At 52.2% G+C, this 70,433-nt stretch overlaps 1 protein-coding gene and 1 long non-coding RNA gene across 3 annotated transcripts; both read left to right on the top strand.

Moving 5' to 3' along the window:
* Nucleotides 1-13,687: 13,687 nt before the first annotated feature.
* Nucleotides 13,688-16,211, top strand: TMEM270 (transmembrane protein 270). Its single transcript, XM_059037272.1, is given in 6 exon segments — nucleotides 13,688-13,723; nucleotides 13,725-13,760; nucleotides 15,365-15,601; nucleotides 15,603-15,779; nucleotides 15,922-16,012; nucleotides 16,015-16,211. Coding segments are annotated over 6 exon segments (774 nt in total).
* A 27,232-nt stretch (nucleotides 16,212-43,443) lies between these two features.
* LOC136792477 (uncharacterized) lies at nucleotides 43,444-67,131 on the top strand. 2 transcript variants are annotated; one of them, XR_010836308.1, is made up of 3 exons: nucleotides 43,444-43,892; nucleotides 55,232-55,742; nucleotides 66,980-67,131. It is a non-coding gene; the product is annotated as an uncharacterized lncRNA (long non-coding RNA). The 2 variants fall into 2 exon arrangements; XR_010836307.1 differs by having other exon boundaries at nucleotides 43,444-43,983.
* The last annotated feature ends 3,302 nt before the right edge of the window (nucleotides 67,132-70,433 follow it).

Below are 70,433 nucleotides of genomic sequence, written 5' to 3'. Positions count from 1 at the left end.
GCCCTCACCCCAAGTGTTGCCTTTAAAAACCCTTCCCTGAGGACCGTAGGGAAGTTCAGGTCGTTTGATCGCAAGCCACCCATTCTCCTTGCTGGGCTTTGCAATACATGCTGTACTTTCCTTGACCACAACCCCTTGTCAGTAAATTGGTTTTGCTTCACATGGGCGAGCAAACCCAAGTTTGGTTCGATAACACCCTGACACCAGCCAAGATCCAAACCCCAGTCTATCTTAGTCTAAAGCTGTACCAAGAACATGCTGTGAACCTGTTGTGTTCAGAGCACCTGTATAGCTGTGGCTTAAACAGAGAGGGATTTACAGGTCTCAGACAGGAAGCTGAGACTGGGCAGCGTGGTCTGGGGCTCAGTTATGCCATCAGGGACCTAGGCTCTTATCCTCTTTCCTCTTCTGCCACCTTTTGCATGGAGACCTTTGTCCTCATATCTGTCACCTTGTCACAGCTGCTACACCTCCCAGTAGGACAAAGGAGAAAGGGCAAAAAGCTAGGCCAGCTGAGCTTACTCTGTTTATTCCAATAAACAAAAGCTTTATTGGAAGCCCCTCCCCATGACTTCTGCATCATCTTATTGGCCAGACTGGGTCACATGGCCACCCCTGAATCATCTCTGGAAGGTGAGTGGGAAGGGGGGGCTGGAGATGGGGGCTAGCTCAACCAGCTGACGTCTGGGCCCCATCTCTGCAGCCTCATGTTCCATTTAGGTCAATAAATATTTATTGTGCACCTTCTGTTTGCCAGGTCCTGCACAGGGCACTGGAGGCAGTCAAAGAGATGAATCAGAAGTAGCCCTCACTCCACCCTGTTCTCGTGGAGGAGGTGAGGCTGGGGTGTCTTCTCCTGTCCAGGCTCTGGTCACCCACACCCTCCACATCCAGGACCACTGCTTTGTCTGGGGTGGGGGTGGATGGGTGCTATGATGTGACAGTGACAGAGGAATGTCACTGTGGGGAGTGACCCTTCAAGTAAGGTGGATGCCCCAGTAAAGGCAGTCCTGTTGGACCATCTGAGGGTGGCTTTGGTTGTCCCAGGAGAGGCCCTGGTTGGGGGGAGGGTCCCAGGGGGACCTGCCTATCCGATCTGTCCTCGTAGGCCCTCAGTGGTGTCCTGCTCACCGACCAGGGCGTGCGAGGTGTGTGGGCACCTGTAGTTAAGGCTCCTGCTGGAGTATGAGACTTGCCATGTAAGACACTGGTAGGGGTGCTGGTGGCCTCTGGACACCGCTTTGCTCCCCCCAGGCGTGGACCCCAGGCCCCACAGACTTCTCTCTCCACAACCCGCTACATTCCTTCCCCTCCAGAGCCCAGGAAGCTGTTCCAGCGTCAGGGTGAGAGGCCTTTCTCTGACCTATCACATTTCTGTCTCTAAGTCAGTCTTCTCAAGTTTCTGTAACTTTTGCAAAAAATCATCTTCCCTCCGGGCAGTGGATAAAACTGGTTTCTGCAGCTGTCAAAATGGGGGAAAGGGTCAGATAACAGAAAATAGTTTTGGGGTGAGGAAGGGGTTGTAATGATCTCGGGTGGCCTCGGCCTGCAGCGGCTTGAAGCAGGGTTTCGGTTCCTGGCCAGAGATTGAGGTCTGGCCACAGCAGTGAGAAAGCTGAATCCAAGCCACTAGACCACCAGGGACCAGGGGCCAGTGACAAGACCCCGGCCCGTCAGCTGCGTAGAGATGAATTTCCACACAGAGATGGAAAGTAGTGAAACAAGTAAAGTGTTTATTAGGAGGAAATAGGGTACATGTGGATAGACACACGGGTGGGCTCAGAGAGCGAGCCACACCCTCGGGGCAATCCGAATCACTCTCACAGGGCATCTTTTCTGGGTTTCCTTTGGCCAATCATCTTGCTTTGCCTGGTTCTGAGTCCATATGTGGTGTATCTCAGGGTCCTCCCCTGTGTGCACACACATCTCTTAGCCAAGATGGATTCCAGCGGAGAGGTTTATGGGTAGGTTGACATCACTTATTATGAGGTGACGCCCCCTCCCTTTTGACCTCTGAGGAGCCTTTCTGTGCACCTGTAGTCGGGAAGGTCTCCTTGGCCTCGAGAATGAGAAGTATGTGGTCTCTGTCTTTTATCTGGGCGGGGCCCAGCTCTCCTCTCACTGCTGCTATTTTGGAGGATCTGCTCCAAACTCTAGCTGCTCAGCCTGGGGCCCGTCTATCTCCTGCCTCAGTCATAGCAGCTGTTCATGTTTCAAAGCTATTGTCGGATCTCAGACGTACAAAGGCCAAGGGTTGCCGGTGGTGGAGGAGAGGCCAGAGTCATCCTGTGGCCAGGAGGAGCGGACAACGGCGAGGGCATGAGGGGGCAAGACCTGGCAACGCCAACGGGCATGAGTTCTGGCGGGAGGCACGACTTTCAGGGCGTCAGGCGTGCGAGGCTGGGGTGTGCGCACGTGTGAGTATATGGGGGTCAGTTGGGATGTTTCTGAATTCAGGTGTCAGAAACCCAAACCCACCGGAGGCGGTGTTAACAGTAGGGGTTTGCTATTTCCTCTTCCAGGAAGTCCGGCAGTCACCAGAACCAAGGCTGAGCCTACTGATTTCACTAAGGACCCAAACTCTGTTCTCTGGTTTGCCATGCTGTACGTTTGCTCTGTTGGCCCCTTCTGGTCAGAAGATGGTGACAGCAGCTCAGGCAATCATGTGTCCTCACAGACAAAGCCCCAAGGCACCCTAGGCTTGGCCTTGTCTCCTGGTCTCTCTCTTTTCCTTTGGGGGTGGAGGATATTTTCCCAGAAGCCCCAGAGGCTGGGAAGGCGAGGTCTGGTACTTCCAGGCTCAGGTGTGGGAGGTGGGCATGGTTTCCAGGAAGGAGGGAGAGGCGAATGGCTGTTGGTACAAGCGGCAGTGTCTCCTCCTCGGTGTGTGCAGACGTGTGCAGAGGGGTGGGAGCGTCTGCAGGTGTAGCGGCTGCCTTGGGCAGGCCCTGGGCCCCAGGGAGTGGGGTCACCAGGCTGTGGACTTGGTTTCTTACCCTGAATGAGCTACGGGGAGTTACAGCATCAGATCTGCATTTTCCAAAGATGGTGAGAGTGGAGCTGGCGGACTGCAAGGGGAGAGCCTGTTGCAATGATTTAGGCAAGAGCTGGAGTCCTGAGCAGTGCCAGGGGCTGCCATGGGGTTAATAGGCTGTGGCGTTTTGGGGGATGAGGAGAGAGCAACTTCCCTTCTGTTGAGCTTCCTCCTGCCCCAGGAGCTGCTCCTTCTCATTTCCTTTGCTGCTTCCTTCTCCTTTCCTCTCCTCCACCTGTACCCAAAGGCGGGCCCCCGGGCCCAGTCCTGGGTCCTCTTTCTTCTCCATCAACACCCACTTCCTAGGTGATCTCATCCAGTCCCGTGGTTTTAAATGCTATTTATATGCCAGTGATTCCCAAGTGGGTGACTAGCCCTGATTCTTCCCTGAACTCTGGACCTGTTCGCCTGACATCTCCCCTCGGAGGCCACTCCCAAATCCCTTCCCATCTCCGAAGTCCTCTGAACCACTAGGCATCCAGAGGCTCAGCCCAAACTAGTTTTCTCCCATCCCTCGTTCTGTCGCTGGGAAAATCCCGTGGCTGCTCCACTCCACCCCTGCCACTCTGGTTCCACGCACCTTCCCCTCTCGCCCAGACCCCTGTGGTGGCCCCCAAACTGGCCTCCCTGCCTCCCCCATTGTCCCCACACCCAGCCCGTTTCCCTCACAGCAGCCAGAGATCATATTATTGCTTTTTTAAACTTCTTCTGGGAAATTTCAAACACACAAAAGAAGAGATTAGTACAATAACCTTACGTGTTTATTTATCACTCAATTTCAGTTGTTAATAAAACATGCCGAACCAGAACGATGTCTTTACAGTGTAAGTTTGGTGAGTTTACCCTCCTGCTTGAAACCTAAAATCCAATTCCTTACCAACCTCATCCTTAACCTCTCTCCTCCTCACTCTGGCATCCTGGCCTCTGCTGATCCTGGAACATGCCACGGTGATCTCAGGGCCTTTGCACTGCTGTTTTTAAAAGCATGACAGGTGAAGCTGACATTCTCTCTGACTTTCTCCCTCCTCTATCTGCTGCTCCAGGGAACCAGCTACCATCACAAATGGGCAGGGACCTTCTAGGTCTTGTATTTTAAAAAAGATTTTCACTATATATGTGTTCAGAACAACATATAATATTGCTTAATGGGCTTGAAAAAATTATATAAATGCTATCATTTCACAGCTTTTACTCTGCAACTTTCCCTTTTCACGTAACACCGTGTTTTTGAGATCTGTCCACATTGATGCACACAGATTGCGTTCATTTTAACCACTGCTTAGTCATGCCTGAGACAGATACACCTAGTTTATTTATTCATTTCCCAACTGATGGAAAAATGCTACCACACGTAGTCTTGCACATGTTTTTTCATTCACAGGTGGATGCTTCTGGAAGGAGTGCTTTTCAGACTGGGGTTTGCAACCCATTAGGGGGTAGTGAAAACAATTCAATCAGTTGTGAAATAAAACGGATAGAAAATAAATGTGCACATTTCACGTAATAAGGGAAATTACTGTTAACTTTATGTTTCAGTTTCACATGTCTGAGTAGTGGGCAGCTTTGCACAGCACACTCCTTACCGTGGGTGGCTCTCAAAGTCTGAAAACCACGTTTGAGAGCCACCCACGGTAAGAAGTGCTGGGTCAGGGGGTGGGCAGTGTCTGATGCTCTGGTCGCCCGTGAACTCATCCACAGGCACAGTGAAGCATCAGACTTTTTTCGTTTTTGCAAATGAGTATGAGATAGTATCTAATTGTGGTTTTAATTTGCATTTCCCTCGTTCATTGGCTCTTTGGTTTTTCTCTTCAATTTGCATTTCCCTCGTTCATTGGCTCTTTGGTTTTTCTCTTCTGTGAAGTGCCTTTACCTATGTGTTCTACTGAGTCATTTGATTTTAGCTTTTTTTTTTTTTTTTTTTTTTTTTTTTTTTTTCGGTATGCGGGCCTCTCACTGTTGTGGCCTCTCCCGTTGCGGAGCACAGGCTCCGGACGCACAGGCTCAGCGGCCATGGCTCACGGGCTTAGTTGCTCCGCGGCATGTGGGATCTTCCCGGACCAGGGCACGAACCCGTGTCTCCTGCATCGGCAGGCGGATTCTCAACCACTGCGCCACCAGGGAAGCCCCCCGATTTTAGCTTTTTGATTTGTAGGTGTTCCTTAGATAGTCCGTGTATTCTGGCTACTGGTCCTTGGACTGTTTCATGGGTTGCATACATTTCTCCCATGCTGTCACTACCTTTTGGCTTTGCTCCTGCTGTCTCTACACCTGATTCAGCAACAAGGAGTTTACCAGTGACTTGGGCCAGGGCCAGTGGCCATGGAAGCGGGGAGGCAGGGGCTGAAGCTGTATGGCCGGTGGCTGGTGACTGCATGACTTCTTTCAACAATATCATTTAAATGGTCAAGTGAAGGGGCATTGAGGAAGCTTTATTTTCTTTTAATAAAAATTGTATACATTTTTGGGGGCTGTACCTTGCGGCTTGGGGGATCTCAGTTCCCCGACCAGGGATTGAACCCCAGCCACGGCAGTGAAAGCGCCAAATCCTAACAACTAGACCACCAGGGAACTCCCCAAGTTGTATTCATTTAATGCGTACAACTTGATGTTTTGATACACATATACATTGTGAGATGATCGTCACAAACCGGTTAAACAACATTTCTGTCACCTCTCCATAGTTACCGTGTATGTGTTGAGATTTAATAAAACCTATCCTCTTAGCATATTTCAAGTATACAATGCAGCACTGTCAGCTGTCATCACCATGCTATACATTACATCTTTGTACCTTATTCATCCTGTATAACTGAAACTTTGTACCCTTTGATCAATATCACCCCATTTCCTGAGCCTCTGACCACCACCTTACTACTTTCTGTTTCTAAGAGGTCAGCTTTTTTTTTTTTTTTTTTCTTTTTGTGGTACGCGGGCCTCTCACTGTTGTGGCCTCTCCCGTTGCAGAGCACAGGCTCCGGACGCGCAGGCTCAGCGGCCATGGCTCGCGGGCCCAGCCGCTCCGCGGCATGTGGGATCCTCCTGGACCGGGGCACGAACCCACGTCCCCTGCATCGGCAGGCGGACTCCCAACCACTGCGCCACCAGGGAAGCCCTCAGCTTTTGTTTAGAATCCACGTATACCTGAGGTCATGGGGTATTCCTCGTTCTGTGTTTTGCTTATTCCACTGAGCCTTATGTCCTCCAGCTGCATGCATGTTGTTACATCTCACGTGTGGGAATGTAAATTAGTACAGCCGTTACGGAAAACAGGGTGGAAGTTCCTCAAAAAATTACAAATAGAACTACCTTAGGATCCAGCAAGCCCACTTCTGGGTATATATTTAAAGGAATTGAAATCAGTATCTTGAAGAGATATTGGCACTCCCATGTTCACTGCAGCATGATTCACAGTAGCCAAGATATGGAAACACCCTAAATGTCCTTTGATGGATGGAGGAACATTTTCTTTAGGACACAAGGAACAAGCAGGGAGAGGAGTAGCTGAGGATGGGTGTGGGTGTGGGTGTATGGAAGATCCCAGAGGGAGGTCTAAATGAGCTGGCAGAAAACAAATGCATGAAACACATTGGTTCTGAACAAACTGATCAGTAAATGAATTGGTGAAAATTATTTGCCATGGTTGTTTTTCACGTGTTGATTTTTGTACCACGCAGGTGTGACTTTGCAATCTGTTGCAGGTGTTGACATGTTTTTTCCCATTTATCCAAACTTTGTTTTTTGGAGGGGGTGAATGTTTTTGAACAATGGGATGGTTTGGCAACTTTGTATCCTTTTAAAGAACACTTTTTAAAGCATTTTCATTCATTTTTGTGTAAAAAATTTTTTTGAATTACTTTTAAGGTAACAATGACCCTTTTTTCTATGGTCGGGATTTTTTTTTGGAATTTCACCATCTAGTCTTGGGCTCCAGGTGAATTTCTTGAAAGTGGTTTGGTTGCAATGAACATTTCCACATATTGGTTTACGAATTAACAAAATGCGTGCCCCTGGGGGTGATTTCTTTTTAGAAATTTGCACATATTTGAAAGCAATTTTGTCCAATTTGTAGCTTATTTTGTTTTAAAAAAATTCTTGCGTTCCTTCTCATCTGCTGACGCTGACTTCTCTCACCCGCCAACCCCCCAGCACTGGTGTGCGGTCAGGTACTTGCACAAAGCACTTTACAGACACTATTTCATCGACTCCTCCCCATGACCTCACCTGGCAGATTCTATATATAAACTATATCCCAGTTTTACAGATAAAGAAATTTGGGGCGGGAGCATAGACTTGTGATTAAGCGGCAGAGGTCAGTTCAATTCCAAGTCTGTCTGACTCTGAAACCTTTTCCCTTAAATCAGGGTAAGTGCTCGAGCTTTCATCCGTTTTTAATGATCTTTTTTTTTTTTTTTTTGCATTTAAGTGGTTTCAATCAAGCCATCTTTAGAAAGAAAAAAAAAACAAGTTCCAATAAGTTTGAAGGCATATTTTATCATTTTTACGTACTTCTGGGAAAAAATAATGAAGATTTGAAATAAAGTGAAGTTTTAATATTGGAACGAGAAAGAAAGGAGAATGTCCTGAACATTTCTCGGTGGTTTCGCCACCAGCAACCCAGGCAGGACGGGACCTGCCCCGGGCGAGCTACTCGGAATGACGCAAGGTTGCTGTCGCAGGCTGAGAAGGGACAAAATCAGCGACGGAAAACTTTGCATCAATTTGCGCAGCGCGCTCGGGTTCGGCGGGCCCCTGCGCCCCTGGTGTTTGCTGCCCCCGTGCGGTCGCGCCGCCGTCCTGCACCTGCAGGGAGCGCACCTGAGAGCCCCTGAGATTGCGAGGAAGTCGAAGGCGGGCTTCCTGCCTCTCTCGGCCTCGGTCCTGGGCGGGGGAGGAAAATCTCCGCGGAGACAGGCTGAGTAGGAAAGAGAAAGGAGTGGAGGGCTCCCTGCTGAAGGATCCAAGCGGGGGGGCTTCTGCTGCAGCCTGGCAGGTGGGGATCTCCGAGGCCATTACTCATTCATTCATTTATTAATTCAACAAATATTTATGGAGTTCCTGTTATGCGCTGTTCTAGGCATAGGGCACAGTAGTGAACAAGATTCATGGTCCCGGCCTTCGGAGGTGGCTTGACATGAAGGTCAGGAGGGAAGGTGATGGGGTGACTCTGACTCTGGGGTTTCTGGCCCGTGGGACGGCACGGCTGGGACTGCCCTTCCCTGAGCTAGGTTAGGAGGAGGTCCTGTGTTGGTTTTACACTCCAGGGGCGATCTCTGACCTCTGTTACTAGATTTCCAGCCCTTTGTGTTCCTCCCTCCTGTGGTCTGAGAGCCGCAGAGAAGCCTTGCTATAATCTAGCTTGGAGAGGAAGATGAGGGCCCTGGTGAGGGTGGGGGACAGTTGATTGGAGCTGAGACTGAGGTCCGGGCCTGGCATCCTAAAGGAGCTTGAGAGGTACCTTGAGGGGCAGCCCTGGGGGCAGTGGGGCAGAATGAGGTCTCCAGCTCCTGCCTGGACCACATGGTCCAGGGAGTTTGGTCAAGATGATGTAAATGATGATCAACTCAGCCTTAGTGACAGTGGAATTCTGGGTATGGTGATGCCAAGTGTTAAAAAATCAAAAGTCAGCTAAGTAAATTGGAGATCTAATTGGCCTTATTCAAAAATTCATGAGTAGGGCAGCATCCCACCTAGCAAGTAGAAAGGTGCTCTGAAGAGCTGTACAAAATGGAAGGCTTTTACAGGCAGAAGGAGGGCGGGGCAAGAAAGTATAGACAGTGGATTAATTTAGGCAGGGTCATCTTCCCTTAGGGGAAGGCAGGGGGTCTTAGGCAGATTACCTCACTGGTGTTGACCAGGTAATTCCAGACTAATTGGTGTAAAACACCACTCCTGAGAGAGGCTGAAATTGCAATTAGGTTAGGTATTAAGTCTTGGTGGGGCTTAGCACAAGTGACTCCATTTTGGGCCTGTTGTTTCTTTCTAACAACTCCCCCCCTTTGATCAAACTCTCAATATAACTGAGAGATGTGATCAAAATTTTAAGCGTTAGTACCACTCACCTACTGCTCTGTAGTTCTCAGTTTTTGGTGATGCTGCTTTGTTGCTGAATCTGTGTAGTATTCACAGTTTGCACAACTCCAGACTCACAATTTTTTAGTCAATCATTCTCTTCGTTCCTTTTTTGAGGTCCAGTCTTAGGGAGATTTGCTTGGTGATTAGCAGCTGTAAATATGCATTTAAAGCTTTAGAGAGAATGAAATGCACCAGGGATATTATTATAACTATAAGCGGGATAATTCCCAATGTTAAGAGTGCACTTGGGAGCCATGGGTCTCCAAGACCCAAACCAATCAAAATCAAATCAATCAAAGAAAGACCCCATTGAAGGAGCCGAATCGTTTGCTCAGTGATCGTATGTAATTGAGTTTCAGCTTCCCCAGAAGTGTTCATTTTAGGTACAGCAGGTGGTGTTGGCCACAGAACAGCTCAGCTAAAAGATAATCCTGTTAGAAAGAACAACTTTGGCCAGAGAGTTTAAGGATCTTTGCTGGGTAGGTAGTGTCTTAGCAACGGAATCAGCAATGTTTCAAGAGTTAAGGAGAGGTTTCTGATCATACTCCCATTGGATTTACTCCTAAGCCAGGGGTCATTCAGGTTTTTAGTGCATATGGGGTGAGAATCTTCTAGCCTGAAATAAAAAATTGTTCTAAATTCCAGAGCTTACACCCCCTAGCAATGGCCTCGGATGTATGGGTGATGACATTATCTTTCCAGGCCAATACCAGGGTAAAGGAGAGGAAGAAGAGAGAGTTTCATGTTTAGTTAAAGTATAAAATCTTGATCCAGTGTCCTGAGTGGAAACAGTCTACTTTGATGTTAGCTACTTCTCTTCCTAGCCAATTTGATTTGGACGTTCTCCAGTGTTTGCACAGGACCCACCAATTTTTGCAACTTTTTGGCTTCTAAGATTCCTGTTAGCAATAGTCTTTACTGAACCCAGTCCAGCTCAAGTTGGACCCAGTCCAACTCCAGCTGGTAACCACCAACAATTCCTGGGGAACTTTGGACTTGGGGAAAGCATTGAACCAGCAGACCTCAGCAAATGAAGACGGCAGTCTGATTCCAAACAAATGGGGAACTACTGTAGCCATGGCAGTTCCCAATGTGGAATTTGCAGAAAGATCCCAAACAAATGGGAAACTGCAGAGTAAATCACCAGCAGTTCTCAACATAGAATCTGGGGACAGAATCAAAGGCTGGGGTTTCCAAACAAATGGGGAACTAACTGGAAAGCCAATTAGACCAGGAGCTTGACGCAAAGAGGGCAGAGCTCACAGTCATGAGGAACTTCCCCTGGCTTCAGAAATGGTGAGAAAGACAGTGAACTCAAAAAGGGGTGTGTGGGTACCACACTTGTCTTTCTCATTGTCCCCCAAAGCCATCAGAAGTTCACTTTGGATCCCACCACTGCCAGCAAATCTGTTAAAAGCCAAAATTCAACTGAGTACATTTGAAGATCTAATTGGCTTTATTCAATAATTCATGAACAGTCAGTATCCCATCCAGCAAGTAGAAAAGTGCTCTGAGGAGCTATACAAAAGGGAAGGCTTTTATAGGCAGAAGGAGGGCGGGACAAGGAAATTAGGAAGGTGGATTATTTCGAGCCAGGTCACCTTCCCATAGAGGAAGGCAGGGGGTCTTAGGCAGATTACCTCATTAGTGCTGACTAGGAAATTCCAGATGGATTGGCTTAAGCTTCCACTCCTGGGGGCTGAAATTGCAATTAGGATAAATATTTAAGTCCTGGAGGGGCTTAGCACAAGTGACTCCATTTGGGGCCTGTTGTTTCTTTCTAACAGGGGTCATGGTGGGAGGCAAGACAAAGAGGGGAGGAGAGACGGGATGGAAAACAAATTGCAAATGCTAGTTTCAGCCCCCATCATCTCACTCCCAGCAATCAGGCTCTTCCCCAAACCTGCTCCTCCTCCTACCCCCACCTTAGTGGGCAGTACCTCCATCTACCCTTTGCCCAAGCCTTCTGAGGAGGAACCCCTGACCCCTGCCTTGATTTTTTTTTTTTTTTTAAATTAATTAATTAATTTATTTATTTTTGGCTGTGTTGGGTCTTTGTTTCTGTGCGAGGGCTTTCTCTAGTTGTGGCAAGCGGGGGCCACTCTTCATCGCGGTGCGCGGGCCTCTCGCTATCGCGGCCTCTGTTGTTGCGGAGCATAGGCTCCAGACGCGCAGGCTCAGCAGTTGTGGCTCACGGGCCCGGTTGCTCCGTGGCATGTGGGATCTTCCCGGACCGGGGCACGAACCCACGTCCCCTGCATTGGCAGGCAGATTCTCAACCACTGCGCCACCAGGGAAGCCCCCCTGCCTTGCTTTACCTCTCTTTCCTCAAACTTCTGTTGGGAAACAATTCCCCACAGGTCTCCTGTGTTTCTGCAGAGGAATTGGTTGCGTTTTGTTCTCGGTGATCTGTTCCAGCATGCCTTGGAATATGTAACTTCTTCTCAAAGCACAGGCATGGTCCAGCATGATAAAGATAATGTCTCTCTCAGGAGCAAAGGGCAGGCTTGCTTATTGCCCAGCAGAAAAGATTGGGGTTCCCTAAGCTCAGGGTTTCTCTTCTGTAATTCACCCACTCAGTGTACAGGTACCATCTGCCCCTTTTCATGTCACCCTGTGGGATTTGGGACTCAAAGAGCCAAAGCAAAATACTTATACTCCAGTTTTCTGCTAGTGCTGTAATACATTGTCCATCCTCTCTGACCCGTGAGTCTTGTGCCTTCTACCAGCATCCAAGAAACCCCAGCAGGCTGACTGGTAGCTTGCAAGGAGGGTACAATCTTGGACCTTTCACCATCCTTGACAGCTTCTAACTCTGTCAGTTCCACCTTCCACACGTTTCTGGCATCTGTCCACTTCAGCCCCCGTTCTGGCTGCCATCATCTTGTGCCTGGAGGGCTTATTGTTGTGGGTTCCTATCAGATCTCCCCCTTTCCCCCCAAGAGCCCTTCTCTGCCCTAGTTCTAGCCTCCTCATGCAGCTGGAGGGACCATTGTAAAGCCCCCATTGATGTCCAGTGCCTTGCTGCCTTGGCTCTTCGATGGCTCCTGTCATTTGATAGAATATTCTATGACCCATGTGGTCCTTGCCGACCTCTCCACCTACCTCGTGCTCCTCCCCACCTCCTACTTTTTTTTTTTTTTTTTTTTTGCGGTATGCGGGCCTCTCACCGAGGCGCAGGCGGTATGTGGGATCTTCCCGGAAGGGGCACGAACCCGCGTCCGCTGCATCGGCAGGCGGATTCTTAACCACTGCGCCACCAGGGAAGCCCCGCCACCTCCTACTTTATGCTCTAGTAATACTGAATTGGTGGAATCATGCTGTTCCCTCTGCGTGGACCATCCTTCATACTTTCTTCTCTGGAAAACTCCTACCCATCCTTCAAAATTTAGCTCAAGGTGACCTTTCTGAAGCCTCAGCGACCCCTCAGGGACATAGTGTTGGAGACATAGAGGGTGGGTAGGGGAGGGGCAAGGGCAGAGGACAGAGTGGAGGGACTTTGCTCGCTGCACCCCTGCTGTTGCCCCGTGGGGAGGAAACAAATGGGTGAACATGGCTTGCCCTGGGCAAAGGGTGTCTTTGACCTTCCAGGGACTCAGTACGGCAGGTTGCCATGTATGGCTGGGCGGGTCGTATCCTGCACACGGGTCCTCGCCGAGGAGGGCAGTGAGGCTGAAATCACACTGTGCGCCAGGGCAGAGGGGTCCTCTGCCCACAGAGCCCTGCACTCACAGGACCCTGCCACCAGAGGGCGTCTTTAAAAAATTTCTAAAAGGTGTGAGAGCCTCATCTTGCAGCATCTTGGGGCATCTGCTGGGACCCAGACAGGAAAACAATGCAGGAAACGCTGTGATCAAGGTTCTGGATTCTCCCAGGTTTCTAAGCCTTTGACTCTGATCCATGGCTCCAGAAACCTCTCTGAGATGCTCCAGGCAGCCTGTGGCCCTGAGGGGTTTCACTCAGCCAAGTGCCCCCTTTCCCTCTGAGAATGCCTCTCTCCAGGATCCTCTGAGGCCTCTTGCGGGCACATTTTCTCTCTCCTTCCCTCCTCTAACTGAATCTCAGACCCCACTGACACATCACTAACATCGTAGAATAAAGGTCACAGCCGCACTTCTCCGCTTCTGTGACTGGGGACCAACCTTTAGCAAAATGCGAGAAGGATGGATGCGGGGAGGGTTAGGTAGGAGATTTCAGATTTGGGTGGCTGAGGCTTGCATCTGCCTCCAGACATTTTGTCACCTGAGGCCCTGGGGGTGAAGATTTCTATATCCCAGGCCTTTGCTCCTTCGGGATTTGGAAGGACGTGGGAAGGCACAGCGCCCTTACGCTGCCTTGGCCGCCCGTGCTGGGTGGATGGGAGGTTCGTGGAGTTGATGTCCCCGGGAGCAGTCTCCAGTTAGGAAGTCGACAGGATGTGGAAGACAAATACCCCAGTTTCCGTTCAGCAATGGGACGGGAGGCAGGTAAAGGATAGCCTTTTACGGCAGCTGGGTCCCTATGGTAACTTGGCCCCCACCCTGCAGTATCTGTGAGGTCACCCTGCCTCTCCCACCTGGAGGAGGGGTAGGAGGGACAGACATGGAGGCCGTCCCTCGGGTCAGATCCAGCCTCTTGGGGGACTCTGCTGGTGGTGGTGAAGCTCTCTGCCCTGGTGAGTGGGGTTTGGGGAGCAGGGGGCGGGGGCCACCTCAGAGCTGCTGGATTCCGCAGGTGAAACAAGGTGGCTGCCTCCCTCCCGGAGTAATCCGACAGTTCTCAGAAGCCCCACCCGCGAGCCACAGTGCTGGACTTTTCTGTATAGCGGGTCACTCCTGTGGGTTGAGCATTGCCCTTCCCATCTGCCTTTTTCAGGCATGCAAATGCTGACCACTGGGGTCACGTCTCCAAATCACAACCCCTCAGTGGGCTGAGTTATCAGAAGAGGGTGCCCTGGGTCTGCTCCTGTGGCAGAGAAAGGGGAGATTACCCAGGGCAGTAGAGAGACAGACATGGTTGGATTGGAATCTCAGCTACTCGACTCTTCAGCTGTGTGACTTGGAGCAAATTGTTCCACCTCTTTGAGCCTCTGTCTCCTCTCCTGTAGCCTATCTTCTAGGATCATGTGGGATATAACAGGGTTCTCTCCTTCCTGGTTTCTACCTCACGAGCTGAGGGGTGGAGGTGCAGCCCCTGTTTTCTGTTTCCATCTTAATTCCTCTCCTAGCTGGACCCCTGGACCTCCTTCCTTTCTCAGCATTGCTCCACCCCCTTGGCTCTGCTGATCCCGCCCCTAGTGGGGCACACAGCCAATCCCGGATGACTGCCTTCCACACTGTCCCCTAGGGCTCCAGGTGGTCCTCTGGACCGGGACACGTGGGGTCCGGATTGGTGGGTTGGCGATGCTTTGGGGCTAGAGGATTTAGGGTTCTGAAGAGGGGCTGTTCAGCTCCAGGACTCAAGTGAGTCTCATTTCCAGCCTCTTTCCCCATCCAGGCCCACTCTTTCTCCCAGTGGATGGGAGACATCACATCGACCTTTTCACCCAGGACAGGAATCCGGACATCTTCTTGGGTTACCCCCCCCCACCCCACCCCTCACAGTAGGCCAGGCATTCATTCTGTCACTGTCCGTGTGCCTCACATCTGTCTACCCTTAATGGCACTGCCTTTGTCCCCAGCTGCCCTCATGACACCAAGAGGCAACTGATAGGAAGGAATCTCCCAGGTGCCTGGGAGAAGGAAAAGCCCTGGGTTCAAATCCTGCAGGATTAGAGGGCTGAGGGCGACCATCCTTCCTTATATAATAATAATGATGATGATTACAGTAATCAATCAACCTCCTTCTGTCTGGAGGTTTGTAAATAACCACTGAAACCCAAAGGAAAGGGAATTCCTCGGTGGTCCAGTGGTTAGGACTCAGCGCTTTCACTGCCAGCAGCCTGGGTTCGAGCCCTGGTCAGGGAACTAAGAGCCCGCAAGCCGCCTAGTGCTACAAAAACAAAATGCAAAACACAAAACAAACAAACAAACAAAACCAGCCCAAAGGAAAGAAAATTGAATATAATATGAAACACCTCTAAAGCTCCCTCCTGAGAATGGAGTCCTTCCAAGTGACAGATAAAGATCATTCTTGCGGGGTGTTGGGGGGGAATTGAGGGGGGAGGGCCTGGCCCAGGGCGGCCTGGCATCCCCACCCCCACAATAAAACCTGGGACAGGGAGGGCTCCTGCCCCAGGGGAATGGCAACAGGTGATGACGTCTCCTCCTCCTCCTGTAGCTGGCCCAGAGCTGGGCCCACGTCTGCGGTTTCCTGCCCCTCAAGATCACCCTCTTTAACCACTGGCTGTCAGGGCTGACCCAGGAGGCCCAGGGGTCCCACCCACCTGCCAAGATCTCAGCCTGCCCCGTGGGCTGGGTTCTACAGGCTGGGCTGACACTGATAGAAGTCCCCGTGTGGCTGGTGCGGCGGGCGCCCAGGCTGGCGTGGGCAGGCGTGCTAGGCTGTGCCCGGGCCTCGGGGCCTGGCCCCGAAGCGGCTGGGTGCCTGGGAGCAGCTGGGCCTCTCTGTGGCCACCTGGACAGACCTGCTCTTGTCGTGTCTGCACAGCCTGGCTGCCGGGCTGCTGCTACTGCTGACCTGGAGACTGTGCCAGAAAGCCCACTGCTGCAGCCTGGGCCGGCTGCCCGGGAAGGTGGGTGGGGTGGGTGTGGGACAGGCTGGGGAGGGCGGGCCCGGGGCACCGGGCCTGGGCTGGGGGGCGCAGAGGCTGGCAGCAGGTAGTACGGCGTGTGAGCTCCTGGTGGTCACCTGCCCATCCACCTGCCCCCCCCCAGGCTCTGCTGGAGAACCGCGTGGTTCCGAGGACACTGGCGCTGCTGAAGCGTCTGCACTGGGGTGTGGAGGGCATGGCAGCGCTCACCTCCTGGCCTACCTTGTCACCTGGACCACCTGCCTCACCTCCCTCCTGCTGCAGGCGGCCTTTGAGCACACAGCCCAGCCGGCCCAGGCCCGGGAAGGTGAGCCCCAGAAGGCCTCGGGGCTCTGGTCTGAGTCCCCACTCCCTGAGCCCCCGGGCCCCGAGGCTGGGCCAGTTCTGCCAGAGCCTGGAGCTCCTGTAGAATAAATGTGTCCCCATCTGGCTCTCCTGTCTGATCTGGCCTAGGGTCTCACTCTCTGTCCCTCTTCCATACTGGGCTGGGGGTGTGTGTGTATGTGTGTGTGTGTGTGTGTGTGTGTGTGTGTGTGTGTGTGTGTGTGTGTGGCGGGGGGGTGCATGCATGTCCTAGGGCTGCCTCTGGGAAGGAAATGACCTCCTGTGAGCACCTGATATGTGCCAGGTAACCCTTGCCAGGTAACCCTTGCAGGTAACCCTTGTAAAACCTTGCAGACACTTTCCACACATAATTTTGTTTAAACCACTTACCAGCACAGGCATCCAGATGAGAAAATCGAGCCTCAGAGTGTTGAACCTTCCCAAGGTCCCAGAGTAAGTCAGGGGGAGAGCCAGCACTGGACCCTAGGTTTTTAAAAAATCTCCTAGAACCCCTAACTTTATCGAGGTCCATGTCCCTGCTTCTCAAGACTTGGTGCCCAAGGCTTTAGGGATGATGGGTAGTTAGAGACTCTGGCCTCTGGGGGGTGCCAGGGCCTCACATTTCAGAGATTTAGAAAATTCCTTTGAGGAGTAGCTACTCCTGGGCCAGTCTGCAACTAGCCCAGGCATCCACTCACATACTTGGCCACTCATTTTCCCACCCACCCATCCACCCATCCACCCATCCATCCATCCATCCATCCATCCAACATCTATCCATCCATCCACCCACCCACACACCTACCCATCCATCCACCGATCCATCTCCTCCCGGGAGGGGGAAACACCCGATATCTCAGCACTCGGCCCTAGCTGCTCAGGTCCCACTGAAGGGGTGCTGACGTAGGCAACGCAAGCTCGGGCTGCAGTGGGTCAGATCCCCCTGACGGCACTCTTAGGTGAGTGATTCTGTGAGAGGAGGGGAGGGACGGTTTCTTGGGAGTTAAGAGTTAGTGATCACCGCTTACTCATTCCCAAGCCTGACGGCGGTGTGAGTGTGGGAAGACATTCTAGAGAGCTCTGCCCTGCTCTCTCCTTCTCCATTCTGGTTCCCAGGGAAGTTAGGGCTGGATTCCTGCCCCGCCTCTCACGTAAACCTGCAGATGGCCCAGGGTGGCTGTGGGGTGAACTTCCAGGCCCTTCTTCTGAGTCTGAGGGGGCAGGCCCGGCCTGCCCCTGTGGGGAGACTCTGAAGGGCTCCCAGCTGGCCGACCAGGCAGAACACCTGCTGGGGAAGGCCCTGCAAGGTCCTGGTGAAGGAGTCAACACAGCTGGGATGCCAGAACCCCCACACAGCACACAGGGAAAGCTGAGGGCAGAAGTGTGTGACATTGGCCCACTGCTGAAGGTGGGGGCTGGGGGGATGGGAAGGAGGCCCCAGAGCAGGCCTGTGGAGCTGAATGGCCTTTGAGCTGGCGGGGACCAAGATGGTGCTTGACGGGGCTGTGGCCTGGGGGTGGGGTGGGGGACGGGGGAGCCGGGAGGCAGGGAGCAGGTGGAGAGGGGCCTCAAAGGCCAAGAATGGAGGGAGGTGGCAAGTACCTGCGCCACCTGGGGAGAGAGGACAAGATCCAGGATGGAGCTGGACACCAGTGATGAGGCTCGTGTAGCCCTCGGCAGTGGACCGGGGGGGAGGGTCCTGGGGGGTGAGGGGAGGGGGGGTAGTTTTGCCTTCTACTAAAAAAAGTTGTTGTTGTTGTTTTAATTGCCTGAAGTACAGAGATGTTAAGGTAAAACTGTTTCCTTTTCTCTGGTTCTAAACTTCTGAGAAACAGGGTGAACTGTGTGTGGAATATCTTTCCAGGCACAGTATAGGTGCAAACCGGCGTGCGGGCACACGATGCACCTATAGATTGTACTGATGGGGGTCCAGTCACACTGTACCTGTCGTTAGGCCTCCCCTCTGGGCCTCAGTTTCCAGGTCTGTGCGACGTCGGTGACCTGGTGATCCCCGATGAGACAGCCAGCGCTCAAGGGACCTCAATATCCTGGATGGGATATTAGCTGGGAGTTAGTTGGTCGCCGCCTGAACAGGAGGGGCCGGCCTGTGCGGCTCTGTTGGGCTCTTACATGAGCTGAGATCTGGCTGCGTGCAGCTTACCCTTCCAGGCCCTGAACATAAGTCCTCCCGGACCTTCCAGGGGCCCCGGCATCACGGGGCCAGGGCTTGGGGAGAAGGGAGGAAGGTGTGAATCTGCCCTTGGCTTTTCCTCACAGGCAGTGGGAAAATCAGAGGCCTCTTGGGGTCAGACAGCCTCAGGTTTGAATCCTGGACCCACCACCTCCTGTCTGTGTGACCTTGGGCAAGTCCTTAACCACATACGAGCCTCAGTTTCCCCACCTGGGAACAGGTACAACCATAGCCTTGGACCTCACTGCGCTGTGCTGGGCCTGTGCATGAACTGTGCCAGGCCTGCTGTGGGAGCCGCTGGCAGCCGCGGCTCCTTCTCCTGGGCATGCGACCTTCCCAGGGGCTACGGGGACCTTGTTCTGAGGTCGAGAGGGCGGGTGATCAGTCCATCTGTCTCAGGCCTGAGAGTGTGGAGGGGCCCTGGCCTGATGGAGGAAAACAAGTGGGGGACGGCGAGGGGGAGGTGCGGGTAGGGTGGCGGGACTGACTGCAGGGTTGGCCAGCAGCTCCACGCAATCTGTCTGCTATGCAGTCCCAGGCCTGGCCTGTATTTATTTATGCTGAGCGTGTATTTATATCAGCCCCTTTCTCATTAATAGGGCAGGAAATGGCTGGAATTGTTACATACCTGGCGGCCCAGGGGTCCCGCTCGGCCAAGACACACAGGGCCCTGGACGCCCAGCCACGATTGTGAGGGACCCTCCTCCTCAGCCCCAGGCCTAAGTCCCTGGCCTTTCATTGACCCCCCCCACCCCCACCCCTTGCATTGAGCACCCATCTACTTCCTTGGCATCCTAGTCACCCCCTGAGCCCGCAGCCCTCGGAGCGGGGCTCATTTCAGGTCTGTCCCCGTCCTCCAGCTCCTGACCCCATCCGAACCCCAGGAGGGCCAGTGGTGTCAAGGTGCATCTCGGAGGATGGGGGAGTGCTGGGCAGACCCCAGGCGGAGCAGCGAGAGTACCGGATGAGAAGTCAGGGGATGGGATCCTGGAGTCCCGGGGTGGGGCTCTGGGCACAGGAGGAAGTGAGCGGATGTGAGAGGACCCTCCGAAGGCTTTGGGGGGGTCTTCCCAGGTCTCTGTTCCCCACCAAGCAGAGCTACACGTAGGCTTGGACAGACCCTGCAGCCCGCAGAGGGTGCGTCTGTGTTTACCACCCAAGAGGGGTCTGACAGGGGGTGGGGCCCATCCGTGTCTTGCCTTCTGGGCTACCATGGCTAAATGAGGCTTCTCCACTCAGGGCCCGGCAGCCTCCTCCTCGGCTCTCACGCTGCACGCAGAATCAAGCCAGCATCTCTCTCCAGGCCCCAGCTCTTGGGCGCGGGCCCCAGGTGGGGCTGCCAGAGCTGAGAGGCGAGGCCCCCTCTCCAGAGCACTCGCCTGACATAACCTATTAGTGCATCTCGCCTTGGGGCGGCTGGGCCTGCCCACCCCTCTCCTCCGTCGGGCCCGGAGGCCTCCTCTAGGCTGGGATTCCCAGCATTTGCTGCGGTCAGGTGGGCCTGACCTCCAACCTCTGCCCACCGTGGCTGCCATGCCCTCTTGGTTCAAGAGTCCAGAGCTGGGGCCACTGTGCAGACGTGGGGACTGAAGCTTGAAGAGCATGAGGGGCTTTCTGAGGGCCTGCCCTTGGCCTCCAGCCTTGCCCTCTCGGCCGCACTGCTAGGGTCTGCTGAAAGGCGGCTCCGGACATTGAGGAGGGGCTGCCGCAGGGGCTTCTGGGCTCCTCTAGGCTGTCCCATCATAAAGACGCATGCGCTATGTGGGGAGAGGAGGGCCAGGCCCAGGGACGGTACCCCCTCGGGGCTCCCTTAGGAAGGCTTTCCTCAGACACTGTGTTGATCCCCAAGCCTGCAGAGCCCCAAGCCCGGGCCAGGGGCTGGTCCCTCGTGCTCCTCCAGCCCTGCCTGGCCCAGCCCAGGCTCCTCTGGAAGCTCCCACCTCTGAGATGGGGATGCCGCACCCACACAGGAGCTGTGGGGAACCTACGTGACAGGTAAGGAGTTTGCAGCGGCGTGCATACAGTGGTGCTCACTTCTTTTGTGTGTTTGTGTTTTTGTTTTTGTTTTGGCCACTGCCACGTGGCATGCAGGATCCTTAGTTCCCGGACCAGGGATCGAACCCGCGCCCCCTGCAGTGGAAGCAGGGAGTCTTAACCACTGGGCTGCTAGGGCAGTCCCCAGAAGCACCTCTTTGCAGCTTGGTGGCTGAGTGCCTGGGGTCGGGGGCAGTGGGGGGCAGTGGTCTGGGGTCTTTTGCCTAGCTGGGCCCCTGCCCCTCCACTCCCCGGTGGAGCAGCTCTGTTTGGAGGAGGAGGAGGCCGAGGGGCGGGGCCTCCAGAGCAAGGCTGCATCCTCTGAGATGCTCCTGGGGTTGGACTGTGTCCCCGCACCCCAGGGACGCGGACTTAACGGTCAGGGCAGCGTCTCCTCCCACTGCTGCCCCAGCTAAGTCCTAGGTCGCCTAAGTCTGTGGCTGAGAGTGTCTGGGTAGGGGTGGGGAGAGGCAGGCCTCCAGCCCTGGAAACTGCACCCCCCCAACAAGCTGCCCGTAGTCTGAGCGACTTCAGACCCTTTGTTCCCATTGGGGTCCTGCCTGTCCCTGACTTGCATGTCCCTGGGCAGGTCCCCGGGCTCTGTCCCTGCTCATGAAGTGAGGCAGGGGCCTCTGGGCGCGGTGGCTCCTGGGTCAAAGGTTTTGTGACTCCTGAATCCCTCTTGGCCCTGAGGCCTGTGGGCTAGGGTTCGGGGTGCTGGAGAGGGTGTGAGGAGGGAGGCCCTTTGGCCCAGGTCTCAAAGGCCCAGGGTCCTGGGCCCGGGTGCTGCCGCTGAGCCCCTGAGCCCTCCTGCTCCGACCTTACACGTCCGGTGCTGAGTCCTGTCCCCACCCCAGGCCCACATCTGGAGCCCAAAGCTGGCTAGCGGCTAAACGAGGAGCGTTCGGGCCACGAAGGGCCTGCTCCCAGGTTAACGCAGCCCATCTGGCCCCTGGCTGCTGCTCTGCTCTGTCTCCACAGCGGGATGCCGGCTGCACATCTGGAGGCCGGAGCCCTGTGGCCATCCCGGCTCACCCCGCGCCCAGAAGCAGTGGAGCTGGTGCTGCCTGGAGAGCCCTGCCCTGAGGTGGGGTTCCGGTGTGTAGAGGGCTCTGTCTTCCCTTCTGGTGTCACAGCTCATAGGGCTTCTCCTGGGGGCTGCCTTGGGAATAGCTGAGCTTTGACATAATGTAGACACATGTCCCCTGATGGGAATGGTGACAGCTGCCACCCTGCACCAACTCAACCGACAGCCACGTGGCATTGCTTGAAAGAGCCCGTAGGGGCTCCAGGATTTCCTGCCTGCCCCCCACCCCCGCTCCTGGGGTGCCTAGGGTGCTGCAGGGTGAACCATCCATGGGCTGACAGTGGGACTTCATCGGGCGCCTGTCATGGAGCACACCTCACATGATGTGCCCACCTGTCCCTTCCTTTCTACCCCCTTCTCTGCCAATACATGTGCTTGGCAGGATGGGGTTCGATGTTTCCAGAGGCCCCAGACTCAGAGAAGAGAGCCTGGAAAAGCAGGTGGCCCGAGGGAACTGGGGCTGGTATGTGGGACAGACCACGTCAGAGCAAGGGGCTCCTGGGGCAGAGACACAGCAAGGGGCCTCCCGGGGGAAGAAGGCAGGTCTGGGTTGGAGGAAACTTTCATGCCATGGGCACTGCCCAGCGGTGGCCTGGACTGGTTCTTCCACTATGGGGGACACGACCCTTCTGACCCCACTGGGGACATGGGACCCTAAGGAGTGAAAGAATGTGGGATTCTCAAGTGATTGTGGTAGTGAGCTCCTTGTCACAGGGGGATCCAAGCGGGCAGGGCTGCTTACCGTCAGGAAGATGGCAGAGGCTATTCTCACAAAGAGCCCAAAGCTGTGTTAGATAGCTTTCTATCACTCTACTCCAGCCCTGTAATGCCAAGCATCTAGAATTCTGAGACTCCTTGCCTTCTACGACAGGAGGCAAAAACTGCCATGGGGTGGAAGCCAGATATTTGGCATGGAGGGTGGGGGAGAGAGCAGAGGAGAGAGGGACTGGGAAAATGCAGAGAAGTGTTGCCAGCCTGTGGCCTGGGGCTGAGGGCCCTGCTGCCTCCCTGCCCAGAATGGCCTCTGCTCTGGTGCTGGCCCAGCCTCCGAGGCCTGGGATGTGAGCACACAGCCGGCCGGTTCTGCATCCTGTGGTCAAGCTTTATTGGAGCGTCACTGGCCCCAACTGAAAGGAATCCTTTATTGCCCTAGCCTCCAGCCTGGAGGCCCTGAGAGCAACATGCAGTTTAGACCACAGAGCTTCATGCCTTCTTCTGCACCTCCTTAACTCATGGAAAATCTGAGTCAACAAACATGCGAGACGGAGACACAAATAAAAAATAACGAGGGCAAACGTTTACTGAGTACTCACCAGGGGCCAGATACAGTTCTGAGGCCTTTACTTGTATTAACTCATTCCAGTCTCCCTGGAACAGGGTACCGTTGTTATCGTTAATCCATTTTACAGACGGGAGCCTGAGGCTTAAGGTCCGCTCAGCCCCTGGGTGGCAGAGCTGAGATTCAAACCGGGTGGTCTGCCTCCAAATCTGTGTCCTTAACCACTTCTCCTCCCTGCCACTCGGCAAGTGGGGTGGGTGCGGAAGACAGAGAGCAGACGTAGAGACGGATGGGGTTGGGGCGTGGGGCGCGGAGGACTCTGAGGCCCTGAGAAGGGAGGCTGCCATGCCCAGCCCAGGAGGGGAAGCAGACCGGCTCAGTTACAGGGGTCATCCTGTCCTGTCCCCCAGGCCTTCAGATGAGGTGTGGGGCATCCAAGAGTGGTCCCCTGCCTTGTCAAGCCTTCCAAAGTCAGAGGCAGGCTTTGCCAGAGTTGGAGCCGGTTGCCCAGGCTCTCCTGGAAGGCAGGAACCTGGGGCTGCTAGGGCTGTGAGGGTCAGCCCTGAGCCCACCTGCTCTGTGGCCAGTGTCCTCGGGGGACACCTGCTCCTGAGGTGGGGGCAGTTTCCGGAGGGTCACTCAGAGCTTCCAGGGCTGGGGCTGGCGGTCTCCATGGATGTGAACGTGTGTAGGGGGCTTCCCTCTTTTCACCTCTGCTGCCATCTGACCTGCCAGAGACACTAAGCAGACAGAAGGAAGAGAGGGCATTCTGGGGCCATGGGCCTCATCTGCGGACGGACTGACTTTCCTTGTTCCACTGGTACCTTCTTCTTCTTTTTTCTTTTGGCTGTGCTGCGCAGCTTGCCGGGACTTGGTTCCCCGACCAGGGATTGAACCCGGGCTCGACAGTGAAAGCGCAGAGTCCTAATCACTGGACCTCCAGGGAAGTCCCCACTGGTACCTTCGAATAACGTCTCTCACCCAGAGCTCTTGCCCGTCTTAGGCACGAACAAAGCAGCCATCCTCACTGGGTACTTCCTTTGTTCCAGTCACCACCGTGAGGACTTGACCACAATGGAATATCTCACTTAATCCCCACAACTGTGGCAGGAAGGTGTTCTTATCACCCCCATTTTACAGATGAAGAAACTGAGGCTCAGAGAAGGTAAATCACTGCTCCACACAGCTAAGTGATTCAGATCCAGGGCTGTCTGACCCCCCCACCCCTCACTGAGCCCCTAATTCCCAGCCCTCTTGGCAGGGGTGGGAAACCGACCCCCATTCCCCAGACTCCTGGGGCTGGGCCAGGCTTCCCAGAGCCCCAGCCCAATGCCCCCCGTTCCCTAGCTGGGCTGGCTTCAACCAGGCTCAGCCTGGCCTTTAGGGGCTGGCCGGGGGCCAAGGAGGAAAACAATGGGAGAGGAAGGGAGCAGAAACCCTCTGGAAGTGAGCGAGGAGGGAAGCCAGGCTGCCAGGGGGTTCTGGACAGGCTGGGTCCCTGAGTCCATGGGGCAGGGGTCAGTGGCGGGGGTCAGGGTGCCCAGACCATGCTTCCCGTGTGCGTTTGAGCTGCTCTGGCCCAAGCCTGAATGGGGAGACCAAGGCAACAAGGACCCACACAGGTCCCATCCTGTGGTCTTAGGGGTCTTGGCTTTCTCTGGGGGACCCCTAGCCTGAGGAAGTGGAGGAGCTCCCTGGAAAGACCCAGATGAACTTGCCTCTGCGCTGCTGAGTTTGGCAAGAGGAGGAAGCTGCTGGTTCAGCCTTGACAGCATCTCCTCTGCCCCCGGGCAGGCTGAGAATGTCGGGAGAAGGGGAGGTGGGCTCAGGGGCCCTGACTCGGGCTGCACAGGAAGCCCTCACTTGACCCCCCCCCCCCAGCTTTCCGCACAGGCTCGCCGGGTGGGCTTCCAGTGGCCGCTCCTGGCCCCTCGTCCCTTCCCCAAACCCTGGGGTGCTGTCGGACATCCACTATGTTATTAACTTGGGGGAGAGCACAGGTCACTCCGAATCCAGGGCCCTTCTGCTGCTTGCCAAGGTCCCAGGGCCTGGACCACCTGCTCTGTGTCCGGCCTGGTCCCCAGGACCAGGTCTCTCTTAGCCTCAGTGAGCCGGTCAGTGACTTGAGTGCTCAGGATAGGAGACTGGTCCTCAGAGTGGCCTTTGAATGCTGTGACCCTGCAGCCTCGCTCACTCCGGGCCATCACCTTGACCCCCAGGATGGCAGGGTCCAGGCCTGGTCTAGGCGTCCGGGCTGAGCCCAGGTTTCCCTCTGTGACTCTGGACTGTCGGGTCAGCAGCGGACGCCACGGCTGAGGGCTCTGTCTCCAGCCCCTCACCTGGGGGTGTCCCTGTCTTGCCCCCCGTCCCAGCAGCCCCTGGCCTCACCTCAGGTGCATCTCTCTCCCTCTAGGAGCCTCTGTCCTCTGGGCCCTGCTCCTTCCCAGCCCCGGGAGGGGCCCTCAGGCGCAGCTCTCACCACTCACGTCTGGGGGGAAGGAGATGATGGTGAACAGGCGCTCAGGGGGGTGGGGGCCTGCCCACCTTATCCATCGGCCCGGGGGGCCCAGCTTCCCCTCTGGTTCCTCCCTCTGAGCGGAGGATTGGGAGGAAGGGCTTTGACCATGCTCTCAATCCACCAACACTGTGGAGGCCTCCTTGGTGCCAGGTGCTTGGGGTGGGCCCTGGTTGTGCTGTTAACAGGTTCTGGTGCCTTGGATCACTTACTTCCTGCTTCTGGCCTCAGTTTTCCCCTCCGAGGAATGGGGTTGGACTCGAGATGTTGATGTGGCCTTCCAGCTCTCGCTGGGGTGAAGCTCACCTCTCGCCCTTGTGTCCAGGGCCCCCAGACACACACACACACACACACACACACACACACACACACACTCACACACTTCTAAGGCCACAAGGTCTCCCTGACCAGTCCCCGAGCTGTGACAGTGGCAGTCTTTCCGGTCTCCAGCCTGGTGGGCCTTGTCACCAACAGTGAGAGGGTGAGGGTGGGGGTGGGGGTGGAGGTCTTCCTGCCTCCCCAGCTCCCCGTCTTCAGGGCCAAGCATCAGGGAGCTTGTCAGGGAGTGAATCCTCCCAAACAAACCAGGCCAGTCAACAAACAGATGACCAAAACAACAAGGAAAGATTATGAAATCCAGATTCAGGGAAAGAGGCCACTCCAAGCCTCTCTCCAGGACAGGGGGCAGTGAAATTGGGCCAGTCCTGTGGGTCAGAGCCGGCCTGGCCCAGACGATTTTTGTACTGTCTGGGGGCTGGGGGCTGATGAAATCCCAGCTGTGTTTCACCAAAGCGCTTACCCCTTAAGCCCCGGCTCCATGTGGTGCAAATTCATTGTCACTTAACTCATCACTCAAGGCTCAGAGCTGCACCCCTCCCCCCTCCCAAGAAAGACAAAAACACACAGTCTCTGGCACAAGGGGGAGGTGGGCTTAAGGGTCTGTGACAGGCAGGCCCCAGCGGGCGGCTGGCCCCTCCATCTTCCCGCCTCCTTCCATCCAGCCCGGGCTTCCTCAAAGGCAGGCTGCTGTGCGAGCCCCACTGAGGTCGGGTTGGGAGCCTGGGGTCACTGACATCCTCCCCACACTCCCAGCCAGCGCTGGAAACAGGAACCTGATGAGCCCTGAAGTCTGCGCGCGGGAACGCCTGGAGGTCACCACGTGGCAGTGTCACACGCGGACGTGTCCACACCAACAACACAGGCGATTTCCATCTGCTTTATCTCCTTGTTGCTTTTCACGTTTGTCGGCTTGTACCTGGTGTTCTGCACCTCGGGGCTGTGCTGGGGTTGGTGAGGGGAGAATCAGACCAGATGGGAAGCGTTTCTGCCGGGGCAGTTAGTCTTTATGAGACGTGGGGACGGAGACCTCTGCTTTTACAAACTGCACTGACCCCCCCCGCCTCCGGTGGCTTACTGAGCCGGGTGGCCATGGCTGAGGGCACATTTGGTGATGGGCTCCCCCAGCCCGCCCCAGCCGCGTGCGCACTGATCCCGCAAGCCCTTATTTTAGCCGACACCAGAATAGCTTTTCTCAGGAGGAGCGTCAACTGGGACAGAGCAGGCCCCCGACTGCCATCTTATCCCATTTGGGGTGCCTCTCTCTCCCCCTAGACCGTGAGGGGCAGGGTGGGGGGGTGATCCACCCTGGATCCTCAATGCCTGGCACGGGGTTTGGCCTAGAACCCAAGTGCGGCAAATGCTTGTTGAATGAATCAATACATTTCTCAAGTGACCTCCAAGTGCTATTTGCATTATCTTCAGGCCAGATTTATCCAGAGCAGCGGCTCTCCAGATAAATATTGACAATCTGGCTTTTGTATATTCTGCAGTCAGGGACAAAGCTCCCTTTCTGATTTGGGCAAGAAGGAAAGCTCCAGTCCCTAGAGACAGATGACCCCTGAACTCTCCTCTCACCACATCGGGGATGCCTGTGACCCCCTTTGCTCTCGTGACCTCTCTGCTGGGCCCCCCCCCGTTAGCTTTGGTTTCTGGTCCCCAGAGGGAGGGGGGCAGCAGGGTGGAGCTGCAGGATTTTGCTTTCCTGGGCGGGGTCAGGCAGTTCCCGAAGCAGCGGAGTTGTTTGGGTGCAAACATTTCCCTGTATTGTCCGGCTTCAGAAGGCAGCCAAAAGTCTAGGCAGGAGGGAGGGAACCGCAACACGATTTTTCTCCCCTCCATCCCTAAGAGGCAGGAGCCTCAACGCACACATGTGGGGCTTGGGAGGTCATGTCAGGCCCAGGGGGATGCAGAGGAATGGGGAGGAGACAGAATAGGGGGCTCAGCTGGGCAGGGCTGGGGAGGCAGGTGGATTGATCTTGATTCAAGTCCAGCCAAAGGATGAGGCTATACCTGCCCCAGGGGATGCGTGGAGATGCTGTCATTTCCTTGCAGGCTGGGTTTCCCAGACCAGCCATGGTTTTCTCTTCTGATGCAGCGCATAGCCGACCTCCCCTCTTGCTTAAGCTTGCCCCTCCTCTGAGGCTTCTACACTTTGACACCTTTTCCAGGGTAGGTGGCCAAGAAGATGGGGCCTCCAGGAGGTTGAGAGAGGGATGTCCATGCAGTGTGTTATTTAGGTCTCAGAAAACGCCCGAGTTACGGATGGGGAAGCTGTGGCTCAGCAAGGAGCTGGGACGGGAGAGCCCAGAGCCCTCTGCGGCCGTAGGGTCACAGTGTCCAAGCCACCCGCCCCTGTGGATCTCCCAAGGTCCCTCCTCTCTCTGTCTTGGGGCCTTTTAACAAGATGCTCCCCTGACTTCTGCTTTTCCTCCCTGGAATTCCAGAAAGAAGCTCCTCTGTGTCAAGATGGCAGTGGGCAATGCCACTTTGCATTTTGAGTGTGTTTCCCAAGTGATGCTTCATAGAATGTTGTTTGGGGAGAGAAAAAAAGCTTCTGGACCCAGTAAGCCGGGGAAACACTGGATCTGACAAAGTCAGACAGGCTTCTCTCTTGCGGGACTTCTCAGAGCCTTTAAGTGTCTACTTTGCTCTACTAAGAAGGAGCCTCGGTGTGCAGTGTTTCCCATACTTATTTGATATTGGTGCCATTTTTCCTCCCGAAATCTTTCCTAGGAAAAGTGGGACATACTTTGGGCCATGCAGGTTTTGAGGACACCTCAGGAATTCTTGGACTTGAAACGTCAAGTCACCCAGCAGAGATGGTGACTGTGCTTCTTTTATCATGTCGAGTGGGAAATTATCCTTTCGACATCGGAGGAAGTTGGCCAATGAAGGTTCCCTGGTATCAAGCAAGTGTGGAGATCTGGCCACAGGATTTGCCTTCTTTTCCTTGGCACTGAATGGAGAAGAGCTGGCAGGTGGACAGAACAAGGAGGTAAGGACAGACCTTGTTCGTCTCTCTAATTTATTTTGAAAAGATGAGTCATGATTCGGTCATCTGTGAGCAAGTTTGGGCAAGACCCAGGTAGTTGGGAAGTTGGACTTCACTCATCAAGTTGGTGTGAGGTTCTGGAAAGGGCGATCCCAGCTTCGGGAGAGATCTGATTCCAAGACCAGATTTTGGGGTGAGTTACCAGGACTCAGGACACGCTGGGTTCTTACCATGTAGCTCCCTGTCCCCTCCTGACAGCTGGAGTCCCTGGACCCCACTGGCAGGCTCAGTTCTGCCCCGAACTCTGGGGCCAGGCCTGACCTCAGCTAGGACATTTCTGAAGGAGCCAAGTTCATTGTCCAATCTTATGTCCTGGCTCTCATAACAGGCTCAACTTTGCTCCCAGGGCCTCTCTCATCAATTCTTCCCCAGCCTCAGAGTCCTGAACCCCAGCTGTGTGCTGGGGACCTTCTTGCCTGCTACTGGATGTCCCCAACTGTGCCCTCCTGCTTGGTTCCCAGGTCCCAGATTCCTGACACTAAACGCCACTGACCTGCGGGACCCCCTTGCTCCCATCAACGCTGGCTCCTCTTTGCATCTGCCTGGGCCCCAGGCCCGCTGGATGGGCTTTCTGCAGGTGATGTTGTCTGAGAGTCCACGCCACCTCAGAGGGAGTCCTGATGTTCAGCCCACAACTCTTCCGGTCTGCAGCTTTCTAGGACGCCAGCCAGCCAAGAAGGAACCATTCAATTCGAGCCTGGGGATAAGCCCAGACCTCTTGAAACTCATTCACTCGCTTGTTCATTCATTCAATTACTTATTATTTCTATCAGCGTTTGTGGACTCAAGCAAGATCACACTCTAAATCAGTGGTGCTCAAACTTGAATGGGCGGCATAGGGCCCTGCGGGGCTTATTAAAACACAGACCATTGATTTAGTAGGTCTGTGGCGGGGCATCAGTGGGCTTCCCTGGTGGCGCAGTGGTTGAGAGTCCGCCTGCCGATGCGGGGGACGTGGGTTCGTGCCCCGGTCCGGGAAGATCCCACGTGCCGCGGAGCGGCTGGGCCCGTGAGCCATGGCCGCTGGGCCTGCGCGTCCGGAGCCTGTGCTCCGCGACGGGAGAGGCCACAGCAGTGAGAGGCCCGCGTACCGCGAAAAAAAAAAAAAAAAAAAAAAAAAAAAAAGCTATTATCAGTAATAAAAGCCCACCTATGGACTATCTTACCAGGCCGTTGAAACCAGAAGCTTTCACAAGAGAGGTCTGGATGGAGTGAGGCTGTGGAAGGACCTGGACCTGAGCAGGGAGAGGGGAGACGAACCGAAAGACAGACAGAGACCCAGAAGGCTGGTTGGGGATGCAGAGGACAAGTCTGTCTGTTTCCTTGGCTGGACCAGCCCTGGAGGTCAAGGTCTGGGGCAGGAGGGAGGCAGGCAGGCCTAGGAAGTCTGGGGCCACGCAGAGCGGAGGCTGGGATTCGGCCTCAGGCCCAATGCACCTGACCCGTAGGTCTGGGAACAATGGCTGGGCCAGTGCTGCCTGGCTTGCTGCCTGGCACATCTCTGTTTTCCTTCCCGGCTCCCATCTCCCCGACCTCTCCTCGCTCACTCTCTCTCTGGCAGGCCCATCCTGTCCGCTGGACCCTGGACAGCACATTCCTTCGTGCTGATTTTTTCCCGGCGGCTGCAAGCACACGTTCTCACAGTGAGGCTTGCAGAGAGGCCAGGGGCCGCGGCCATGCGGACGGGGGCTCAGGCAGGCCTCCCTGGGGCCCGGGACCCTCATGCAGAGACCAGAGGGCACCCGGGAGGAGGAAGGGGTTCCCTAGTATCCAGCCAGCCCTGGGAACTTGGACTGCTTCCCGTCCAACCTTGTGTTTCCTGCTGTTAGGTGAGGACCAGACGTTGCGGGCCCCATGCACAGCCCCCGCTGTAGAGTGTGGCCCTGGTCCAGTTGGCGCTGGGCATGAATCTGCCCCGCCCCCCCCTTGGAGGAAGGCTCAGTGCCACAGAGGAATGGTCCCTTTTGGAACAAGACCTCCCCCTGGGTCAGGCCACCATTCCTGAAAGTCCTGTACTGCCTCTCTCTTCCCCATACCTGCATGGCCCCGACATTCAGAGGGACCTGCTGTCCAGCCTGGCAGCAGAGAGGTTGGGGGCTCATGTCCTGGTCCCTCTGGAGTCTTTTGAGCTGTTTATGCCAGGCCAGGTCTCTGTCTTGGGGTCAGGTTCAAGGTTTAATTTGGGATTGGGATTAACGTCAGAGCTCAGCCTGGGCTGGGCTCAGGTGTCAGCCTATATTTCAGGTTGGAGTTCAGTCTGAGAGTGGAGTTGGGGTTCAGTTTGGTGTCAGGCTCAGGCTGGGCTCGTGGTGGGGCTTCGCCTAGGGTGGGTGTCGGGCACTCTGGGTTTGGGGTCAAGGCCTGGACTGGCCTCAGACTAGGTCGTCAGTGTGTGGGCTGGACCCTGTGTGACCGCCCACCCCCAACCCCTCAAGCTGTTCCCTGACTCCTGAAGCCTCATAACAGGGCCAGAGGCAGAATGAGGGCTGGGGCTGGGCTTGGAGGCTGGTGAGGGTGTCCACTTCAGCTCTTTCTTCAGCAAAACGTGTCCTGATGCCTGGGCTGGGCCCAGGGACACAGCGGGTTCCACATAGTCCCCTGGCCCTCTCTGGGCCTCAGTTTCCCTGTCTCAGAAGCTCGGTGCTGGTGAGCTGGGCTGACCTGCAGAAACGTGGATCTGCAAGAGGATTGGAAGGGGGACGGCGGGTGGGGGCCACTTCTAGAGCTCTGGCCTGGAGGGAGGGGCTGCCTTGGGCAGGGGAGGGAGGCGGGGCAGGGAGGACAGACCTTCCTGGGTGCCCACTGGGGGAAAGTCTGTAGCCAAGGAGGCATCTATTGTCCCTTAGTGGCCGATGGTGCCACCTCCGTAAGCAAAGGGCCTCCTTCTGTGACGTGGAGCCTCCCACGTGACAAACGTGGCTTAAATGTTAGGGCTCAGGACTGGGGTCAGTAAGAGGTCCCAATCCTGGCGCTGGACTCCAGATGCCCTGACACCCGCCCAGAAAGTGACACCTGCCCTGCTCATCAGCAGGGCCCCAGAACACCCCAACAAGCCCTCTGCACGCAGGAGGGCAGCTCAGGAGACCGGGGCCGCCCTTGGCCTCTGATCCTTCTCTTGCTCTCTTAGCCCGGCCCCCTAACCTGGCCTCCTCCTGTCAAAGCCGCAGACACAGAGAGAAGCCCAAACTGACGTCAGGCGACGCGTCCACAGGGCCTCTGTCTCTCCCAGAAATTTTTTTTTTTTTTTTTTTTTTTTTTTTTTTTGCGGTACGCGGGCCTCTCACTGTCGCGGCCTCTCCCGTTGCGGAGCACAGGCTCCGGACGCGCAGGCTCAGCGGCCACGGCTCACAGGCCCAGCCGCTCCGCGGCATGTGGGTTCTTCCCAGACCGGGGCACGAACCTGTGTCCCCCGCATCGGCAGGCGGACTCTCAACCACTGCGCCACCAGGGAAGGCCCTCTCCCAGAAATTTGACTCCAGTGCCCAGCATGAGTGTCTGTGGTTTTTAAAAGGTGAAAATGGCCCATAATCCTGCTTCTGTGTCTCCACCAAAACCTGGCAAGATGTGTAGCTTGGGGGAAGATGGGCTCCAGAATCCTGGTCCTAGACCAGAGCTGGGCTGGACTTGTGAGCCCCGTCCCCTCTCTGAGTTTCCCTCGACCCCTCTCCCTTTCCCAGCTCACCTGCACACCCCAGCATCCCACGTTCTCCCGCTGTCCCTAGCAGCTCCTGCCCCCGACCCTCCTGCCCCATCTCCTTCCTCCCAGCTCCTCTCCATGGCTAAGGCCCTGACCTTCTGGGTCCTTCCCATGATGAGGCCCGTTGCCCAGTCCCCCTGGGGGCTACCTTGTTCATGGATCTCTCGGTGCCCCTTCCCGCTGAGATCCCCACCACACCAGCCTGAGCCTGGACACAGAAGGTGCTCAGTGAGCCTTTGCTGGCTCAGGATGGATAAATTCCTCCTCGAATCTGCCTTTGCTCATGCTTTGCCCGGCTTCGATGCAGACATTTGAACCACCGATTTCTGGGAACCATCCTGTGCCGCGAGCAGCGGCTGCTAGGAGGAGCCCAGGGAGCCAGATGGCCACCGTGCTCTCGGTCAGCATGACCTGGTCCAGCCCAGGGGTGGCCCCTCCAGACAGCACACGGTCATCAGGCCAGCCCTGCTTCCTGATGCCTGCCCTGGGCACTAGAGCCCCTCCCTTGACATCAGGGGGCCGACAGTCCAGGATGCATGTGGAGAGGAAAAATCCTCCATCTCTGTTTCTTGCTCCAAGCCTCTCGATTTCTGCTGTAGCCTCATGGCCACTGCCAGGCTGTATGATGACTCCTGTGGGCCAGGGTCCCCCACACCATGGTCAACCTGGCCATGACCTTGCCTTACTTAATCCCCTTGGTTTCCTGTCATTTATGGAATATGGGCCAAGCTGCTGACGTCAGCCACCCACACCCATACTTGCTATTCCCTGTCCATTCATTGCTCCTCTGGCTCCTGCCAGGACTGTTCATATCTCTGAAGCTTTACCTGGTCCCTCCTCAGGCCTCATGTCTCAGCTAAGGCAGGGATAACCTGCACCCCTGCCTCGCCAGGTGCCCCACTAGAATTTGAGGGCCCCGAAGTGTGGTCGGTATCTGGGAGCCCTGGGCTTGTCCTCAGAACACTGTGCTGTGAGTGTCTGAGCTGCTGAGTCACTGTGTGATCTGGCAGGAGCCGGCATCCTTTGCCCCCTTGTATTCATGAGACCACTGAGGCCTGGAGAGGGGATGTGACCATCCCAAGGTCACACGGACAGTATAGCTCACCCTCTGATTCATCTTTGCAATTTTCCTTTTGTCGATCTATTGTTGTCTCTACCTGGGCTCCCCTGAATGGGCTTCACAGAAGTCTGGACTGTTGGGGAAAACACCTCTTCCAGGAAGCCTTCCCCCGACTCCCCAACCTTCCAAGCCACGGACACAGGCTGCTGACCGGATGCCTTGGCAACAGCTGCCTGGCGCGGTACCCGTGAGCATCCTCTTCAGAATCTCACCTTCACCTCTGTTGCCCTCTGACCATGGGCAAGCCCTTGTCTTTTTTTTTTTTTTTTTTTTTTAAACCCCAATTTACCTCTGTTATAGAACGAAGGCATTGAACTGGCTGATTTCTGAGGCTCTGCTTTGGAACTAGGGGTTGGTCAGGCACGCAGAGCCCAGGGTCTTGGCGGTTTCCTGCCGTCAGGACAAAGTGTAATTGGAAGAACTCGGAGTGGGAGGCAGCAGTCCTGGGTGAGAATCTGCATCACCCTCTCAATAACTGTGTGGTCTCAAGCAAATTCCACTCTGGGCCTTCATTTCCGAAGAAGCGGGGAAACCTGCCAGGCTTGGCTTCCTTCAAGGGTAATTAAGCGCGACCGTGGCTTTGAAGGTGCTTGCTGAGTGGAACGGCACCGTGCAGGTGGACGTGCCGGCTCCGCGGCCCACAGCGCTCCTCCCAGGGCCCGGCTCAGAGAGACTGGGAGGACGAGCCCCGCGTGGCACCCTGCCGAGGGAACGTGGCAGGTGACTGGACGCTGCGTCCCCAAGCGACTTGTGCGGGCAGCATTCCCAGCAGTGCACGCTCTGTTCCCAGCTGGTCCCACTGCTGGGCAGCGCCCCCACCCCCACCCCGATGGGAGGGAATGGGGGGGCCACCTGGCACTGGCCCAGCCTGGCTGGCCTCCCACCCCATGTTTTGTTCGCAGAGTTTGGAATGTCCTGGGACGCGGAGCCAGGCTCCCTGGGGGGACACTGGTGCCATCTCCTTGATCTCATTGCTGGACAGGTTTCTCCCTCATTGCAGCTTGGGACTCGGCAGGCTCCCAGCTCCAGCCGCTGCCAATTCCACTCCGTCTGTGTCTGTCCCAGCACTGGCAGCCGGCAGCCATGCAGCTGGGAGCTGGGGGGCTTCCTGGAAGGTGTGGGGAGCAGCTCTGCCAGGCCGTCTGCCGTGGGCCCTGGGCATGCCTTGAACAGGCTCTCTACAGACCCTTTCCAGCTGCTCTTGTTCACAAACTCCTTTGCCCGTGACCCCCTGGTACTGGGGGTCTGTTTGAAACGATGTTCTCAGGACCTAAGGGACTTGGGAGGGCCAGAGTGGGCTAATTGCTCAGATTTCTGGTCTCCTTAGAGGGACAGTCTGTGCACAGAGGGAAAAGACACGTGTGTGTGTGTGTGTGTGTGTGCGTGCATGCGTTTGCACGTGCATGGCGTCTTTTTGAGTTCCTAGTTTTTAGGATCCCTAGACTTGATTCATTGCAGGAAGAGGGGAAGTGGGGAAGGGCTAGGGAGGTCAGGGGGTTAGTTCAGGAAAGAGTCCATCCTCTCCTGGACAGCACTTGCCTCTGGGTGGCTGGACGCTCCGTACCCCGACTTGGGCCCACCCGGCTGGAGAGAGGTAAGGTGCGGCTAATCCTGTTGTCAGCAATGTGCAAATGTGTGCGTGTGCGTGTGCACACACACGCGTCATCCCTGAGCCCCCAGGTCAGGAAGGAGATTGAGTCATCCTCGCCTAGCTACGGGACACTCCTGGTGCACGGAGCTCACAGCTGGCTGGGTCGTGGGGCCTGGGCATCCTGGCAGTACAAAAGGGAATCCTCTCTGGGGGCACAGATCCCTGGAGGGACCCTGTGGTCTGTCCTCAGCTTGGGCAATCCCTGCCCTGATGTAGGTCAGCACCCGCCCCAGGCTCGGGTAAACGCTCTTCTTTCCACATCGTTAATGAGGAGACTAAATAAGTCAGCGCCTCTGGCAGGCCCCCTAGCCCCCCGGCAGGCTGGCTGGAGCTATTAATATTCCCTGCGTTTATGACGCCCCTGGCCCTGCCGATAGGCTCCTCTCTCTCTTCGCTGTTGGAATGAATTTTGTGAATCAGAAGGGGCGGGGGGTGGAGAGGCAGCATGTTGGAATCCAGGACGATGACATCTCCACCTCCTCCTGCGCGGGTCTCACTCACTAATTCTATAAAACAGTCACTGTGTCCAGCCCAGCCAGGGGCCGCTTGCCTAGCCCGGCTGCCTCATACCTCTGCTATGCTCTACCTCCCCGGGGGGCTGGGGGGCGGCGCTGGCCCCGGCGCCAATGATTCAGGCCCCCTGACACCTTGCACTGATGTCAGTGGGAACCGAAGCCTCGGGCCCGGGACCTTCTGGCCTGTTGCCTGGACCCGCGCCCTGCACAGGGCTTGGCCTCAGTTAGTGCCTCTCGTGACCTTCCCATGGACGAGGACTGGCTCGGGGAGGAGGCCACGCCAGACAGCCTCTCCCTCACGCTGTCCCTTTCCTGAAAGCTGCCCGCACTGGCGCCGGGCCGTCCCCTGGCCTCCTCGGGTTTCGAGGACTGTTCTAAAATTAATATGGGGGAATTCGGGGAATTTGTGAGCAAGTCCCCAGAGGACTGTGGCTGCCCTGAGGGCAAGGGTCCCTGATTCTTCCCACCCTCCCCTAATTCTCATTTCTCTAATTGTCTATGCGGGCAGATCCCCACTGGGCAAACTCACGCCCTGAAGGGCAGGGCAGGTTGCCTTCCCTTCTTACCTTTGGGGAAGGGTTTTCCCCTCCACACCCCCACCAGGGAGGAGTCTTTTATGCAACATATTCTCTTGTCATTTGAAATACGATTTGCAAATATTTTCTCCCATTCTATGAGTTGTCTTTTCACTTTCTTGACAGTATCCGTTGAAGCACAAGTTATTAATTATGATGAAGTCTAATTTATCTATTTTTTTTCCTTGTGCTTTTCGTTTCATATCCAAGAAACCATTGCCAAACTCAAGGTTATGAAGATTTATCTCTATGTTTTCTTCTAAGAGTTTGATAGTTTTAGCTTTTACATTTAGGTCTTCAATCTATTTTGAGTTAATCTTTGTATATGGTGTGAGGTAGGGGGGCCAACTTTATTCTTTTGCTGTAGCTATCCAGTTGTTCCAGCACCATTTGTTGAAAAGGCTATTCTCTCCTCATTGAATGGTCTTGGCACACATGTCAAAAATCAATTAACTGTAGGGACTTCCCTGGTGGTCCAGTGGCTAAGACTCCACACTCCCAGTGCAGGGGGTCGGGTTTGACCCCTGGGCAGGCAACTAGATACCACATGCATTCTGCAACTAGAGATCCCGCCTGCCGCAACAGTGATCTTGCACGAGGCAACGAAGATCTCATGTGCTGCGACTAAGACCCGGCACAGCCAAATCAATAAACAAATAAATAAACAAACAAACAAACAAATAAATAAGTCAATTAACTGTAAACTTAATGGTTTATTTCTCAATTCTATTCTACTGGTCTCTATGTCTATCTTTATGGCAGTACTACAAGGTCTCGATTACTATAGCCTTTTTTCTTTTTTTTTTTTTTTGTGGTACGCGGGCCTCTCACTGCCATGGCCTCTCCCGTCGCGGAGCACAGGCTCCAGACGCGCAGACTCAGCGGCCATGGCTCACGGGCCCAGCCGCTCCGCGGCGTGTGGGATCCTCCCGGACTGGGGCACGAACCCGTGTCCCCTGCATCGGCAGGCGGACTCTCAACCATGGCGCCACCAGGGAAGCCCTCTATTACTATAGCTTTGTAGTCAGTTTTGAAATCAGGAATTGCGAGTCCTCTGACTTTGTTCTTCTTTTGCAAGATTGTTTTGACTATTTGAGATTCATTGCATTTCCATTTGAATTTAAGAAGAGTTTTTCCATTTCTGCAAAAAACACTATTGGGATCTTGATAGGGATTGCACTGAATCTATTTTTGGAAACATTGTCATCTTAACAATGTTAAGTCTTCTAATCCATAGACATGGGATATCTGCTTATTTATTTCGATATTTAATTTCTTTCTATGATGTTGTGTAGTTTTGGGTGTACAAGGCTTGTGCTTCTTTTGTTAAATATATTTAAGCATTTTATTCTCTTTTGTACTATTGTAAATGAAATTGTTTTTCTAATTTAATTTTTTAATTGAGTCATTTAAAATAGGATTTGATATAAAGCATCAGCCTAAGCATCATTTACCACCCAACTTGTCAAGAACTTATGGGGACTTCCCTGGTGGTCCAGTGGCTAAGACTCTTGGTTCCCAATGCAGGGGGCCTGGGTTCGATCTCTGATCAGGGAACTAGATCCCACATGCCACAACTAAGAGTTCACATGCCACAACTAAAGATCCCTCATGCCACAACAAAGGTCCTGCACATGGCCATGAAGATCCCACATGCTGCACATAAGACCCGGCACAGCCAAATAAATAAAAAAAATATTAAAAAAAGAAAAAGAACTTATGTAAAAAGTAAGATTAACCTGTGACCCTTAAGCCTAGGTCGGTGGCTTCCCAGTGCCTGCTCTAGGACCCACTGCTGGGGCCCTGGCCTCTAGGGGGACATTTCATCCTCATCCTAGGTCTCCCTGCCTCTGATCTCTCTTTGCCCACACCAGTGTCCTCCCCACTGCCCAAATGATTCTTCTAAATCTGATGCTGTCACTTCTCTGCTTAAAACCTCTGGTGGCTCCCCATCTTATCCATGAGAGAATTTTGAGCTCTTTGGCCTTCTATGTAAGACCCTTCATCCTTCGTTGCCAGCTCTGTGCTGATAGCCCTTGTGCGTCTTCTCTACTGAGTTGTCCCAGATGCTGCAAAGCTGTCAGATTCAAGGGAGGCTCAGCGATGCTACCGGATCAGCTGTTCCTCTGCTGTCCGCATCTCTACCTGAGGCAGGTCCGTCCTCCTGACTCCCTAGACACATCTTCCTCCCAGGCCTCGATTCCCTACATGCTGTTGCCAAATCCTATAGATGTCACCTACTAAGCTCCCCTTGTGTCCCTCTTATTCACGGCCACCAAATTCGGCCTTTATCCTGGCCTGCGCATAGACCATCAGAATGATCTTTCTACAACGTTGTTCGTCCCTCCTTCAAACCTTTGATAACCCCCCATGACCTCCAGGGACAAAGCCTGGGTGCTGACGTTCTGACCTTGCCCACCTCTGCCTGACGTCCTCTGTGGTGCCCCCTGTGGACCCCCTGACTGCCTCCCCCTCCCCAGCTCCATGCCCTTGACAGCTCTGTACCCAGGCCTGCCTGGCAAACTCCCGCCCCTTACGCCAGACTTGCCTCTTTAACACGGCATCCCCACCTCCCAGGTGGAGGGAATCTCTCCTCTCAAATGGCAGCCATGGCAACCGGGACACTCCGTCTGTCCCTCTCCCTCAGCCAGGACCAAGCTTGGTTTTCTTCCATACCACAGAGCCTGGCATGGACCTGCAAGAGAGCGGCCATCGGCCAATATTTGCTGAACCATGAAGCCACAAGACGCTTTGGAAAAGGCTGAGTTCACTGAGCCACAGTCGTGCTCAGTTCTTTCTTTCTTTCTTTTTTTAAAAAATAAATAAAATTATTTATTTACTTATTTTTGGCTGTGTTGGGTCTTCGTTGCTGCACGCAGGCTTTCTCTAGTTGTGGTGAGCGGGGGCTACTCTTCGTTGCGGTGCGCGGGCTTCTCACTGTGGTGGTTTCTCTTGTTGTGGAGCAAGGGCTCTAGGCGCGCGGGCTTCAGTAGTTGTGGTGCACGGGCTCAGTAGTTATGGCTCGCGGGCTCTAGAGCGCAGGCTCAGTAGTTGTGGCGCATGGGCTTAGTGGCTCCGCGGCATGTGGGATCTTCCCGGACCGGGACTCGAACCCGTGTCCCCTGCACTGGCAGGAGGATTCCTAACCACTGCACCACCAGGGAAGCCCTCGCGCTCAGGTTTGAGTGCTGTGATGATTTGAGGAGTCGCTGGTGGGTCTCCAGGAGGCAGCGGCCTGCAGGAGCCAGCATTCTTTGCCCCCTTTGGATTCATGAGACCACTGAGGCCTGGAGAGGGGGAAGGGACAGTCCCAACGTGGCTCTAGCTGCCACGCAGGGGCCTGAGCCCTGCATCCTGAGAGGACCTCTGCCTGGGTGTTCCCCACCTTCCCAGCACCTCCCGATCAGGACTCCCCTGTGCCAGTCATGTCCCTCTCCCACGCCCGCAGCCGGGCTCTGGTCACCTCCACTTCCTCTCCTTGTCCCCACCCCTCTGCCTGCTCCAGTTTGACCCCCACCCTGCTGCTCCATGGAGACCAGGGTCCTATTTCCTCATTAATGTCAGGGTCTGAACCAGCGGGATGGAGTCCCCCCGCCCCCGGCTCCTCCTGGTTTCCCTCACACTCAGCATCTCTCCAGGACCAGGCCTGGCCCTCTGTGGCCCCCACTTCACAGCCTCCCTGTCCTGTGTGCTGCCACGCAAGCCCCGTGGACCGTTCTCAGGCACTCTGCTGCTTCTCCATGGCCACGGATCTCCCCTGCTTGACCGGACATTTCTTAAGGGCAGGGACTCTGTGAGTTTTCCCAGAATCCCCAGAACCCAGCACAGGTCTGGCCCAGGAGGGGCTCGATCAATGATTTAAAATGGAATTCTTTGGAAAATATCTTATTCTCTGCTTTCCCCTCGCCCAGAGATGAGATATGATTTGAGAGACACAAGAGTAGCCTTCTGAGGGGGGAGTATATGATTGGATTTGGGAGGGGGGTTGCATTACCACTGGGGGGTTTGCATTACCTAGGACCTTCTGGGAGTGGGGAGAGGCTAAAAGGGGCAGGTACCAAGAAACTTCCCTCCTCTGGACAGCAAGTATTATGGAGCTAATAGCAGAAGGCCCCCCAACCCTGTGGCCCAGGCCTCTCTCCTGTCCTGCGGTCCCCTCTCTGCCCTGGGGGTCCTGCCTCTGGCCTCCTGGTCCCCAGCACGTGAACCTGCTACACAGCCTTGCCTCCAGACGCTTACAGCAGCCCCAGGCCCATGGTGACCGTGTAGTTGGGAGGAGGCTGCCCGCTGGGGTCTGAGCTCCGGGCCCTCACGCTTGGTTCCTGTCTCCGCCCCACTACACCTCCCGCCAGCGCCTAATCACTTCCATCTGCCCCGCTGACTCACGGGGCTCCAGCTGTCAAGGTTCTAAAAATTTCCAAATTCCTCCCCACCCTGTCCTTCCAGGCTGTTTCTCCAGCGCTGGCCCCCTGGTGACACCTCCATGCACCCAACAAGCTGCTCTTTCTCACGCCGCACCCAGTAGGGCAGCGGGTGGCAGAGAGGGGCTTCTGCAAGGGGCTGGACAGGAAGGGCCTCTGGACCCCTCTCTCCCTGGGGAAAGTCCTGACAGCAGCAGAGAATATGGGAGCTGGAAAACCAGGGTCAAAGGAGCCGTCAGGACAACGCTTCCATTTTACAGATCAGGGAAACCGAGGTCCAGAGCCAGCAGCAGAGCTGGGTGTAGAACGCGGGCCTTGGGACCCTGGTCCAGGGCTCTCCTGCCTCTGCTGTCACTCTTCCTGCCACCTCTAGCTTTCCCGCTGGGCTGTGGGAAAGGCAGCTTCAGCCCTGGCCCCACCTGCCCCAGGGACCAGGGCTACTTGGTGAGCAGGAGGGGGTCTCTCCATGCCCCCCACCTCCTGGCCTCTTCCCAGCTGGCCTGCTCCTTCCCCCTTTCCCCCTCAGGGTAGCTCCTGAAGAAGTGTTTGTATCTAAAGAGTATTTCCAGGGCAACTTGCCTTCCTGGCGGGTGCCTGTGTTATGACACCCTCACCCCCGTGACCCACAGCCCCTCTGGGTTTATAGGACTTGGGCCCTGGGAGCCCGTCTCACCCTTGATCTTGGACAGAGCCTGAGGTGAGTGTGGGAACCACCCATCCTCCCTTTTATAGGGAGTCCTCCATGGATGGATTGCAGGAAGGGGGGCAGAGTCCAGTCCCCTCGGCCTAAGGAGGCAGAGGGGCAATCCTATGGTGAATAGCTCCCAGGGGCCCCCTCTTCTTTCTTCTGCTCCTCAGAGGACCCTCTCCCAGGAAGGCCCTGACTATACACCTCTGTATGGCCCCCCGACTTCTAGGATGAAATCCTACCCACGTGGCAGCACTTGCCAGGCTGTGCGTGGCAGCGCCCGTCCACTTCTGCAGCCCCAACTTGCCCTTCTCCCTGCCATGCCTGCCACATACCTGCCCTCCACTCTCCATGGCCAGGCCTCTTTACCTGGCTTCCTCCTCCTTGAAGCCCAGCTTGAGGTCATGCCTCCTCCTCCAGGCAGGATTCCTTGGGCTGCCAGAGAGAGCCGACCACTGCTCCATGGGCTAGCTCACTCCTGGAGCTGACCCACAGTAGCTCGGGTCTCCGAGTGTGTGGTGACCTGGTTCTCAGCCCATGTCCCCTCCAACCACAGAGCAATGCCAGGGAGGGGTCCCCGTGCCTCTGCACTATGGCCTCAGAGCTTGAGCAGGGCCTGGAGCCTGAATTCTTCCCTGCCTGGACTGTCCAGGCCTTTGCAGAGATGTCCAGAGAGGGCCCAGACCTTGGGTTGTTCTGTGCTGGACTTCATCGAGGCCCCAGATGGAGAGGGACATGGCACGGTGGTCAGGACCAGGCAGGCAGGAGGACAGAGGTACGGCCTAGAGTGGGTGGCCCAGTGACAGCTGCGTGGCAGAGCCAGACAAGACTAGGGTGATGTGGAGGGAGGGAGGGAGGGAGGGCCTGGGTCTCTTGCTGAGCACACCCCACGTGAACCTCCTCCCCCATCACTAAGTCCCTTCTCCTCTGTCTGACCCCCTTCCCCTCCCTGTCCCCCTCCCTCTTATTAAGTCCTATCCTTACTGCACCCTCTCCCCCCGTTTCCCCCCCTCCCCCCACGCTGGGGCTGGCTTTGCCAGGCATGTGCAGTGGAGCCCCAAGCTGCCGGGCAGCAAGCAGCCGGGCTGCTCCAGGTCCTGGTGCTGTGGCCTCTTCCCAGGATCTGGCCTGGAGCTAGGCGCTTTCTGGGGAGACCTCCGCTGCCTCCCCCTCCATGGCATGCGAGGAATGCAGCCCCTGCCCATGCCGGCCCCCTCCGCTGCGGGAGAGGAACTCAGTCCGGTGGACTTTTAAGGACTAAACAGGGAGCGAGCTCTGTCCCTGGCCTGGCTGAGCTGTCCTCGGATCTGATCCCGTCTTGGAGGGGCTTGGCCGGGTGCCCCGGTGGGGAGAGGTCTCAGCGCTTAGATCGGGAATGGACCAGGGCTGGAATCATGCCGGCTCTAGCTGGGCCTCTGTCCCTTCTTTGCCCCACTCGGGTGGTGCTGAGGGCTGAGGACCCCTGCCCCTGTCTAGCAGGGGCTCCGGGCCTGGAACTTATGGCCTCTGGTCTGGACTGCCCATCCTGAGCTGGGGCCTCTGGGTTCTTCTCAGAGGGGCCTGGAAATGATGAATGTTACAGTGCCGGGGACCACAGCTACCATTTCCCAGTGCCGGGTCCTTTCCTGACTCAGCCAATGGCCCTTAGTTTTATCATCACTCCCATTATATAGATGAGAAAACTGAGGCCCAGACACATTATCTTGTCCAACGCCTTACGGCTGGTCTATGGCACAGTCAGGATTTCGACCCAGTCCTCTGTCTCCCAGTCTCGGGGGACAGAAGATGAGGCAGAGCAAGAGTAACACTTCCCTTTCTGTGTCCCCTGTGATCTTTCCTTTTTCATTGCAGTTTTGGATAATTCCAGCCACCCTCCGATTGTCAGGTAGCTCCTTGCCCGTCTGTGCACATGACTCCTGAGCCCCATGCTGTGTCCCCGAGGCCCAGAGGCTCTGGCCAACATGATATGCTACTCGGGAACTTGCACCCAAACTTTGGGCCTCCCATCGCCGACAGGCCCAGCCTCTCCCCAGAGGCTGGGAATGGACTGCCCTGCCCTCATCCGTCCTGGGCTGGTATTGGGTCCCTCGTTCCCAGGCGTGACTTTCAGAGCTCCGCTGCCCAGTTCTGTCCCACTGCACTGTGGGCTTTGACTTCTCCTTGGGTCCCGGGGCTCCAGGAGGGATGACCATGTCTGGGTCAATGCTGGCGTTGCCCTGTGTAGGGAGGCCTTGACCAGGCGCTTGGCCAGAGTCTGGGGAGAGAACGGACTCCTGAGAAAGCCCCGAGGTGCCAGGGATTCCGGTTCCTGCTGGAGGGGGCCCGTCTTCTCCCTCGGCCACCGAGGCCGTCCCTCCCAAGGCCCGCCAGCTCTCTCCCCGCCCTGCCACTCTGCTTTGTCTCAGCCGCTTCCTGGAGAACCTGCAGCTGGACACGGGATGAGGGACAGGCCGGACTCGCGTCCGTTGTTTGCTGTGTCTTGGCCCCCCTGTCACCTGGAGTTACCTGTGGCCCAACCGAGGGAAAAGACCACGGTGGATTTCAAGCCAGCTGCCTGTTTGCCAGGAGTTTCACAAATGTTGCCTGCTGACCTCAAGGACCCCCGGGGTAGGGGTTTACTCTCTCTGTTTTCCAGATGAGCGAAGCTGGCCTCAGAAAGGTCGAATCGTGTAAGAGTGGGTCCAGGAGTTAGATTCAGGTGGGTCTGACCCAAAGCTTGAGCCCTCTCCTCTGCCCCCAGGGCGTCTCAGAGCCCCAGGTCAGGGCTGAAGACTGCTCGGGGACAGCCCCGCTGAGCCCTGGAGAAGCAGGAGGAGGCGTTTTCACCCCAGCCTGCAAGGCGGGGGGGCTTCCCCTCATCAGATGTAAAACAGCTGCCAGCTGCCCCCTCTCAGCCTTCCCTGCCTGCAGACCCTCCTCCAGAGTCACCTCCCCTCCCTAACCGGTCCAGCCCAGGCCTCCTGCCCCGAGTCGGGAACTATTTATACCTGTCTTTGGCACAGAGATTCCTCAGGGGACCAGTTGAGCCCGAGGTGGTTGGGGACCTAGCAACCTCCTTCATCTCTCTTCTCTGGGCGGCCCGTGGTCTCCGATACCACCCTCTACTGTCACCACTGAGGGAGGCATGAAACTTGGGGATGCTGGTCTGATGGGGGAGGTACATCCCTGGTCTGGGGTGATGGTCTGATGGGGGCAAGGCCCTGTCCTAGGACATTGTCTCAACGTGTGTGTGTGTGTGTGTGTGTGTGTGTGTGTGTGTGTGTCCATAGCCCTGACTCGGGAGGCTTACTTTTTAAGGAGACATAGTCTTGTTCTGAAATGATGGTCTGAGGATGGAGGCCCGGTCCTAGAAGGAGGCAGTGGGGAGGGAGACCTGAAGTTGACTCAGGGAGAGAGACGGGAGGCAGCTGAGTGTCTGCCCCTTGACTCTCCAGGAGCAGGCTTGGGGCTCTTAGCCAAGCGTGGGGTCCGGGCAGCAAGCTGCGGTGGACCAGGCCCCTGCAGGCAGGGAGGCCTCTGGGGGTTGGAAGGGGCTCATGGACGGATACGGGGGCTGGGGGTTGGGGTAAGCAGCCTCGCCTGCCCCCGACTCCTGGCCCTTTTTCATTCCCTGGACACGGAGCAGGTGGCAGGCAGCCTTCCTTGAATGTCCCCACCCCAGCCCCGCCGTCTGGGTCCCAGACGTGGCCTCTGTTGATGGGGCCATGTTCCCTCCCTGGCCAGCTTGGCGGCCACTTCAGACACGCTTGTGCCTGGATGCCTCCCCCCCCCCCCTCTCCGAGGACAGAGAACACAGTCTGCCTCCCCCGGCTGCCCCCGCCCTGCTAATCCCGAGCGAACAGCGGGGCCAAGAATGTCTTGCATACTCTGGCGGGAGGGCGAGCCACGAAGCCTGCTGGAGGGGCATGAATCATGGCCCCCGCCTGCCAAGGGCTCGCATGGGACGTGTTCGAGGCTGGCCGTGCCCAGAGTTGATGGGGAAAAGGGAGGGAAGGAGAGCTGGCAGCTGGGATGCACAGACAGAGCAATTTGCGGGGGGAGAGATGTCTGCTGGACCCATCCCTGGTGGCAACACAGAAATTATGTTATAGAATTTTAGAAGCCTGGAATCATGCGGGATTGACTTCTTGGAATTCCACAGGTCTGAAATGCGAGATTCAGGGAATGTCACTTCGCAGCACTCTGCTCCGACAGCCTGTTGGTGCCAAGGCCCCATTCTGCAGGTGGGGAAGCGGAGGCTCCAAGGGGCCAGGGGGTTCTGCTCCAGGCCACGTGTGGAGCCAGAGCTGGGCTGCGCTGATCCCTGGCCCCCTGCCTTCGGTCTGAGCCCCTTCCAGTCCCACACGGCGACGGCAGGCGGTGTCCGCTCCAGGCCCCCTCCCGACGCGTCTGTGTGCTCCCGGCCGATGGAGGGGGGCGAGCGTTGGGGGCACGGGTGCTGGAGGGCCTCCCTCTCCTCCTGCCCTGGCCTTGCTCCAAGCACAGAAACCACCGCGTGGAGACTCCTGCCTCTCTGTCTGCAATATCCCCCTGCCCCGCCTCCCCTTCCCTTCTGTTCCCAGCACGAAGGGAGCCTGCCTGACGCCCAAGCCTGCACCTGCCGTCTGTGCCTGCTCGCGCCCTTGTCCAAAAACCGCCCACTGAGCGCTGGGTGTCCTCTGGCCACAGAGCCCTCCCCACCCCAGAAATCTCCCTGCTCTCCCGTGTCTGCAAACGCTTGCTTCCTAGCCCTGCACACCACCACTCTCAGTTCTCCCTCATCTTCAAATGAAAAAACTCCCTCTGGGTGTACCCCCTTCGCCCCGAGCTTTCTCCCTCAATCCATCCACGGTCAAGTTTCTTCAAAGGGTTGTCTACACTTCCCATCCCCCACTTCCTCACTGTCCACCCTCTCCAGAACCCTCTCCAGTCTGGTTTCTGTCCCCTGTCCTCCACGGAGGGAGGGATGGATGCTGGAGCTCTTGTGGGTAAGTGCCCCTGCCCCCCAAGCCCGTGGCACCCCAACCCCACCCGTCCTAACCCCCCGCCAGCCCCGGTCTCTTCCCGCCTCCCCAGACCCGCCCTCTGAGCCTCTCCTTGTACTGCTGGTCAGCGCAGACCCCCTTCTCGTCTCACCGTCCTCTTCCCTGGGGCCAGCAGCCTGATTATCAAAGAGTGGGGCTGGTGACCGGATCGGATGGCCATTCCAGCTCTCCCCAGGGCTCCAGACCAGGACGTCCAGAACCAAGCTGATGCACCCGCCAGGGTGACCCACAGGCCCTCGCACTCAGCTGTCTGGGCTCCCCCAGCCCTGCTCCTCCCCAAGGCTCCCCCTTTCAGTGAAGCTACCCCTACCACCACCTACCTGCTTCTCGGGCAGAGATGCGGGCATCACCCGAGACTCCTCCCTCTCCCTCACCCCCACCCGTGGTCCCATCTATCGACCAAGGCCAATCCATGCAATCCCATGACTTTGTTCTCTCCCCTCTGCCGTCGCCTTCATTCTGAGCTCATCTGATGTGGCCCAGACTCTTGCAACCCCTGCACCACTGGTCTCTGCCCCTCCGGCTGGCCCTCCACGGGGAGCCAGAGGGAGCTTCTGCACAAGCAGGCTTGACCCTTCCACTCCCCCGGGCAAAGCCCTTCACTGGCTCCCCACTGCCCACAGGCCCCGGGGGACCCTCTGTGGCCAGGTCCTTGACCTTCCTTCCAGCCTGACCCACCCAACACCCCCGCTTTGTATTCCATCCACCTTCAAGCACCCATCACCCCCAACCAGGCCCTACCGATTCTTGCTTCTAATCTTTCACCTCCCACTCCTTCCCTTTCTCGACAAACTCTCTGTCCAAGTTGAAAGTCCCCTCCTGGTGGTTTCTGTGCTCCTGCAGCGCCTGCACTTACCACACCGTATGCCATCGCTGCCGGGCTGTGTTCCCCGCTCAAGTGTGAGCTCTGAGAGCAGGGCTCTACCCATCCTTCTGGCCTCTCCACGGCCTGGACCAGAGGGTGTGCTCTCCACGAACTTACTGAACAAATGAATGAATGAGCCCGGGAGGGCATTCTCCGTGGGGACCGTGCTGAGATGTGGCAATCTGAGGCCCCAGCTGCCCTTGCGGCTCTGGGTCCTGGTAGGTCTGAGTTCTGAGCATTTTCGCCATGGGCTGACGGCTGGCGTGTGTGGAAACTTATTCTCCTCTGGGATTTCTAACCCCATGGGAGAGCGGCAGAGCCGGGTGAGAGCCTGGGCACCAGGAGGGCTGGTAGCAGGTGGGTGGTCAGGGGATTACGGGCTCAGGCCTGGGCTGACGCTTGGCTCTGACTCTGGAGGACCAGGGCCTTTGAGGATTTGGCTGGGGAGGGGGCATGAGACCAGTCCCCCACCCTGTTCCAGGCCTGCCCTGGAAGCCCAGGCTGGAAGACCAGGGGGTGGAGGAGCCAGTGGAGAAATGGAGTTTGTGCAACAGCATTCAATATGTTTGCAATAATGGGGAAATGGAAAAAAACATTAATTTAATTTTGACAGCGCCCTGGGGACGACATTCATGGCTCAGAGCTCTCTGACTGCCACACTGTCCAGTCTTGCTCCGGAGACTCCAGGGCGGGAATGTGGGGGTTGAAAGGTGCGGCAGTCAGGACTCCCTGTCCCAGGATGTCCCTCTGCTCCTGGTCACTGTGCAGTCCTCCATGGAGCAACCTGCTTAGGGCTTTGAGAGCTGCGTGCCTTCAAGCCGAATGAAGGCGGCTCACCAGGGAAGGGGAGACCAGCTGCTCACTGCATGTGACTCCCAGAGGAGGGCCTGGGGCTCTGAAAAAGACCCCCAGCTGGGACGTGCCAGCCTCTTCTGCCTTGAGCCTGCATCACCCAAACTATGATGCCCGTGTCTGCCCCAGAGCCCCGGGGGTGGCGTTGGGGTACAGTGAGGGCCAGGGTCTCAGGAGACCTGGCTTTGGGGGCCGGCCCAGCTCTTCAGCAGCTGTGTGGCCTTCTCAGAATCACCTCCCCTCTCTGAGGCTCTGGGTCCTCATTAGGAAAGTACAGGTTCCCCTAGAGGGGAACTCTCACCTCTGAGCCACTGGTTTGCAGTGCCGGTGCCTAAGTTCCCAGCTGCAGGCAGCGCAGGGGACCTTTGGGTGGGACTGGGGTGAAGGGACTACCAGGGGCTCCGACCCCCACTGCCACCACTTAGAGCACAAGGGGCTGGGATCTCACCCCCAGATCTCAGGGCTATTGATCTCCCTGCCCGTTAGTTTCTGTGTGTCCCTCCACGTGTCACCTTCGGAGACATGGGGGTGGGGGAAGGACTGGGGTTAGGAACTCGACCCCTCAGATCCTTCTAGGGCTCCTCAGGAAGGACTCCCTTTAACATTTCTCATAGAGCAGGGCTGCTAGCAATGAAATTCTTCAGTTTTTATCTGGGAATGTCTTAATTTCTGAAGGATAGTTTTGCTGGGTATAAAACTCTTGGTTGGCAGTTTTATTCTTTCAGCACTTTAAATATATGTATATCATACATGTCAGCTCTAGAATTCCTATTTAGTTCCTCTTTAAAAGTAATTTCTCTTTGTTATGTTCTTATCTTGTTAATCTATTGTTTTCCCAATATCTTCAGTTCTTTGTTTATAGTTTCTCTTAGCTCTTTTTTAAAAAAAATTTATTTATTTATTTTTGGCCGCATTGGGTCTTTGTTGCTGTGCGCGGGCTTTCTCTAGTTGTGGTGAGCAGGGGTTACTCTTCACTGCGGTGGCTTCTCTTGTTGTGGAGCACGGGCTCTAGGCGTGCGGGCTTCAGTAGTTGTGGTGCGTGGGCTTAGTTGCTCCACAGCAACTAAGAGATCTTCCGGACCAGAGCTCAAACCCTGCATTGGCAGGTGGATCCCTAACCACTGTGCCACCAGGGAAGTCCCTCCCTTAGCTCTTTGAGTATATTTAAAACAGTATATTTAAAGTCTTTATCTAGTAGTCTAATGGCTGGACTTCCTCAGGTATGGTTTCTGTTGATTAATTTTTTTTCCTATGAATGAGCTATACTTTCTTGATTCTTTGTATACCTAATAATTTTTGTCAAAAATTGGGCATTTTGAATATTATAATGTAGTAACTCTGCAAATCAGATTTTCTTTCTTCCCCAGGGTTTGCTTTGGTTGATTTTGATGCCCATTTCTTTAGTGACTTGAACTATTTTTGCAAATATTGTATTCCTTGCTGTGTGCGGTCTCTCAAATCTCTATTTTACTGTCTCAGTGGTCAGCAGGTGACCTGCCTGAGATTTCCTTAAATGTCTGGGCCAAACTTATACCCCCAATAACCGTCCTTCTCTCTCTTCTCCTTCCTGGGCTTTCCGGGTTCTGTTAGTCACTTGTCCCATCTGCCATTCTTTGCCCCAAGAGGGCATGAAGTATATATGACTTTAGATCCTTCCACAGATGCTGCTGCTGCCTGGAAAGTCACTCCAGGTGTGTGTGTGTGTGTGTGTGTGTGTGTGTGTGTGTGTGTGTGTGTGTGTGTGTGTGTGTGTGTGTGCGTTGAGGCGGGAGCACATAAAAAAGAGTCAGCTTCTGAGCCATTCCTCAGGGATCTACCAGTCAGGTCAAAACACACAATTACAGTTTTTAAGAACAAGGTCTGTATTAGCCCCCTTTCATTAGCAAGTTACACCAGGAATGCAGGCTGTCATCCCCATAGCTGCTACCATGCTGGAGAATGAGAAACGAGGGTCAGGTGGGTGAAAATGTCTCAGTGTTCTCTTGCTAAAATTGTTTTTCTTTCTCTTCTTTAAGCATCTTCCTGGTAGCTGATTAGATTCCAGAGTCCCAAAAAACCTGATTAAGTCAATCTTTGCCAACTTATGGTTGTTTCAGTGGAAGGACTGATTCTTTAACTGTCCCTTTCCATTATTTTCTATGATTTCACATGGTCTCTGCCTTTTCTTAACTTTACATTTTTATTCAGACAAAATTTACAACAGCTGTATATAGCTTGATGAATTTCGCATATGTATACACTCATATGCAGCTGCCACTCAGATGAAGACCTAAAATATTTTCAGTTCCTTAGGGGGTCCTTTCATATGCCTTCCAGGAGAGTTACCCATTCTCTCAGTTATTATGACCTTTATCACTGTAAGTTAGTTTTGCCTGTTGTAGAACTTCTTATTAATATAAATGGAGTCAAACAGTGGGTCTTCCTCTGAGTCTGGCTACTTTTGTTCAGTCTAATGTTTTTGGGACTCATCATGTTATTGCATGTAACTGAAATTCATTCCTTTCTTATTACTGAAACAGTTCCACTGTATGCCTATATCATGCTTTGTTTATCCATTCATCAATTGAAGGGCATTTGGGTTGTTTCCAGCTTGGAGCCGTTATGAATAGACCTGCTATGAACATTCTTGTACGCATGTTTTGGTTGATACGACGCATGGACTTTTTTCTCCTTGGCATATGTTTGGGAGAGGATTCTCTAGGTCACTTGACTCTTGGGTGGGTGCCCTGTTCTCTATACCCAGTGGCCTCTTCTCAGTGTCCATCCGACCTGAACTCTGGTTTGGCCTACTGCTTCTTGAACTCCACAACTCCAAAGAATTCTGCGAGTTTTCTCTTCTGGCTTATCTCCACCTCACTTAACTTTCATTTGTCCTTTAACTCTTCTTAATCACCAGCTGGAGCCCTCTCCCTCCAAGACCCTTCTGGACCCCTTCTCCACTGGATTTAGCTGTTCACGTCAGCCATCTCATTCCCTTCCAAAGCCTTGACTCTCAACCCAGTGAATATGGAATCCAAGGCTTGACCTTCAGCCCTGCCTTCCCTTCTAAAAGTGGGCCAATGGGCAACTGCTTGTTGGATGTCTCTGCTTGGGCAGCCCCAGACCTCTCACAATCCACACTTTCCCAGTTGCCCTTTCCATCATCCTCAGCTCATTCTCTCCCCTCTGCAGTGCCCACCTCAAGAACTGCTCCACTTTTCCTCGTCCATGCAAGTCTGGGTCCCCACTTCCTTCACTCTATCCATTTCCTTTCCCCCAGCAACGAATCCGAGAACCCAAGCACTGTCCTCAGCACCTTTCCAATGTTTTGGGGGTGGGGGCCTCCACTCCTCTCTAGCCCAATGGGCCTGAACCTGAGCATCTCCTTTCAGTATCGTTGCTGGGCTTCCATCCCCCAACCTTGCCTTTGCTAATCAGTTTGGCCTGCAGCTCCATCCGTAGTCCCCGTAGCCGGCTCTGGCCGCTTCTCCCCTCAGCTGCGAGGCCATGCTCCGGGCCCTGCTTTGGGACCTGGGCTGCAGCCGAGACAGCTTCGGGCACCATTCCTTAGCACCGATGGTGCGTGGTGGACACGCTCCATGGTCGGGGCTCACAGACAGGTTTTTCGAGTTAGGGATTTGGAAGGGGCCCCAGCACTGGTTGCAGTTCAGAGCCTGTGAGGCGCTGGGTAGACCCTGCGGTGAGCTCATCTTTCCTGGGGTGGCCGGACTCAGGGCTAAAGCCGGTTGAGGCAGCGGTTTGGAAAATTTCACACTCAGACTTGCCACCTGGCCGGCCTCTGGGTGACTTGTGGTGAGGCCTCAGTCAACCCTTTCATCCAACAAATACTGCAGGGGCTGGGGCCACCTATAGATAGGTCACAAAAGGGTGTACGGGGTATACCCTGAGAGGCAGACCCTACTAGGAGGGGCTTGTGCCCTTGTTGGGGAAAGGAGATTCATCAGGAAACAATGAGAGAACAAGATTGGTGGGACTTTTTTTTCTGGGGGGGGGGAGACGGTGTGGATCATTTAAGATTGGAAAGCTAATTTATTTGTGCTGTAGTGTAATGTGTCCACAACGCTCTGGAAGAGATGCAGTGATACATCTCAGAGAGAGAGTTAAGAGCAGGTTTCTGGAGCCAGACTACCTGAGGCCAACATCTAACTCCACTACTTGCTAGCTGTGTGACCTTAGGCAAGGTACTTAACTTCTCTGTTCTTGTATCTCCTCTTCTATAACATGATGGTAATAATAATAAGCACCCATCTACCTACTTTATCTGATATTCATAATCATTAATTGCATTGATACAAGTGAAGCATTTAGGACAATACCTGACACCTAGTAGATACTCGGGACACCACTCTCTGCACTGAGCAGAGTAGCTACTTCCTCTCGGGTGGGCGGGAACCAGCTCAGACCATCTCTCCAAAGCTGCACTCCCCATCCATCTGTCCGTCCTGCCTGCTCACCAGGAAGGCTACAGACAGGGCCTGGCAAAGCCGATGCTGGAATTGAGCCAAAGCCACACGCCCACTCGGCGGTGCTGACGCCTGCCTGCCGCGCCTCACCTGTAAGGTCTGTGCTCTGCAGCCTTCGGCCCTGACCCTGGTCCCCCCGCTCCTCCTTGTGCCCTGTCCTCTCCCTAGTGGTCTGATTGTCACCCACGACAGGCTGAGAAGGCCCAGCTTCTCCCCACTCACTGGATTCATGCCCTGGCTCGTCCCCTCCACTGCCTGGGTGACCTTACCCAAGTCCCTGCATCTCTGAGCCTCGGCTTCCCGGTGGGTAAAATGGAGAGAGCGAGAGTGACTGCCTGTGTGAGGGGGAGGAGGCCCCGCCGCAGGGCATGCGGGAAGGCACCTGTGGGAGCTACTGCCGTCACGCTTGCCTGTCTCCAGGTCTGAGCCTCACTTCTGCTCCTCCAGTTCCTTGCAATTTGTGCTCCAACTCCGGGCCGCCCCCTAGGAAACCTCCCGGGACCACTGTAACCCCCCGCAGACGCCACGTCTGTATCACGCTCTGCATAATTCGGCACTTACTGTGCACACCTGCTTATGCTTATATATCTGTTTATTCATAAAGAAGCACAGCACTGGAGGCCAAAGTTCTGGGCTGGAGTTCCTGCTCCACCACCGCTGTCTGGCTGAGATGGGGAGGCAGCCTGCTTCCTCTTTCCAAGTCCCCAAGGCCCTCATTTCTGGCCGGAGATGGTTATAATCACGCCCACCTCCCAGACCTCTTATGGGGCACCATGGGATGCATGCATACAAAAGCGCTCTGTAAACTGTGGAAAGCACTTGGTCCTGTTGCTTCTTTTTGTTTCCACTTCGATGTAAGTTCCCTGGGAGAAAGACTGGAGCCAGGGTGGTGGAGCCAGGAGGGCCTGGTACCAGGCAGGTGCCCGGGGAGTGGTCCTGCTGGACCCCGCATGTGGAGGCCCATGTGTCTGGGTGGCGGCGGGCCAGGAACGCTGGCCTGCCGTGACTCAGATGGCCCGTAAGAGTGCTGGCTGGGGGAGGTGGCAACCCTGTGGAATGATTTCCTGCCCTGGTCCCCGTCTAAAGTCATCCAGATGGTTGCTTGATGATGTTACCCAGGAAGCTGGTTGCCAGACATAGGGACTCTGAGAAGAGGTCCAAGGAGACACAACCAGAGGACACGAGAGGACACATCTGATCATTGAAATGTTGGATTGCCCAAAGCCCAACTAGAAACCTTCAAAATACAAACACCCAGTGGTAAACAGAGCCACAGGGATCAGATTGTGAAATGGAGTGCCAGAAAATTCTGAATAATTGAATTATGAAAATTCTTTTTTCGACATGGAGGAGAGAGGTTGCCTGGTGTGGTGGGGGGGGGGGGAGGGAGGGCTGGGCCGGGGGAGGATGTCTTCCCGAGGGCCTCACCCAGGCTGGACTTGGCCGTGTCCCCTCGGTGTTCCCTGCGCCCAGCCAGAAGCGGGGTCCAGAGCAGGCATCAGCGAGAGCCTGGAGGGTCTCAAACACACGGCCGGGAAGTCGTTAACTTGAAGACGATGGGGAGCCATGGAGGGCGGTTACAAATATCAAGTCCAGATATCTGGACTTGGGCCATGGTGGAGAAGATTGGGTGGGATAGTCCTTAAAGAAAGAGAAGTAGGTAAGGAAAGGGAAAACCATGAGACGATGAAGAGACAGAATCTCGGGGAACTGGCTGGATAGTGTAGATGGAGGGTGCTGATGAGGCTTGAGGAGATGTCCTCACTTTGGGACTGGGAGACAGAGTGGGCAGGGAGCAGGAGGAGGAGGCTTGGGATAGAAAAGGATGATCTCGGTGTGGGGCTTATGGAGTTTGGAGGGCTGACCAGCTGGACACGTCCAGAGGAGTTTGGTTAAGCAGGTTGGGGTTTGTGGTAAAAACCTAGACTTGGGGTTTCAGGCTTGGGAGTTGTCTGAGGTTGGGTTTCTTAGAAGCAGACCCTGAGATGCAAAGTTTTGTGTGAATGATTTATCAAGGAAGTGCTCCCAGGGGAGCCTGGGAAGGGATGGTGGGGGGCATAGGACAGCACAGGGAAGGAAGTCAAGCCAAAAAGTGTGATCTCAGGCATAAGCCCCAGCAGCCTGACCCTGTGGGGACTCTGGACTGTACTTATGCTTCCTGGCCTGAGGCAGGCAGGTTGGACTTTGCTGAGAGCGATTGTTTCTGCCAGTGTCAGCCAGTGGTTGGGGACCGTGGCAGCAAGGGGTGGGGAAATTCCTGGCATCTAAACTCTCTGCAAGTGCAGGGAAGCCTCCAGCAGCCCAAGGGTGGTCCTCTGAAAAGGGGCCATGAGCCAGTTGCTGGACAGGAGAGCCTACCAAGGCCAGGGACCCAGGGAGGTCACCGGGCTCTTCAGTGGAGAGGATGTCTCACATTGTCTGCTCTCCAAGTCTAGAGCACGTTGACAGCCATCAAAGCTGGTGTGGATGGGTTGGTCCTGGAAAGGGCAGAGCCAGAAGAGGACAGCACTGAGGGTGGGCCCTGGGCAACACTGACAGTCCAAGTTGCTGGCTGGAAGGGGCCTTAAAGTCCACCTAACCCAGCTTCCCACGGATGCCAGCAAGCGTTGGTCACGAGTGACTGCAGCTCTACTCAAATGACTTAAGCAGAAAAAGAAGTTATCGACCCGGGTAGCTGGGAAGTCCAAGGGTGGGGCCAGGTGCTGGAGTGGAAATTACGTGACCGGGTTTCTCTCTCTCTAGCTTTCGACTGTGCCTTGCCACGTGTGCTGGTGTCCCTCTCAGACAAGCTCTCTCCATGAGCTGGGAAAGGCCGGTGTCTATCATTAAACTTCTCAGTACAAAAGGAAGAAAGACAGTCTTCCTCTCAGCTGCCAAACATCAAATCTCAGAGGAGACCAATCGTCCTGCTGCAGCGATCACTACGGGGCTTCCTGTCCTGAAAGTACCCACCGTGGACACCATCATCCAGCCCAGCGCCATCCGCTTCCCAGCTCTCTCCCCCTCTCTCTCTTTCCCTTTCTCTTTGTATTTCACTCAGGCTTGAGTCACAAGACTACCTCTCGGAGCGGGGGAAGGGAAGGATCAGTGCCTCCAAACCAGATGAAATGGCTTTTCCGTGGGAAAAAGTGTGAGCTACTGAAAGACAGGGAGGGCTGACGCCCATGGACATCCTGTCCACCTGCTGGGCGGCCACCTGGCCTCCCCTTGTGTTTCTGAGATGGAGACGCCCCCGCCAAAGGCCTCTAGGAAGGTCAGTGCGGATCCTAGGAGGGGGGAATGGGGAGAATGGAGGGCCTACCCTAGAGAGCTGGAGAGGTGAGGAACGGGCTTTGGCTAGCTGGCTGTAGCAGGTCTGGGATCTGGCCCCGGGACAGGGGAAGGGGCAAAAGCAGGCCCTAAATGGAAGCCCCAGGGGTCTAGCCTTGGGGTTTGGAGATGCTGCTCCTAAGACACTGGCTTATGGGGCAGGTAGAACAGACACTCCCCGCGTCCAGCTGAAAAGGAGGGGCTGGGCAGAGGTGACAGGAGGAGCTGCCAGCTGCTGTCCCAGGAGTCAGACGGGGGGCTTAGCTGGCATCCGAGGGTAGGGCAGGCTCAGTGGTGGCCCTGGAACTCTAACCCTGCTGGTCGACATAATAGACTTGCTCAGCACCTGGGGCACTGGGGTGGGAGTCAGCCCCCAGATGCAGGGGGGCAAAGACCATGCCCTTCCTACAGGGACAGAAAGTTGATTGGTGGTTGCTTGGGGCTGGTGGGGGGCTGGGAGGGAGGCAGCGGGTGAGAGCTAAAGGATCCGGGGTTTCTTTTAGAGGTGATGAAAGTGTTCTGAAATGCACTACACTGATGGTTAGTTACACATATCTGTCAGTATACTAAAAACCACTGAATGGGTGAGCTGTCTGGTGTGGGAATTATATCTTAATAGAGCCGTTTTCTTGTTGTTTTTAAAAGAGTGATATTTGGGACAGGTCACAGAACAGGAGTGCCTGGCGGGAGACTGAGGCATAAGGCTCTCCTGTGGGCTGGCTGAGTCCCCATAGAGGGGTAGAGGCAGCTATGGCTCAGATCGCCCCTGGCGTGTCCCCAGGCGGGTGGGAGCCTGGTGGCACCACCTTCTGTTGGGACATTGGGGAGGACTCACCTGTCTGAGCCCCCAATTCCATCACCTACTTGTCTGTAATAGCTCCTAAGTGGGGAGCCCACTCTCCTCTGTATCCCTTCTACTCTGTAGTCAGGGCATCTTTGCAAATGCAAACGTACTCGTGTCATCCCATGAGTGACAAGCATATCTGACCTTCCTGCATGTCCGGTCCAGTAACACGGACCTTTTTCTATCCTTTGAACTTGACATGCCCTCAGGGCCTTTGCACTTCCTGTTCTTAGGGACCAAAACTCCCTTCTCCTCTTCTGGCCTAGGAAACGAGTAGCTTCTACTTCCTCTCCTATGGACCACCTCTCCCTGGGAGCAAGTATACATTCCTGTCCTTTTGTGATGTAAGCTCTCTGGGTCCGTGTGTGCTCACCCTACCCAAAACACCCAGCATAAAAATGTGTTCAATGAACGAAAGAATATTCTCTCTGGCCTCGGAAGGCTGGAGCCTGTGGAGGGAATCGCCAGGACTCCAGGGTAGACAGCTGGGTGTGAGCAGATGTGACCAGCAGGTGAATCCCGTTCTGTGGAGTCATAGCCCAGGGAGTTCTGGGCCCTGAGGTCACGCATCTCTCTGTGGCCAGCACGCCGAAGGTCAGAACGTCCGGCTGCTGAACGTTTGCAGACTTGGGGCAGGGCAGTCCCGAGTCTGCGGCAGGGTTGAGTTGGAGCTGGAGGCTCTGAGGGTAAGGAGATGCTTTGGCCTGGAAAATCACATCACGAGCTCGAGGCTGGCCTCAGGACAAGGCAGGGAAGGCGTTCCAAGAGGCGGCCTGTGCAAGAGGAGAGACTGATTCCTGGAAAGTGGAAACCCCCACGGGGGCTGCAGCGGGTCTTTGAGCCGCTGACGAGCGCCATTCCGGCTTCGGGACCATCCAGAGTGGTGAAAACAGAGTGGCTGGAGATTCTAGCCACTTCACCGTATGGACAGAACGGTGAGGTCCAGAGGACCGGGGCCATCCTCTGAGGCTGGGGCAAGCTGGAACGTGGGCCCAGGTACCCTGGCTCTTGGCCTGGCCTCTTTTCTTTCTGTCGGGCCGCCGCTGCCACTGCCTCTTCCAAATGGGAAAATCCACGTGGCATTTCTCCTCGATTCTGGAAGGTATACCGTATTGAGCGTGTGGATGCTCACAGATCTTCTCGTGTAAAGTAGACCTCGCTTCCTAAGCATCCTTGGGTGGGGTGGTTCTCAAAAGCATCTTCACTCTCTGCGTCCCTGTAGGCTATCTTTGCCCATTCACTTTATTGGTTTTTGAGACTTTTTATTTAGAAATAATTTATTACTTACAGAAAAGCGAAAAGAATATTACAAGGAACTCCCTTGCAATTGTTTTATCCTGGAGTCATTGCTTGTTTACATTTTGCCCCATTTGCTGTATCATTTAATCTTCATTCACACAGACATAAACACACAGAGACAGATACACAAACACAGACACATAGACACACACATTAAAAGCTGTTAGTTTGGGAATTCCCTGGCAGTCCGGTGGTTGGGGCTCCCAGCACTGCAGGGGGCACAGGTTTGATCCCTGGTCAGGGAATTAAGATCCTGCATGCTGAGAGGCAAGGCCCAAAACCTCCCCAAATTGTGAGTTCGTACTGATACACCCAATTCCTATCCAACAACCTAGTATACTTCTAAACTTCTCCTTTTCATGTATGTGTGCTTCCCTCCAACAATGAGAAAAGTAGCTCCCATTTTGTATTTATTTGCTCAAGGCTAGAATACAAGAAAATTGTTTCAGAGTTGGTAACCCATACCACCATAACAGGAAAACCTATTAACTGGTGTTCAATATTTCCTTTTTTTAAAAAATAAACTTATTTATTTTTGGCTGCATTGGGTCTTCCTTGCTGCAGGTGGGCTTTCCTCTAGTTGTGGCGAGTGGGGGCTACTCTTCGTTGCGGTGCACGGGCCTCTCATTGCGATGGCCTCTCTCGTTGTGGAGCACGGGCTCTAGGCATGCGGGCTTCAGTAGTTGCAGCACATGGGCTCAGTAGTTGTGGCTCGTGAGCCCTAGAGCACAGGCTCGATAGTTGTGGCTCACGGGCTTAGCTGCTCCGCGGCATGTGGGATCATCCTGGACCAGGGCTCGAACCCGTGACCTCTGCATTGGCAGGTGGATTCTTTTTTTTTTTTTTTTTTTTTTTTTTTTTTTGCGGTATGCGGGCCTCTCACTGTTGTGGCCTCTCCCGCTGCGGAGCACAGGCTCCGGACGCGCAGGCCCAGCGGCCATGGCTCACGGGCTTAGTTGCTCCGCGGCATGTGGGATCTTCCCGGACCAGGGCACGAACCCGTGTCTCCTGCATCGGCAGGCGGATTCTCAACCACTGCGCCACCAGGGAAGCCCTGGCAGGTGGATTCTTAACCACTGTGCCACCAGGGAAGCCCTCATTGTGATTTTAACTTGCATTTTCCTGCAGACAATTATGTTGAACTTGTTATCATTTATAAAACTTCATATGAGAAGTGTCTCATGTTTAGGTGTTTTGCCTGTTTCTTAAATTGGGTTTTAATTTTTTAAATTATTTGTTTGGTAGGAGTTATTTATATATTCTGATACAAGTCGTTTGTCAGATATATGTCTTACAAATATTTTTTTTCAAGTCTGTGGCTTATCTATTTCTTCTCTTATTGGTAACATTTTATTGTGATAAAATACACAGAGCATACAATCTACCATCTTAACTATTTTAAAATGTAAAATTCAGTGGCATTTAGTACATTCACAATATTGTGTGACAATCATCACTGTCTAATTTCATTTTCACCAGTCCAAAAGGAAACCCAGTACGTATTAAGCTGTCATTCCACATTCTCCCATTTTCCAGCCCCTGGAAACCATTAACCTACTTTGTGTCCCCATGGGTTTGACTATTTTGGATACTTCATATTAATGGAATCATACAGTATTTGGTCTTTTGTGTCTAGCTCATTTCAATTAGCATAATGTTTTCAAGGTTCATTCACACTGTAGAAAGTATCATTCAGTGAATATGCTCCTGTTACCTGCAAATAGATCTGGTTTTACTTCTTTTCTAATCTGGATGCCTTTGTATCTTTTCTTTCCTTATTGTCCTGGCTAGAACCTCTAAAACAATGTTGAACAGAAGTGGTAAGAACAGATATTCTTGTCTTGTTCCTGATCTTAGGGAAATAAATGTTCAGTCTTTCATAATTATTAAATATTATGTTGTCTCTGGGTTTTTCATAGATGTCTTTCATCACATTGAGGAAATTCTCTTTTATTTCTAGTTTGTTGAGTGTTTCTATGTGGAAAGGGTATTAGATTTTGTTAAATTCTTTTTTTACATTTATTAAGATTATTATGTGTTTTCCCTTTATTTTGTTAATATGGTGTATTTCACAGATTGATTTTTGTATATTGAACCATGCTTGCATTCCTCGGATAAATCCAACCTGGTCACATTTTTGTGATACAGGTCACATCTAGCTTGTATAATCATTTTTGTATGCTGCTAGATTCAGTTTTTTAATATTTTATTGAGGATTTTCCATCTATTTTCATAAGGAATATTGGTCTATCATTATTTTCTTGTGATAGTTTTGTCTGGCTTTGGAATCTGGGAAATGCTGGCCTCACAGAATGACTTAGGAAGTGTTCTCATCTCCTTTATGGAAAGAGTTTGAGAGAGATTGGTGTTAATTCTTTTTTAAACATTTGGTAAAATTAAACAGTATAACCATCTTGTTCTGGGCTTTTCTTTGTTGAAATTGTTTTGATTACTAACTCAATTTCTTGTTACATGCTTTTTCAGATTTACTTTTTCTTTTTCAGTCACTTTTGGGAGTTTGTGCATTTCTAGGAATTTATCCATTTCATCTGGGTTATCTAATTTGTTGTCATACAATTGTTCATAGTGTTTTCTTATAATCCTCTTTATTTTTATAAGATCTGTATTAATATCCCTTCTGTCATTCTCGAGTTCGGTAATTTGAGTCTTCTTTCTTTTTTTTTTCATCAGTTTGGCTAAAGATTTGTCAATTTTGTTGATCTTTTCAAAGAACCAGTTTTTGGTTTTGTTCATTCTCTCTATTGATTTTATTGTCTCTGTTTCATTTATTTCTATGCTAATATTTATTATTTCCTTCCTTCTACTTCCTTTGGGTTTGGTTTGCTCTTTACCCCCTACTTTCTTAATGCGTTGATAGAGTATTAGGTTGTTGATTTGAGATCTTTCTTCCTTTTCATTTTAGGAATTTGTAGTTATAAATGTCCCTCATTTATAGCACTACTTTAGCTCCATCCCAAAAGTTTTGGTATGTATTGGTATGGTATTTTTTTTCATTCTTTTACTATACTGGTTATGTAGGCATCATAGTTAGGTCTTACTTTTTAATCCAATCTGACAGTCTCTGCCTTTTAACCCTTTAACTGGGGCATTTTTTTTTTTTTTTTTTTTCGGTACGTGGGCCTCTCACCGCTGTGGCCTCTCCCGTTGCGGAGCACAGGCTCCGGACGCGCAGGCTCAGCGGCCATGGCTCACGGGCCCAGCTGCTCCGAGGCATGTGGGATCTTCCCGGACTGGGGCACGAACCTGTGTCCCCTGCATCGGCAAGCGGACTCTCAACCACTGCGCCACCAGGGAAGCCCTAACTGGGGCATTTTGACCAGCAGTTGAAGAACGTTTTCTGTAAAGGACAATTAATAAATAACTTAGGGTTTGTGGGCCACATATGGTCTTTGCTACATACTCCTTTGCTTCCTTTTTTAACAATACTTTATAAATGGACAAACCTTTCTTAGCTTGAGGCCCATGTAAGAACATGCTGCAGGCAGGGTTTGGCCTGCAAGCCATAGTTTGCCACCTGTCCTATGAACCATTTATATTTTATATAATTATTGATATGGTGGGACTTAAATCTGCCATCCTGATATTTGTTTTCTCTTTGACCCATCTTTTCCTTGTTCCCTGTTCCCTCATTTTTGGGTTTCTTTTGAACTAATTGAATATTTTTTTCTGATTGTATTTGATTTTATTTTGTTTATTAGGTATAAATCTTAGTTTTTTATTATTTAGGGATTGTTTTATGACATCGTGTACATCTTTAACTTATTAGTCTACCCTCAAATAACATTATACACTTAAAATATAGTATAAAAACATTACAACATTGTACTTCCATCTTTCCCCTTCCCCTTGTGCTTTTGTTGTCATATATTTTGCTTCAACATGTTATGACACCACAATACACTGTTATTTTTGCTTTAAGTAGTCAATTCCCTTTTGAAAATATTTTAAAAATAAGAAAAAGACTGTTTTATGTTTATCCACACACCATTTGTGATGCTCTCAGTTCCTTTATGTTCATCCATATTTTCATCTGGTATCATTTTTCTCCTGTCTGAAAGACTTCCTTTAACATTTTTTTGAAGCGAAGATCTGATGATGATTAATTCTTTCAGTTTTGTATGTCTGAAGAAATCTTTAGGCTCTGGTTCTGGGTAAAATGGAGTAAGTGCACTCCACCCTGTCTCCTGCTGAATACAGCTGTACAATCTGGACAGAATACATGGAACAACTATCCGAGGACTCTGAAAAGTCCATAGTAGTAGGAACATTGGAAAAAAAGACAATTTGGAGCACCACTGAATCAGTGGTGAGTCTACCCATATTTTTCCTCTAGTATCCTCCAGCCTGAGCACAATACAGCCTGAAACCAAGAACTGGTGTTGCCATGAACAGTGAGAAGGCCAGGAGAAACCTTCCAGTTCCCGCTGGAGGAGCAGGAAAGGGACCTCCTAATGCTCAGAGAGAGGAGAGAATTTTTCTTTTTTTCCCTCCAGCCTCTCAGGCTGCAAACCTATGGTAGTGACATGAGACATCCCAATGGAGCCCACAGGATCAATTCCTCAGTAACAACAAACTTCCGAAATGATTAAATAGTTAACCCAAATCGTCCCATGTTTATTGAAGAAACTGAATTCATAGCTAGAGTTGACCAGTGAACCCATCTGGGTGGGTCTGGTGCTGTCTATTTTGGAAGGTTATTAATTATGGACTCAATTTCTTTAATAGATATAGGCCTATTCAAATTGTTTATTTCTTCTTGTGTGAGTTTTGCAGATTGTGTCTTTCAAGGAATTGATCCATTTCATCTAGGTTATCAAATTTGTGGGCATAGAGTTGTTCATAATATTTCTTTGTTATCCTTTTAATGTCCAGGGGGAGCTTTAGGGCTGCCTCCTATTTAATTTCTGATATTAGTAATCTGAGTCCTCTTCCTCTTCTTTTCTGAGCCTAGTTAGAAGCTTATGAATTTTGTTGATCTTTTCAAAGAACCAGTTTTCGGTTTCATTGATTTTCTGTTTTCAATTGCATTGATTTCTACTCTTTTTTTTTTTGCGGTACTCGGGCCTCTCACTGCTGTGGCCTCTCCCATCGTGGAGCACAGGCTCCGGACGCGCAGGCTCAGAGGCCATGGCTCACGGGCCCAGCCGCTCCGCGGCATGTGGGATCTTCCTGGACCGGGGCACGAACCCGTGTCCCCTGCATCGGCAGGCAGATTCTCAACCACTGCGCCACCAGGGAAGCCCTGCCTCACATATTTTGATGCTCTGTTGTTAGCCATGTACACATTAACGATTGTTACGTCTTCTTGGAGAATTTACCCTTTCATCATTTCTGCCTTTTGTGGCTTTAATTGAGCCTTTTTATTATTCCATATTCTCTCTTTTCTTAGCATATCAGTTAATACTTCATTTTTTAGTGGTTGCCCTAGAATTTGCAATATATATTTACAACCAATCAAAGTTTACCTTCAAATAATACTATACCACTTCACAGGTAGTGCAAGTACCTTAACAAGATAATCCTAATTCCTCCCTCCTGTCCCTTGTATTTTTGTCATCCTTCATTACACTTAAACATAAGTATACACATATATGTGTATATATATATATATATAATTGAATACATTGCTGGTGTTATTAGTTTAAACAAGCTATTATCTTAGATCAATTAAGAATAAGAAAAATAAGTTTTTATATAACCTTCACTTATTCTTTCTCCAATGCACTTCTTTTCTTTATGTAGAAGTGGGTTTCTGATCTTTATCATTTTCCTTCTCTCTAAGCAATTTTTAAAAACATTTTTTGAGGGCTTCCCTGGTGGCGCAGTGGTTGAGAGTCCACCTGCCGATGCAGGGGAAACGGGTTCGTGCCCCGGTCCGGGAAGATCCCACGTGCCGCAGAGCGGCTGGGCCCGTGAGCCATGGCCGCTGAGCCTGCACGTCTGGAGCCTGTGCTACGCAACGGGAGAGGCCACAGCAGTGAGAGGCCCACGTACAACAAAAAACAAACAAAAAAAACATTTTTTGCAAGGCAGGTCTACTGGAAACAAATTCTCTCAATTTTTGTTTGAGAAAGGCTTTATTTCTCATTCACTTTTGGAGGATAATTTCCACCTAGAATCCTAGATTGGTGGGGGTTTTTTTCTCTTAATACTTTTAAGTATTTCACTCCACTCTCTTCCTGTTTTCATAGTTTCTGAGAAGTTGGATGTAATTCTCATCTTTTTTTTTCTGTAGGTAAGGTGTCTTTTTCCCCTGGCTTCTTTCAGGAATTTTTCTTTATCTTTGACTTTCTGTAGTTTGAATATAATATGCCTGGGTGTAGTTTTCAGCATTCATCCTGATTGATGTTCCCTAAGCTTCCTGGATCTGTGTTTGGTGTCTGACATTAATTGGGGAAATTATCAGTCATTATTGTTTCAGAAATTCTCTCTGTTCCTGTCTCTTTCTTCTCCTTCTGGGATTCCCATTATGCATATGTTAACACCTTTTATAACTGTCTCACAGTTCTGTTCTACTCTAGGTTTTATTTTCCAGTCTTTTTTCTCTTTGCTTTTCAGTTTTGGAGATTTCTACTGAGACATCCTCAAGCTCAAAGATTCTTTCCTCGGCAGTGTCCAGTCTACTAATAATCCTATCAAAGGCATTCGTCATTTCTGTTTCAGTGCTTTTGATGTCTAGCATGTCTCTTTGGTTCTTTCTTAGAATTTCCATCTCTGCTTACATTGCCCATCTATTCTTGCATGCTGTCTATTTTATCCATTAGAGCCCTTAGCATAGTGATCATAGTTGCTTTAAATTCCTGTTTTGATAATTCCAGCATCCCTGTCATATCTGAGTCTGGTTCTGATGCTTGCTCTGTCTCTTCAGACTATTTTTTTTTTTTTTTGCCTTTTAGTATGCCTTGTAGTTTATTTCTTGATAGCTGGACATGATGTACCGGGTAAAAGGAACACACTGAGCCTCCAGCAGTTTGTCATTGTAGTTGAGTTTTCCGCACCCCAGTATTGGTCTCTGCTCTGGTAAGTTGAGATTCTCTGCATTCATCTGCTAGTCTCTGAAGTTTGGGGAGTGGGAGTGGACAGCAACTTTCCCTGTGACCTCACTTCTCTGATGGATCTGAAGTTGTGGATACTTCAGCTCCTTTGGTCTTCTACTTACTGTTAGGACAGAGCGATGGCTTCCAAACTTCTTACATGCTGGATGGGAAACTTTCCTGTCTATTTTTAGTTTGCTGCAAAGTGTTTTTATCATGAATGGATGTTGAATTTTATCAAATGCTTTTTTCTGCCGCTATTGAGAAGACTATGTCGTTTTTAACCTTTATTCATTAATATGTTGTATTACATTGATTTTTTTTTTCTTTTCTTTTTGTAAACATTGCATTTCTGGGATAAATTCAAGTTGGCTTGATGTTTTATCTATTTTGTATGTTTCTTGGTTGATTTGCTAATCTTGCTAATGGATTTTTGCATCTTTATTCATGAGAGCTATTTGTCCATAGCAGGGAATCACTAAACTTCTTCTGTGAAGAGTCAGGTAGTAAATATTTGCGACTTTGCAGACCATGTAATCTGCATCACAACTCCTCAGCTCTGCCACTGTAGCATGAAAGCAGCAATAGACAATACACAAATGAATGGCCATGGCTGTGTTTTCATAAAACACTATTTATGTAAACAGTTTGCACGCTGCTTTTGACCTCTAGGCCATGGTTTGCTGATCCCTTGTCTACATTTGTTAAGGTTTTTTTTTTTCCTTGTAATGTTTTTGTCTGGTTTTGGTATCAGAGTAACATTGCCTCATAAAATTAGTGGGGAAGTATTCTCTCTATGTTCTGTAAAAGTTTTTTTGAGATTGGTATTACCTCATTCTTAATTGCTTGCTAGAATTTACTAGTGAAGCCATCTGGGCCTGAGATTTTTCCTTGTTGGAAAGTTTTAACTGTAAAACATAAATTTTAGTAGATATAGACTCATTCAGATTTTTCTATTTTTTCTTTTTTATATCACATACCATAAAATTCACTTTTTTTTTAAAGGAAACAATTCAATTGTTTTTAGTATATTCACGAAGTTGTGCAACCATCTTCTAATCTCATAAACATTTTCATCTCCCCCCAAAAACTCCATATCCGTTAGCAGGCACTTATTCTCCCTTCCTCCCAGCCCCTGGCAACCACTTTCTGTCTCTATGGATTTGCTTATTTCCAAATTAACATTTGCTTATTTACAAATTACGTTTCATATAAATGAAATCATATGACATGTGACCTTTTGTGACTAGCTTCTTTCACTTAGCAAAATGTTTTCAAAGTTCATCCATGTTGTAGCATTTATAAGTCTTCATTCATTTTTATAGTTGAATGTTATTCCATTGTATGGGTATAACACGTTATATTTATGCATTCATCAGTGATGGGTATGACGGTTGATTCGACTTTGGGGCTACTATGGATAATGTTGCTATAAACATTTATGTACATGTTTTTATGTGAACATATATTTTCAGTTCTCTTGGGTATATACATAAGAGGAGAATTTCTCCTTTGGCAACTTCTTTGTTTAACTTTTTGAGATACTGCCAAGCTATTTTCCAAAGTGGCTGCACCATTTTTTATTTTCTGTCAGCGATGTATGAAGGTTCTAATTCTCCACATTCTTGTCAATACTTTTTATCATCTTTCTTTTTATTATAGCCATATGGTGGTTTTGATACATCACAGTGTGGTTTTGATTTTCATTTTCTTAGTGACTAATGATGTTGAACTTTTTTCTCATGTGCTTATTGGCCATTTGCATGTATATCTTCTCTTGGGAAATGTTTATTAAAATCCTTTTCATATTTAAATAATGAGTTACTTATCTTTTTATTGTTGTTATAAGAGTTCTTTATATATTCTGGAAACTAGTCCCTTATCAGATAAATGATTTGCAAATATTTTCCTCCATTCTGTGGGTTGTTTTTTCACTTTCTTGATGGTGCTTTGAAATATAAATGCTTGTTCTATTTATAATAGCCAGGACATGCAAGCAACCTAAGTGTCCATCGACAGATGAATGGATAAAGAAGATGTGGCACATATATACAGTGGAATATTACTCAGCCATAAAAAGAAGCGAAACTGAGTTATTTGTAGGGAGGTGGATGGACCTAGAGTCTGTCATACAGAGTGAAATAAGTCAGAAAGAGAAAAACAAATACCGTATGCTAATACATATATATGGAATCTAAAAAAAAAATGGTTCTGAAGAACCTAGGGGTGGGACAGGAATAAAGACACAGATGTAGAGAATGGACTTGAGGACATGAGGAGAGGGAAGGGTAAGCTGGGACCAAGTGAGAGAGTGGCATGGACATATATACACTACCAAATGTAAAATAGATAGCTAGTGGGAAGCAGCAGCATAGCACAGGGAGATCAGCTCTGTGCTTTGTGACCACCTAGAGGGGTGGGATAGGAAGGGTGGGAGGGAGACGCAAAAGGGAGGAGATATGGGGATATATGTATATGTATAGCTGATTCACTTTGTTATAAAGCAGAACCTAACACACCATTGTAAAGCAATTATACTCCAATAAAGATGTCAAATATATATATATATATGACCAATTTTGATAATTGTTTAAAAAAAAGAAAAAAGAAATAGAAATGCTTAAAATTTTGCTGAAATCCAATTTACTTATTTTTTTCTCTTGTTGCTTGTGCTTTTCACATCTTATCTAAGAAACCATTGCTTTGTCCAAGGTCACAAAGATTTGCTATATTTTCCTCTAAGAGTTTCATAGCTTTAGCTCTTACATTTAGGTCTTTGATCCTTTGAGATAATTTCTGCATATGGTGAGAGGAATTGTTTTATTACTTTCACTTTAGAATTGTTCATTTCTAATGTATGTAAATTCAATTTATTTTTGTATATTTCACTTGTATTCTGCAACCTTACTGAATTTATTTATTAGTTCTAACAGGTGTGTGTGTGTGTGTGTGTGTATGTGCATGTGCATGTGTGTGTGTATGTATTCCTTAGGATTTTCTGTGAACAAGATCCTGTCATCTACACATAGAGATAGTTATACTTCATCTTTTCCAACCTGGGTGCTTTTATTTCTCTTTCTTGCCTAAATGCCCTGATATCGTTGTCTTATTCCTGGTCTTAGCAGGAAGGCTTTCAGTTTTCACCATTATGTATGACGTTAGCAGTGGGCTTTTCATAAACGCCTCATATCACATTGAGAAAGCCATGTTCTCTTGTAGCTCACTGAGCTTCCTTAAAATGATGATTTTGAATTATTTGTCAGGCAATTTGTAAATCTTCGTATTTGAGGGGGTTAGTTGCTGAAAAATTACTGTGTTCTTTTGGTGGTGTCATGTTTCCTTGATTTTTTTGTGTTCCTTGAAGTCTTGCATTTTTGTCTTCACAATTGATAAAAGGAGTCATTTTCTCCAGTCTTTACTGACTGGCTTTGGGAGAGAAATATCATCACCAGTCTGCCCGGCTAGGAATGCAAGAGGGAAGAGATATGGGAACATATGTATATGTATAACTGATTCAGTTTGTTGTAAAGGAAAAACTAACACACTATTGTAAAACAATTATACTCCAATAAAGATGTTAAAAAAAAATAAAAAATAAAAATAAAAATAAATTTTTTGGCTGCGTTGGGTCTCCGTTGCTGCACACGGGCTTTCTCTAGTTGTGGCGAGTGGGGGCTACTCTTCTTTGAGGTGTGCAGGCCTCTCACTGCTGTGGCTCCTCTTGTTGCAGAGCGTGGGCTCTAGGTGCGCGGGCTTCAGTAGTTATGGCGTGCAGGCTCAGTAGTTGTGGCTCACAGGCTCTAGAGAATGGGTTCAGTAGTTGTGGTGCACGGCCTTAGTTGCTCCACAGCATGTGGGATCTTCCCGGACCAGGGCTCGAACCCGTATCCTCTGCATTGACAGGTGGATTCTTGACCACTGCGCCACCAGGGAAGTCCCGCTATTTGTTTTCTATTTGTTCCCACAGCTCTGTTCATTTTTGCCTCTTTCCCTTCCTTCCTTTGGACTGAGGTTTTTGCCTTCCATTTTGATAACTTTTGCCTATTAGCTAATTCTCTCTCTCTCTCCCTCTGTGTGTGTGTGTGTGTGTGTGTGTGTGTGTGTGTGTGTGTGTGTGTGTGTAATTGCTCTAGAGTTTATACTTCGGATTTTTAATTTGTCACAATCTACCTTTAAGGTATATTTAACACTTCATGAATAATATTAAGACCCTGTAGCACTGTACTTCCACTTCCATCCTTTGTGCCATTATAGTCCTTTATTTTACTTCTATGTATGTTATAGACCCCATAGTACAGTATTATTTTTTCTTTAAAAGTTAGTTATCTTTAAAAAAAATTTTAAATTTCTTTTCAAAGCAAACAAATTTTTCCTGAAATATAGTTGATTTACAATGTTGTATTAGTTTCAGGTATACAGAAAAGTCAATTATCTTTTAAGGAAATAAAAACGAGAGAAAATATATTTCATATTAGTCCACATATTTGTTATTTCTGATGCTCTTCATTGTCTTGTAGATCATGTTTACACATAGTATCTTTTTCCTTCAGCCTGAAAAACTTTAAGAAAATTTTTTCACAGTGCAAAGTACACTGGCAATGAATTTTCTCACCTTTTTTTTTTTTTTCGGTACGCAGGCCTCTCACTGTTGTGGCCTCTCCAGTTGCGGAGCACAGGCTCAGCAGCCATGGCTCACGGGCCCAGCCACTCCGCGGCATGTGGGATCTTCCCGGACCGGGGCACGAATCCGTGTCCCCTACATCGGCAGGCAGACTCTCAACCACTGCGCCACCAGGGAAGCCCTCTTTAAAAAAAAAAAAAAAACAAACTTTAGTGCTACAAAATGCTTACTATAATTGGACAACACAGGGTTGCCATAAGTCTTCAATGTGCAAAAAGTGCAGAATCTGCAAAGCACAGTAAAGCAAATTATGCCTGTATATGTGTGTGTACTAATGTACATGTATAATTAATATGCATGAAATATGTATATATAATTTAAGTATTAAAAATATATGTGTTAATGTTCATTGTTTGTCTGAAATTCACTATATCCAGGTGTCTTGTATTTTTATTTGCTAAATCTCTCACCTCTTGGTCTCTGTGTATGCTCTCTGCATTCTAATCTCTTCTTTTTCTAAAAATCATTTAAAAAAATTGAAGTATAGTTAATTTACAATGTTGTGTTAGTTTCAGGTGCATAGCAAAGTGATTCAGTTATATATATGTGTGTGTGTGTATATATATAATATATATATATATTCTTTTTTAGATTCTTTGCCAATATAGGTTATTACAAGATATTGATTATAGTTCCCTGTGCTATACAGTAGGTCCTTGTTATTTATCTATTTTTTATATAGTAGTGTGTATTTGTTAATCCCAGACTCCTAATTTATCTCTCCACCTCACCCTGCTCTCCCTTTTGGTAACCTTA

The sequence above is a fragment of the Kogia breviceps genome, chromosome 14, assembly GCF_026419965.1.
Source record: "Kogia breviceps isolate mKogBre1 chromosome 14, mKogBre1 haplotype 1, whole genome shotgun sequence".
NCBI classification, from domain to species: domain Eukaryota; kingdom Metazoa; phylum Chordata; class Mammalia; order Artiodactyla; family Physeteridae; genus Kogia; species Kogia breviceps.
Note: the sequence above shows the minus strand (reverse complement) of the source record. Positions and strands in the feature narration are given on the sequence as shown.